Consider the following 72,089-nt stretch of genomic DNA (forward strand, 5'->3'; position numbering starts at 1 on the left):
TCAGTCATCCATATATATATATATATATATATGGGTAAAGACCGAGTGTAGAGTTTAAGATGTCATGGCAGGACCACCCGTGCGTAGGAATCTTCCATGGAAGCAATCTCTTACGAAGCATCATCTAATATCTCACTGACATGAGTGAAATTTCCCAAGCTAATGCTCGTTGGCACATCGAGTTATTTTATAACATCAAGAGGTTTAGGTAAGATGTGATTTCTAGATCGGTTCAGGATTGATTAAGTTTTTGGTCTGTACCTACTCTCTCTCTTTTCTATTCTCTTCTCATATGTACTGGCGGGTTGCAAGTGCGATCCCTCGTCAGAGGGAAGGACTCGTGCGATCCATGGTTTAGAAAAAAATAAAAGATTAGAGACATGATTACCTAAATTATCAGATAAGGTATATAAAATACTCAGCAGGGTGTGACCTTGGTGCTAGCTAGCTTTCGGGCATTTTATAATTGTGTTGATAATGTCAAGATCCCATTTCAAGATGCACGATTAAAGTGGATTTTTCATGTATGTTGGTTGATATCGGAGAGTACAAGGGGAAAGAAAAGAGCAACTATATTTTGGAAAAATCTACAATGCTCGTATTTTTCTGGCTTTGCTCTTTAGATTATGGAATATAGGCAACTATAAAAGTGTCATATGAATAATCGATAGAAATTCCATTACATTTGAAGATGGGAGATATTGATCCAAGAAAGATGGATTGTATAATATTTGATCACGTACGACTTGATAAAAGAATTTCAACATGGCATGGGCACAGTCCAGGCCAGCTACAATTTAAAATTTATTGGATTGCCTTAAAAGCTACAGATTTTGTATATGACCCCGTTTACATATTGAATGGATTTTGATCAATTCTTTTACCTCAAGCCAAACAGATAGCTTCAAGAAGGCAGTCTCTTGCATCAATAAATTATGATATCGTAACTACAAAAACTAAAGAGATTTTTTTTGGAGGTTCTTTTTTTTTTTCACTCTCCATCACTATTTAAGTACTTGATTTTGAACCTCCATGTTATAATCCAAAAGCAAGTGTTCTAATTAAGGTGCACAGTTTGCACACTAGATAAATAAACAGTAACCTTTTTTTCTCTATAGGCCTCATTTGTATATCATAAACTTATCTCCACAGACCAATAGAAGAACCATTATCATGTCTCCGATATCAGTCATCGATATTTTTCATGACTTCATGATTGATGCATAAAAACATCAAGTAAAACAGAGCAAATGCTATTTAACTTATGAAAACATGAAGACACCACCATCATCACCGGTCCCCGGCACAAGATTTGCCTGATCTTATACACTGCCAAGATAGCCTTAATCAATCATTAATACACAAGTTATTTATACAAGTGAAAAAACTGAGCCTAGTTGCAAGAAGGTGAAAAACTCAATCCATTTACTCAAATTTTAATGCTTGCCCGGAACTTCGGTTCCAATCCATGGCTTGGTCACTTTCACGTCAGAATGATACTTCATGAAGGAAACTTGGATACCTTCTAGATTTTGATTATTGACATATTTATTTATGTCCTTCAGTCCTTGTATCGTTGTCTGTCATATTTATTGGACTTTGGCCATCAGATTCCTAGTTTTAGCCACGCACACACTTGCTTCATCGTTATCTATAATATTTATTGGACTTTGGCTATCAGATTCCTAGTTTTAGCCATACACACACTTGCTTCAAGCCTGTGGGCTCCAGCTAGCTTCCACTAGTGCGGTCAAAACACAAGAACCGGAAAGATGGAAAAGGAAATATTCCCAAATATAAGTTTTCCAAGCTAGTAGTAGAGCCAAGGGAAAGCTTGATTAATCTAGATAGATAAATCCGGCACTGTTCCAAGGGAACCTGTCTTTCTTTAAGAGCCCTGCTCTCACTTTAATAAAATTTTCTTTTTCCGAGCTCGGCCAACGAGGCTTGCAATTTTTTGCGTCCATCTTCGTCATGTATCTTATCAATATTTCAAACATCGTGCATTAAACTAATACTGCTTCAAAAGTTAAGACTCTTTTTAAGATTAGTTTAATGCTTAAAAGTGCTTAACGGTACGGTGATTTTGAATTTTTGAAAGGGTATTCTTCTCCTAAGCAGGCTAGTGTTTAGGCCGTCGACTAGTGAGGTTAGTTGCAGTTCAATAGGGAGAAAATAGAGTTAGATCCTGGATTTGTAATTAAGGTTTACATGCGTATATCCCAATGTTGTCAGGCTCTTTAGTTGTGTAAACTAATATTTGGTTGTATTAAGTAGAATAGAAAAACATACTGGCTAAGCTCCATAAAAGATTCAAAAACCGCCCTACGTCTCCATGCTTTACCGTGCCCTTTTCTGTGCAAGAGCATGTATTTTGAAAAGAAAATTATCATGAAGATCAGATAAGGCAGGATAAAGGAATGCTTTTCTTAACCAATATATATATATATATATATAATTAGCAAAACCATGTCCTATATGTCCTTTATTTTATAGTTTTTATCCATTATTCAAATTTTTACCTTCGAGCAGTAAAAATTTGAATTTCCCTCTTTTTCCTATTTTATCCGAATCAAATTAAATAGAAAAGAAAATACATTTGTACATTTATGGGAGAGAATAATTTCTTTATACCTAAAAAAGATCCTGTTCATTTCATCCCACATTCCATGAATTTGTATGCTACAAAATCCGTGTTACGAATTCAAAATGTAATACATCATATATATATATATATATATATATATATATATATATATATATATATATATATATATATATATATATATATATATATCTTTCAGTTTTTATCTATTTAAAAATATTGTAGATGTAAAAAAAAAAAAAAAAAAAAAAAAACTATCAACAAATTTTAAATGATGGATACATATATATTCTTGGCATGTTGAAAGGACTACCATTATTGGTTTTCAGATCACCTTCACATCAACATATTTTTATATGAATAATTAACCGCTTTCCTAGGTGTGGTCCAACAATGGATGCAAACGATCCTAAAAGAGAGAAAACTACTTCTCATAGAAAAGTTAATCTTAGTAGTACACCTGAACATATTCGTAGGGAAATTTATGTCCAATTAAATGCAGATTGTAACTTAGGAAGCATGACAAAAACACAAGCAGTCGTGTACGCATACTATTTGTTTTTTATGCGTACAACTTGCCGTTGTTTATATTTGTGGTCCGAAGTGAGGTAGTGTTTGCATGCTAGTTACGTCCTTGGAGTTCTTCACCGTCTTCGGATTTATCGGAGTCATCGCCTCAGACCATCTGCATCGGTGTCGGGAAGTGCCGGTAGTTGGGGCCATCTCCATGCCATGCGACCCCTTTGGCCATGGTTGCTGTGTCTGGGGTCCAACGAGCCAGTGGTCCTGATCATTGTGCTTCGTTCTTCTGCCATCCGCCTGATCCTAATTGGACGGTCTCACGTATACGCTCTTCATGAACAGGTCCCGGACTTCGAGCCGGTGCAGATCCGAAATGGATAAGGTTCAAATGTGAGCCCTGGCAAGAGCCAGTGGCTATTTATGGTCTGAAATGAGGTTTAGGCGACCCTACTTGGCCTTTTCCACCTTAACATGATATCATCATTTGGAGGCTTCACTGTTGCTTCTGGCCACTTCTGCCTTGGTGTCCCACTGATGGAGAAATCTAAGAAGGAGATGACATAGATGCCCCACATTCCCAAGGATAAGATAGCCTACAAGAAATTGTAAATTTGGAAATAGCCTTTTAGCAATGACTCAAAATTATTGTTTCCAAAATTCATTTTAGCATGTGCTTAACCTCCAGTATTGCTGAAAACATCTAATAGCATACTTTTATTTTGGAAGACCTCTGGAGAAGTCAAGACTGGTCTAGACTCAACATCATCTGATGATAAGCTGTACATCATCTGAATGGATCAGATGACATCCAACACAATGTTCGAGTCGAAAACCTCAAAGCACGAGCTGGACAAGAGGTCCGGTAGCTTGGTCAGTGTTAGATCCCTGTTGACTGCAGTTCAATTGATGTTTGAACTAGTTTGATGGAACTAGGACCACCATCGGTTCTATTTTTGCTATAAAAGCTGAGCCAGAGATGGCTTGTTCTAATAGGCCGGCTTCGAGCTCTATTTTTTTTTTAATTTTATTTTAGTTGAACCGTGAGAATACCCACTCATCCCAAGCTATCAACATAAAGGGGTTCTACAGCCTACAATACCTCCTTTATTGGGTTTAATGCCTGGAATTCAATCTTGATCGGTTAATGGAAGCCCAAGAATTAACGATAGATAGAGAAATCACAAGATTGAGCTCAATTGGATTCCAATCGAAGGTGAACCGATCAATTTGAAGCTGAACCGACCAAATTGATGGTGAACCGATGAAGAACTAGCAGTAAACCGGTTTAACCATTGGAGAATTAGCTGAAAACCAGTTGAACCGGCCCTGAACTACTATGAACTGGGTTGAACCAGTCCGAATTGGTGCTGAACTGGGGCTGGATTGATTATAGCGCCCTTGAACTGACGTTGGACCAGAGCTATTGGCGGGAGGCTTCTGGATCGTTCGATCGGTGCAATCGGATGGTTGGCGATTGGGGCATACTACGGCTACTGTGGAGATGAGGATTCGATACGCGAGCCAACGAAAAAATGCAGTGATCAACGGTATCTATGCATTAGAATGACGATCAGACAGTTGAGAGTTATTCTGATTCAAATGAGTGTAACTTGGTTGTTCTTATCCATTTTAGGTGCTTTTGGACTCTATAAAAAGCTTGCGATGAGCTCTACGATGTGGTGGTGGAGTTTATGGCAGCTGGAGTGTCTCTTTGAGAGTTTTGAGAGTTTTTGTGAGGGATGTGTGCTTCTTATCAAGAGATTAATGTATGAGAGTTGAAAGTAAGTGTTCCTTCTCTTGTATTTACGAATTTCTCATAGTGAAGTTTGCATATCCCGTAGAGGTAGGTCTTGAGCTAATCCATATTCTTTAGTTATGTTTTGTACTTCTTTCTTCATCCTTTTATGGTATCAACATCGTCATCGATGTTGCGATCTTGGGCGGAGATCCATATTTCACATTTGTGAGGGATTCCCCAACAAATAGTATCAGAGCACAGGGTTGTTCGGATTATAGCAGTGTTGATCGAGATTGGAGAAAATGAAGAAGACATGCCCAATCAAGGTAGAGATCAATCGATTTGATAGGAAGAATAATTTTTTCCTATGGTAAGAGAGGATGAAGGATATACTCATTCAATAAGGGTTAATTGATATTCTCTTGTGCGAGGACAAACTGACTACCATGGAGGAGAAGGATTGGAAGTGGCTCTAGATATAGGTAGTGAGTACGATTCGCTTATACTGGACAAATGATATGATGATTTACGTGCTTAACGAGACTTCTCCGATGATGATGTGGTCGAAACTTGAGGAGATGTTCATGACAAATACTCTCACTAATGCTCTCTTCCTCTTGAAGCAGTTCTATCAACTACGGATGAATGAGGGGTAAAGCATACAGGAGCATCTCAATAACTTTCAAAAGATTCTCACTGTCTCCTCAGCGTTGGTGAGAAGGTTAAAGAGAAAACTAGGACGTTGGTCTTGCTTTCATCGCTTCCTCCTTCATTTGAGTCTTTGATGACTGTTTTTCTTATGAGAAAGAGCACCATTAAGATTGATGAGTCACTTCTGTACTTCTTTAAAATGAGATTCTCAGGTGAGAGAACCGAGCTTTGAGTTCAGACAGTGACTCGATTTTGACGGTGACTGGAGGTGGTGGTAGAGGACGAAGCAGCAAAAGATCACATGATGGATGATCCAGGTGCAAGTCGAAGGACTTGAGCAAGATCAGATGCCATCGATGTGATGAATTAGGGCATTGAGTCAGAGATTGCCCATAGCTCAAAGATCAGATGAAGGCTACTGTAGCGGTGGTTCATAGTAGCGATACTGATGAGACTAATATTTGTATATGGTCTCTAATGAGATATCTACTTCTTCCCTTCAGTGAATTTTAGATTTGGTTTGTTCGCATCATGTTTGTTGTAGAGAGGAGCTGTTTGACTCTCTAAAGAGCAGTGAGAAAACTATTTATTTGCAGGATGGATCGAGCTGTGCGATCAAGGATATTGGGACAGTCAGCTTGCAGACACATGATAGAGCAGTGAGAAAGTTGGGTGAGGTCCAATATATATCCAATTTCAGGAGTAATCTGATTTCACTGAGCAGATTAAATTCAAGCAGCTACAGATAGAGAGCTGATGATGGAGTTTTGAAGGTTATACGTGACAGTAGGGTTGTCTTGAAGGAGAAAAAATATGAAGGACACTATCTCTTGGTAGGGAGTTCAGTGCGAGATGGAGCTCCAAATACAAATAGATGACACGAGATAGAAGACTCAAGAGGATGACAGACGATGTCGCAGAGTGAAATTTTTATTACCGCAGGATGCTATTCCGAGCAACTTTTAGGTCAGATAGGTCACAGCATATGATGGAGATGGAATTGAGCGGCCTAATTCGATTTTCATGTCTACCCATCTATGAATAGCCAGGCATTTGCCCAGGCATGGGGGCGAGATCATTCACGAGCTCTTCAATCCGTGTGGAGACTGAATGTCAAGTCGAGATGGTGATTTGTTGGATTTAACACCTCAAATTCGACTTTGATTGGTTAATAGAAGCCTAAGACTCAAAGATAGATGGAGAAATCATAAGAATTGATTCGAATCGGAGGTGAAATGGCCAATTTAGAGCTGAATCAGCCAGATTAGAGGTGAACTGATGAAGAACCAATAGTAAACAAGTTGAACCAGTGGAGAATCGACTGAAAACCAGCTGAACCAGCCTTGAACCATAGTGAACTGAACTAAACCAGTCCGAATTGGCACTGAATTAGGCACTGGACTAGTTATGGCACCCTTGAACCGACACTGGACGAGAGCTATTGGTAGGAGGCTTTTGGACCATCTGATCGATGCGATCGGATGGTCGACGATTGGGGTGTGCTAGGGCTACTGTGGAGATGCAGAATCGATGTGCAGGCCAGTAGAAAAAAATATGGTGATCAACGGTATCTGTATATCAGAATGGTGATCAGATGACTTGGTGCTGAATCAGGCACTGGACCGATTACGGCGCCTTTGAACTGACATTAGACTAGAGCTATTGGCGGGAGGCTCTTGAACCATCCGATCAGTGCAATCAAATGGCTGGCGATTCGAGCATGCTAGGGCTACTATGGAGATGCGGGTCTGATGCACAGGCCAGTAGAAACAAATATGACGATCAACAATATCTGTGCATCAGAATGACGATCAGACTATGGAGAGTTGTTTCGATTCAAATGAGCGTAACTTGAAAGTTTTTTTATTCGTTTTAGATGTTTTTGGACTCTATAAAAAGCTTGCAACGAGTTTTATGATGTAGTGGTAGAGTTTGCCATGGCTGGAGTGTCTCTTTGAGGATGTTGAGAATTTTTGTGAGGGATGTGTACTTCTTATTGAGAGATTGATGTACGAGAGTTGAGAGTAAGTATTCTTCTTTTGTATTTGTGGATTTCTCTCATAGTGAAGTTTGCATATTTCGTGAAGGTATGTCTTGAGCCAGTCCACGTTATTTGATTGTGTTTTATATTTTTTTCTTCATCCTTCCTCTTGTGATATCGACATTAGCATCGGCATTGAGATCTTGAGCGGGAATACGCATTCTGCACTCGTGAGGAATTCCCTAACACCCTTTTGTCGTCCAATTTTTATCACCAATTAATGATTTTATTCTCACTTGAGAACACATGCACTCTTAATAATCAAACCAAATCAATAATCGGATTAGATGATTAAAAGATAGTTGTAGTGAAAGGAATGTGAATGATTTTGTACCCATTTCTTGATGAGAGAATGGATCAGATTCTATGAGATCAACAAGGACTTCCATATTTTACCTATAAAATTCTCAAATCAACAATAGAATGGATTTCATTTTGCATCATAACCGATTGCTTGGTTCACTCTCAATAATCATATCTAATTGATTCTTTGGTTCACTCTTAGTAATTTTCTTTGCATGATAGATTTTAGGGCACCTTGGTAGTTTTTTCGGTCTCTTAATAATTTTCTAATCTTTTTTCTAAACAAGGATTTTAGAAATTTTATATTTTTATTTTTAACAACCTTATCTTTGTAAATTGAGTTATCACAACAAAAATATATTGCCAACTTTTATGAATAATCATAGAAAGGACTGCAGATTCTAAACACAAATTTAGTTTTATCTAATTTAGGACAAGTATATTAAACTTGGACAAAAACTGTTTGGCACGAGATTGCCATTCTGTAGGGTATTTGTTTCTGCAAGAAAGCCCATAGAGCGCACATTACATCTATGAAAGATTCTGAAATTGGGTAATAAATCTAAGCTTGGTTCTATCCATATTTTGGTAGTATTACCTCTTGACCTTTGTACAAGAGATTTGGGATTCTACTTTGAGTGGCACCGGTCCTCAGTTCAACCCCGAGTTAGTAAAACCCGCACCGCAGGCTTAACTCGGTATGCAAGGAGCTTAAGCTCCAGCCTAAGTCGAAGTGGGGCAGTTGCAGGTAAAGTTAGAGCCCTTCCTGATAGGATACTGATGTCATCCCAGGTTTTTCTTCCCCACTTCCTTTGTGGGGGAGGGGGGTGGGGGTTGTTTCGCAGCGGCTACAGGCACCCCAGCGGCCGGCAAGCAAATGACAGAGCAACCATCCTGTGGGTCATTTGGTATTAACTGAATACCTTAGTTGTGACCGGCCACTGTAACGTTTCCTTGGACAAAAGAACAAAAATACATTGAACTTGCGTTCCTGCACGTTGAAAGTAGGATCATTCATCATCTACTCCAACCATAGGAATACGCCGATAACTTTGTTAAACATTTATTAGAACAAAACGTTGAAACTGCTATTATTTCAATAACTTAAAATGTCAAGCCACCAAGCTCTTCTTAAAGAAGTATGATCCAACATTCGCATGTACAAGAACACGCAAGATACATCATACATCACAACAAAGCAGTGCTTTATACTATTCAATATTAAGCAATTTTTGGAACATTCAAGAGCAAGGCACTAAATTTACTTGACATTTTTTTTTCCTGCAACATAGTTTTGATTGCTTAAAATTACTGAAGGTGAGGCACAATGGCACAAAGAAGATTAGCATAGCATCCACTAATTCCAGCATCAAGTATAGAAGCAAAAAACAAACATGCACATATGATTCAGAATTTTCTACACTCTTTAAGCCTTCGAAGATTTTCTTATGGAGAGGTATCACTATTCCGGGAGATGTAATAATCCCCAGCACATAAAAGTTACAGACATGAAATTTTAAGATAGAGACCATGCCAACATATGGACTGAACCAGATTTTCCCACAACTGTCCCAAAAGCACATGAACTGACAAACAGATTTTCCCACAAATATCACACTAGATATCAAGCTGATTATTCGTTGGTTCAACACCAGGTAGATGCAAGCTCATGTCAAAGATTCAGAACAAACAAAATAAAATAAGTTCCAAAAACCATATACCAAATTCAGAAACCCTGATCAACAAGATAATCGCCAAGCCTCTCAACGATCATGTTGCACAGCCCAGGAGTCAGTGGCTCATCATATATACCAATGATCAAAGCCTGATTGGTTTTCTTGATAGTCACACCACCAGGTCCCTAAAAGATATATATATATATATATATATATATATATATATATATATATATATATATATATATTTTTAGGAGGAAAAAGTCAAACGCCAATTAAACAATCCAAAGAATATCAATACAAACTATCTCTGTCTCCATGTGTTTAAGTGCATGTGAAAGCACACAAAGGAAAAAATGGCCAGAAAGTTCTTAGCTTTTCATGGATATGGTAAACCAATTTACACTGAAACTGAACTGCAGTAATTGGAATCCTACTCCATGAGAAAAGTCTACACAAGCTTGAAAAGGAATGTGGCAGCCCTAATTTGCCGCCAATCAGTGGCGGATCCAAAAACTTTTCTTTGTGGAATCAATATAATAAAAGAAGTGGAGAAGCTATAGAGAAAGAAAGAAGAGAGGATAAAGAAATAATAATAAAATATTATTTTTTAAAAAATAATAAAATATATAAAAAATGATAATATGTAATATCTTAAATATCTTTTATAATATAATATTATAAAGGCACACCGTAACAAAATCGTAGATATTATTAAATATTAAAATTATAATGGCTAACTAAAAATTATTCTAATCATATATATTTGATAAGAGTGGGAAAAAGGACAAGACAGAAAAAACTAAAAGAATGTTACAAAAAAAAAAGAAGCTAAAAGAAATATATCTAATTCAGATTGACAAGAGAGATAAAAAGAATGTATAATTTTCTATTGCATTTGGATTAATTGTGATATAAAAAATAAATTTATGTAATGTAAAGGGTGGATGGATGGGACCATGGGATTGGGATGGGGCATTAAAAGATAAATATTGAAGTAATGAATAAAGAAAGAGAAAGAATGAGAGTGAGAAGAGAAGAGGTCAAAGAGGCATGAGAGAGGGAGAGAGAGGTGGGATATGTTTGTCATTAAAGAGAGAATGTATGTTATAATTACTCTTTTTATCTTTTGATGTAGTCCTATTAGGGTACAAAAAATAAATTGATGTAGAATTTAAATATAAAAGATGGATGGATAGGGTTAGGGTGGGCTATTAAAAGATAAACAAAAAAATAATTAATAAAAAAAGAGAAAGATGGAGAGAGAGGGAGAGATGTCAAACTGGTGTGAGAGAAGGAGAGAAAAAAAAGGATAGGACATGTGAGTCATTAAAAAAAGAATATAAGTCATAATTACTCTTTTGATGTGATCTTTTTTATCTTTTATTTTTTTAAAATTTTATATGAGATATGGAGTCAATTCATAAAATTAGTGGGGTCAATTTTAGCTTTTCCTACTAATATATATATATATATATATATATATATATATATATATATATATATATATATATATATAGCCTAATATTGTGGAGTCAATTCCGACTTTTTTCACTAGTCAATATAGCTTTCCCTACTTGTAGTCTAGTGTCTGTGTTTATATATATATATATATATGGAATCAATTTTTTTTGTGGGGTCAGTTGACTCCACATGTTTCTACTTGCATCCGCCAATGCCGCCAATGAAATCACATATCCACTTTTCACTTTTCAGAAAGTGAGAATCAAGTGAAATGCACGATCTGCTTATCTGCCACAAAAACCCATTTCAAGTCTGGTCATTGCCTTATGACATATGACAAACATGTTTAGCATCTCACCGGCTTTTATGCACGTAGGTGGGTGATAAAGGGCTGCAATGATATTTTTCTCACAAAATAAACGTGGCTATTAACAGAAAAATGTAGCATTTTCAAATGCTTCAATGCAAGTCAAGCAATTTATATATGACTAGATAAAACATGCTCCATCATGAATAATTACAAGCAAAGAAATTAATGTTCAAAACAAGCAGCATTCGACATCCAATTTTAAGGAACAAGCACTCAAATATACTCACCGATATCTCTGTGCTACCAAACGTGTGTGTGTGTGTGTGTGTGTGTACCATACACATGAACAAGAATGCTCTTTCAGTTTAGTCAAAGTCGGTTTGTTAATTTTCACACAGACAAGTAAATCAAGGTGCAAGGAGCTTGTAATGGAGAATCACTCTTGTTTTCTTTACTCTGTCATGGTTGATTAGTTTTTCAAGATGAAAAAAAAAAGGTGCTTGTCTGCTGGAAAGGGCAATGGGCAATGTTGATGTTAGTTTGCACAGAAGGTGGCTAAACCCACCAGGTATTATGGAAGCTTTACAATTTGTGACCAGGTGAAAAGCAGGTTGCATTGATCAAAATTAGTGAGGCAAAGCTCAAAAATGCAGGCATGATATGCATTGGCCGAGGTGCAACATAGTGCACATGCATTATGCAGAAATATATGCAGTTGGCATTATAGAAATATCAAAAAATAAATAATATTTATAAGAAAAGAAGAATAAGCACAAAGCAAATAATGAATAATCAACATTTAAGAAGAAAACATGAAAATTAATTAGACTATCACCTCGTTTGATAACCTATTTAGTATGGTATGACATATTAAATGAAAAAAATAATGAACAATCAAGCACCAATACAATAAACAAGTCTATCCAATATGAACTATCAAGGTCTAAGCTACTGTATAGCTTATAATTTAGATCAAGTACCTAGACAAAAACAAAACATATAGTACTAATCTTGATAAAGATTCAAAAATCAATTATTTTCTAGAAATAAATTATCAGAAATGATCCATCATTATCAAAATCCATATGCACTAAGACAACATTTGCGGCTGCTTGGACTTATATAGACAACGAGCAGCCCTCCATGCAAATAGGTGGCATATGGGAACCATATAGGACCACCAAGGTGGGTCACCAAGTTACATTCACATTTATGGACTCAAATGCGGCTTCCTAGATGGCCTTCTAGATAACCAAGTTTGAACATAGATGTGAAAGCAGCTGTTAAGCCAGCCAATAAGGAAAGTACTATATTGACATAATCTATGGTATCATCGTTAAGCCAGATTCCAAGAAGCAATCGGTGGAAAAAATAGATCAGAATTAGAACTCCATGGAGAAGTGAACCAAAAACAACCACATCAACTAAACTAGCTATAAAAATACAAACGCTAAAGGAATGAGAATAAACAGAAACAAATGAAAGTGCAGAGTTGAAACAAGGCAGTCATAGACAAGTAGGGAAATACGAGTCCATAAAATTTTTCCTAATAATAAATTTTTTGAAGGATCTAAATTATTCCAAAAAGTAGGAAATTGCAGGGTGACAAAATATTAGAGCAAAAACAAGTTTATATGTGACATGTTAGTTGGCTTATAGCACTCTCCATCCAACCAAATTAGCTCTAGGAGTTCTGTTGCTTGTGATTGGCCCCTTCACCCTCTTATCAAATCACCGTAACATGACTTTGTAAATTACCTTGGCATTTGATCTGGACTAGCTTTGTGTTGCCAGATTCCAGTTGCTCCAGGTCTAGGGAGTTGATTTTTTTTTTTTGTTTTTGGAACTTGCCTCCTGCTACCAATGCATATGTTTGCATTGTCATACTTACCACTCTCAAATGGTTTTTGCATTATATTTGTTTGCCTAATTTTAAGCTTTCAATGTTTGTTTTCTAAAGTATATGTGACTAAGAGTATTGTGTTATCATCATCGCTGTTGAGCAAAAAGCTTAAACCCAAGCTATGGCAGCTTGCTCTTCATTATGCATTTTGTCTAAAAGCAATTCTGCTTGTTGCTCCATAACTCTCCTTATGTAGATACATATGGACACTTCACACATGTATGCTTATAAAGAAAAAGCTACCTGAAAGCACGGGCTGACAGATTGTTGCCATATCGGCGAGGTCATTAGTTCAGCCCCCTTTTCTGCTTTCATGCCCTCTATCTCTTAGTCATATATTATAATTGCCTTGGGCATATGGAGCTTCAACAGCAAGAACTGTGTAATTTAAAATTGGACAGCGGATTGAATACGATTTCATTGATATTGGATGGGAAGCTAAATATGATTTCATTTTATGCAGTCTTCTTTACAGTGAATTGTTTTATTCTGGAGCCTTATAGGAATAAAACTGAAGTTACTAATGGGGAAGAGAAGCAAATTTGGCTCTATTCATGGTCTGTGTTGATGAAGAGCGAAATTAGACCAACTAGAACAGTGAGCAGAGGCCCATTGCAATTAAAAGACACAAAATGGTCAAGGTGATTTGGTGCAAGTCAAAACCCGACAGATTTCAAAAACAGCCTTGGTGCCAGGGGCGGAGCCCGTTTTGACTTGGGGGTTCAATTGAACCCCCAAGTTTTGGTGTAATACCCTTAGGGGTATGTAAATATTATCCAAAAAATTTTGTATATATATATATATATACTTTTAAACCCCCATAAAATAAAAAATCTTAGTTAGCTTAGTGGTTTGAACCCCACCTTCCATCCCCACGTCCCAAGTTCGTTTTCTTTCTCTCACTTTTTTTCCTCTTTTCTTTCTCTCTTACTTTCAATTAATGTAATGTTATAAAGTTTTTATTTATTTATTTATTTATTTTAATTTATATATGGAACCCCCATGGTAATTTATATATTGAACCCCCAGAGTGAAAATCCTGGCTACGCCACTGCTTGGTGCAACTACTTGGAAGGAATATTACGGTTCACTTTTCAGTTTATCATAAGATCTCCGATGATTTGGTAGTTTGGTTGGATCCCCACTAAGGACAACAGTGATTTGGCTGCCTGAACATAAATTTAATTCCTTCCTGCATCATTAAAGACCTTGATAATATTAGTTCTTTATGCAAAAAGAAGAAAAATGGGAGTTCCACTCTAACCAGTAAAAGACAGTTTGATTTCTCCTCTTGTTAAAGGAAGAATGACTTGCCCATGGCTTCATGCACGTTCTTGCAGAAATCAATGAAAATGATCATATTTCAGTTAGGTGATACGACACTCCTACTACTTTACCTTCCATATGTCTGAATTTCTTTCAAGCCCTCTTTGATTCAAATCCGATCATATATTGCACTTTGAATCACTTATAGATATGATCTCACCAAAAGAAAAAAACACTTTTGTGACAAAGAAACAAGATGCTTCCCAACAAAATATGGACTTGTGATGTCTATCTACGTTCACAAGCAAACAAATGTGAATCATGATCTGAAAGATTTATTCTAACATGTGATCTATGTAACCTCATGTGTGGATGCAGTCTGATGACTGCACCATATCGGGCAAACATGGTCCCCATATACAGCCAAGCCACATGGCAGTCTGCTAAGCACCACCATAGACCAAGACTGTCAACAGAAACAGTGCAAGCCAAGTCATGTTGCTAGCATGTGGTAGTCAGGCTGCTTTATTAGCATACTTGTAAATTGATCTTAGGTAGGATATCATAAGGGGAAAAGAAGAAAAAAAGAACTAGATATTAACCGATGGTGGGAAAAAAAAGTCCCTTGCCTTCAATTCCACGAGCTCTGAAGCTTTTTCTTTTTCCAATAATTTTTTTGTCAATCAAAGACCCTAAGGGACTTGTTAATTTTGTACAGTCAAGGCATAATACTAACAAATAAGTAATTCTAAAAGCAATATTGTCAAATGAATGATAGAAAATTGACTATCACATTATTTAATATGAAAGAACAAGATGGATGGGTCATATGATTCAAAGGATTGATCCATAGAACGGATCTATAAAATCCCAACCACTTCAACCCAACGATGAGATGCAGATTGTTTGAAACCATTTTGATCCAAATTGTGTGCCCTAACATTTCAATAATTAATCTCATCAGCTGCTTTTTAGAACCTTGCCAGAATCTTAGGTTATTGATTTGCATTACAAGGTCAATTGTTGTAAACTGACGAGATGTAACCACTGATCAAGAAATTGGATAATATAGGAAAATGGTTGGACAAAGTAGTGTCAATACTGAAGAAGATGCAGGGTTCATGTAAAACTCCAGATAAAATCCAACAAAAAAAAAATGAAGATGATATCTATGGCAGAATTTTAGCTTCCAAAGGAGAAACATCTAGGACCAAGGAAAAATTTAAAAAAGATATAAAGATTTTACCCAAGAACAACATTTGCAGAACTTAAATGTTAAAAAAAGCAATCTGCATTGTCATGATCATTTGTTAGTGGAATGGCAGTAAGATGACCCATTCGTCCACGATTTGTCAAGTTCACCAGTATCCCTCCATCATATGCATTATGAGAATTTGCAACATCCCATGTGCATCAATGGAGATACTCAAATCCAGACTGCCTCTTCTTGACACCTTCATCACGGAGTTCAACACAAGATCTGGGCCTGAGAGAGGCACAGAGGGTATTTTTGGAAAAAAAATTGGTGCTAAGCAAATTGTAGCATTTCCGGCAGAAACACTTATCCCAGGAATTTCAGCTTAATAGTATAAAAAGATGATGCAGCCTCCTAGTTGACTGGATTGTTTTCCCTGGCTGATTTAAAGTTACAGTTTGATATGAAACTGTTTATTGTGGTGAATGATGGCAAGACCCCTTTAAGAAAGAGGAAAAAGAAATTAAAAGGGTGAGCATTGGAAAAAGATTTATAGGTTTTTTTCTTTTTTTTTTTTTGGAGGGGGCGGTGGAGACGTGGAGTGAATACAAGAGGAAAAAAAAAATCTTTTTATTTCAAAAGAAACCAAGACACAAAATTAGTCTCAAAGGTACACAAAGAGGTAACCAGCCCAAGAGATTATTAGGGAGACAAGGGAGGCACAGGTGGAAGAGGGTGTTAAGACACCAAAAACAGAGAAAAGGAGGCATACCTTCCTCTCTGTTTCCCTCTCCCTCTTTTTCTCTATAGGCCAGCACTACCTTACAAGCCCACATTGATTTTTATGAATGACATAAGCCCTCAAACCGAAAAACTAGATCATCTAATGTCCACTGTACAAATAAAAGAGCATTAAAACTGAAATTGAAGGCCTAATAACTGCAATAAAAGCTAAAATCAACAATCTACATGCATCACATTTACGGAGCCAAGATGGAGATAGAGTTCTAGATTGAATAGGTCATAAAAGAGAGGCTAGATCAGTAACAGCAAGCATATGGCACAATAAAAACTTCAAAATGTGTGCTAAAGTGCATTTTTCTTTTCTTGCTCTTGCACAAGATATTTTTATGCTGCCTGCAACATAATTATATCTGTGAGTTAATAAGGTGGTTCACAAGCTAATTTGGCAAATGTTTAGTCTATGCTCCATTGTAGATCTATATTGGTGGACCATAGATAGAATAGCTTCCTGTTGACATTGTAGTGACCTATTGTTATCATACAAGCAGATGGAAGGTGTTCTGCTTAAATGTTCACAGAAACTCCAGTAATCTGCAGGAAGCCCCAACTCACTTAGGAACATAAAAAGAGGAATCAATTTTTCAAGATTAGGGTAAATTTTTCTAAGAGAAAAACTTTGACAATTTTGTTGGGCATGCATTACGTGACAACAGCCATATGGTTGTCAAAACCTTGCTTTGTTTACTTTCTTCTCCTTTTTTTTTATGGGTTCCATATCACTGGAGGTATCTAATTTAATTTTTTTTTTAGGAAGTAGAATGGAGTCTAGAACAAATGGTGTTCTTTCATTGGTATGATGAAAAGTTTATCATGTTAACACTTTATATTCTTTAAAATCTTACTAAGTTTCAAGTTCAAAACATATAATATTAAAATTTGATATTAGACAAGAATTTAACCTTTTACCAGTATTTTGATAAACTGGATCCCATATACCAACTCAAAAGCTTCTTTATGAGTTGGTATATGTGATGGAGGAGTGTTCTAGGATGGAGGAGTGGATCTATGGGTGGTTGGAGGGTTGGCAAGTCAGATGCCCTTTCATGATGGGTAGAATCACCTGATTAGATCGGTGCTTGCTTGATTCCAGTGTATATGATGTCAAACACTATCCCATTGAAGACCATGCTGATGAAGCTTAAGCAGCAGTTCAGGAGCTTTTTGTAGGGGTCTCATTAGGGTGGGGTGGTGTTCACCTTCTAGCCTGGGATGTGGTCTGTTAGCCAATCAAGGATAGGGGGCTGGGTATTCAATCTTTTGTGGTGACACACGAGACTTTGATTGCCAGACATGCTGCATGCTTTGTGCTATAGGCACACTGCATTTGAAGGGTAATGATGAGGGCCAGATATGGCTCGTGGACCATCGACACTTGTATCCGACCTACTCGGAGTTCTTTCATATGGAAGGAGATATCCTCTTGAGCTCATGTGGTGCTTGCTCGAGTCAGATGGCTTGTAGGTGATGGGCAAATGATCAACGTCATTTGGATCCATTGATTACTGCAATGCCTTTCAGTAAAAATGACCCATCTTCATGAGTATGGAGACTGTGGACTCAATGTGTATTTATGATGTATTCCAGCCTGAGGGGCCAAGATGGAATGTTGATTTGGTGTCTCATCATTTTGGAGCTACCTTGGTAGAGAGGGTGTTGTCCATTGTGGTTCCTATGTATGCTGGCCTGGATGTGAGTGTGTGGGAGCCGGCCTGTATATCGAGAGTGGTAATCAGGAACTTGCGTGAAGTGTATAAAGGGAATTCAGTGAGGAGATTGGATGGAGCTTGGATTTGGAGGCTTCATATTCATTCGAGAGTTAGCTTATTCTTTTGGAAGGTGGCATAGTGCTGTCTTTCAACCAGAGCATTTTGCAAGCCAAAGATATGGATCTCCCGATGACATGCCCAAGTTGTGGTACGAAGGAAACTGTGGATCACGTCCTCTTTCTCTTCCTAGAGCTCAACAGGTGTAGAGGATGACAAGGCTCTTCTCAACAACCGCCAACCATGCAAAGCTAGTTCAGGCTTTCTTGGAGGTTCTTCGAAGCAGCATGGAGTCCGATTCATCTAAGGCTCTTGGCATCAGAGCTACTTATGTTGTTTATCACATCTGGCTAGCCAGGAAAAGGGGCATCTTTGAGGCAAGTTGGCAACTGGCAAGACTCACTCTAGAGAGGACGATAGTACAGGCCACTGAGGTCATGCATTGCTCATCGACTAATTTGGCCTTGGCTACTTGGGACACCTAGGACTCTCTGACTACATAGATAGCAATCCATATGGTATTTATCACATGGGAGCCCTCACCTAGAGTTATCTTAAGATCAATTTTGATGGTAGCATGAGGGGGAGTACGGGAGGCATTGGATTCGTGACTTACGATCTTGGTTCCAAATTTTTAGTGGAAGAGGGTGTCACCTCCTTCATAGCACTATTCCGACAGTGGAGCCACAGGTGGCCTAGGCAAGCATTAACTTTGCTAGGTTGAGGTTGGGAGCAGAGAGATTGGTGATCGAGGGAGACTCGGCCATGGTGATCAGTTGGTTGCAGGAGCAATTGAAGGAGGCAGTGGTCCACCCACTCCTTCAGGACATGACACTTGGTGGGGAGCTGCTCTTCCATTGACAATCACCATGTTTATCGTGAGACCAATAGTGCTACAGACTGAGTGGCCTCTTATGTTGCGAAGCACACCAGAGGATCGTGTGGACTACTATGGAAGACCTACTTTTGGCATTCCGTAATACTCTTCTTTCTGATCATTTTAGCTGCATTCATACTAGAGTTGTATGAGTACTCCATCTTACCAAAAAATAAAAAGCTTCTTTATGCAAGGTGTAGCTCAGAATTGTCCTTACAATCAATTCTACCTCCAACATATCAATTTCTCGAGCTAAGATGTTTCTACATGACCCCTAGGTTTCAGTATTTCACAATATGGGACTGCTACTGCCTATATTCTTGATGATTGTATACTTCTGGCTCTTCAATTTCCTAACGACATTGTGATGACATACATGTCATCTCTGCATTTGGCCTTCAACCATAATTTCACAGTTCGAGCACCTCTACACACTTGTTTTGTTACTGATTTTCATCATGCATAAAAATTTTAATAATTATTACTCAAAAACAGATGCTAATGGCACCATATCATTTAATGTGTGCTCACAACTAGATCATAAGATAGCTGATTGGAACAAATTATTGGCTCATAAGGAGGTGGATCATTATTTTAGTAGTACAGCATTTCTGATCCATTAACATGAATCCCAACCTTCCTAGACTTCATGTTTTCTAACCCCCCATAGAGTCGCCATGCTATACCTGCATACGTTGTATTTCCACTAATGTCTCTACTGCTTCACTATCACTCAAATGAGAACAGGAATATAGGCTGGAAATTCTTCACACTAGGTGTGCATCTCCAGTAGTCAGGTAGCCTAGGTTTCAGTCCTTATTTTTGTTCTTCATATTATGGGTTCCAATCATAAAACTATGAGCAGTTCATCTAGATGTATAATATCTCGATATTTTTCACATGTTTTAAAACCATGAGTTTATTCTTTGTTAGTCAAATCAAAGGGTAAAATACCATAAAAATTACACCTTACAAAAACAGATCAACTAATGAGTTAAAGATCATCAACAGAGAGTATTTCACGCATGAGGTATCTGATGTTTCTTGACTAACTGAAGAAAAAGATTGGATTAATCTTAAAACATGATTTCTATGATGCAATTAACCCATCTAAGATCAGCTCCACTAACACATTGCTTGAGCAGCAGTACATGTGAATTTCTATATATATCATAAACCTTCAAATGCCACAACTATAAATGACTTTAAAAAAAAATCCAGACAAATATCCCAGCTCATTAGCGTCACTAGACAAAATGCAAATGTATTTTGCAGCTATAAAGCACATGAAGTCTAACCTTCTTCCCTCGAATAACAAATCCTGGCTCACCCTGGATCACCATGTACTTTGTACCACCAAGGTATAAACCAGTTGGGCAAGGGATCCAGGTTCATTAAAGTCATTCATAATGGCAACGATCTCTTCAGGCTTGAACTGCACCATAGAGAAATAATAGAACTTGTAAGAAACAAGAAAGACAACTACACATATAACAGAACCCTGAAAACTAAAATTTGTGCATGAACAAATCATCTTATTGCCTGCATATCATCTTCTTATTGGTTATAAACCCGATTTTCTTTGAATAATCATTTCATAAGAAAAAAAGAGGGGCCAGGTTCTATTTCTCATAAAATTCCATGGGCTATTTTATAACATGAACTCTTTTATATTAGGTCTTTTGTCGGCTAGCTTCTTATCAAATGGAATAAGCCTCCCCTTCTACAGGTTAATTATATGTGCAAATTGAAATCATTGAAGTTCCAAGCTAATTCAAAATTTAAATTGTTAATCAACAAGCTTTAAAAAAAATAATTAAAAAAAAAAAACTTAAACACTCTCTAAAAACAAACAAGTGGTACACTGGTACTTAAGTTGAAGTTGCAGTCCAAATAAAAGGTGTTTGTTGTAAATGCCTTCTCTTCCCTTGTTAATTAACACATTTACATTATTGACTAATTAAACAATCCTTGTATTGCATGAAATCTAAGCTGAATGGGAGTAAGAACATGATAGAACATGAAAGCCCTTGAGACCATTCTATTTTATTCCACTTATGGCATTCATCCAACAAAAAAAATAAAAATAAAAATAAAAATAAAAAATGACGGGATGTTCAAAATCCCCCAGCTGATGACAACAAATGTACAAGAAAGAATATGCACATGCTACCTGGTGGACTAAATAAACAACCTGCATTCCAATATCTCTAAGAAAAGCTGCAAATGAAAAACATCGACTATGCAGCAACCAGATATTATTTGACAAATTTTATTGTATCACATTAGTAAACATCAATGTTACAAATATTCTGAATAACAGCATTCAAGGAAACAAAAAAGGAAGACCCTGCTCACGCAAATAGACTTCTAACGCAATATGGAACTTCCAATTTAAGTACAACCACATTCAGCATTCCAGCATTATAATTGCGAAATAAGTGAGGCAAGCAAAGTAAAATTTACTAGCAGTAACTAATATTAAAATTTCTCACTAAAATCAAGTATCCAGACAACTTTAGAAATATGAAAGTTATAATAATATACTAACAGACACCACCATGAAAGATTCTCCAAGATCCGTTATTGGCCTAAAAAGACCTGATGATTATGATGATGGTTAATGCAGCGACCTAAAAAAATAAAAAAAAGGACAACAACAAATAAACCTGAAATTGAATATAACGTCTACAACAATGTGACTATTTTAGCAAAAAATAAGTGATCATTCAATCCTGACCCCTGCTATAACACATCTCACAAGAAAAATAAGCAGCCGTTCAAGAGACAGCAAAAGATAATTTCTTGAAGCTTTCCATCCCATCGAGTCAAAGATCAAGCATACCAAGAAACTCGTAAGTATTCTATGACACTCTAGGATGAAACCAAAATAATAAATATCACATCAAGAAGAAGATGACAGATGACCACGATCTCATACCACGCACAGTGGGTCAAATTCCACCGACTCAGATCAAGAACCATCTCCCCCTTCTTCACCAAACTCCACCAAGAAAGATAAATAAATAAATAACATCATTGAAATCAGCACATCAGATCTGATCAAGACACGATTAAAAGAAGGAAAAATGAAAAATTCAAACGAGTCAAGAACGGGGATTGGGGAAGGGAGGCGATTCGAGTCAAACCCAATATAAGAAAGTAAGAGTTGGTTGGAATCGAGGCATAGATACCTGGGGAAAGGTGTCGCTCTGCGCCCAGACAAAGCCATCGTGGCCGACAATGGCGGCGGCCGACAGCCGATTGCCTTCGATCTCGCACATCAGATGATCGTCGACGTAGTTTTGCCACGACATCTTCTCCTCCTCCTCCTCTTCCGCGTTCTTCCTTGCCGTTGGATCTCTTGCTGTCCTTCTCTTTTCTTTGTAATCTCTTGCCGATGGACTCTCGTCGGCGGTGTCGGGTCCTTTTATAAGGCCGAGCGGCATACCAGCGTTCAATCAAACGCCGAAAACGGATATAAATATTTAACTAAAAAAATAAATATCATAGATATTTAAAAAAAAAAACTCAATAAGAAGGACCCGGAGCCAGCCATCGCTTTCTGTGGCGGGAACGCGCACACCTACGGCAACCTCCTGCTACTCGAATGATCCTGGATGGCTGCCATCTCAACAGATCATGGCCATTAAAAATGTAACAAAATTATGACGTTTATGGCATGGAATATCAGCTTCGTTTGGTAGCCGTCTATTTTCATGATCGGATGTAGTGGTTGCCATTCAGAATTATACTGCTCGCTATGGTATAAGTCACACGTACCGCAGAAAATCCAAACTTATTCACATGGAATATTCTACAAATGTACATGAGCTTCATTATTTTCTTTCATTTTTGCTTTTGTTTAACATGTCTTGCTTATTATTACATTACCAAACACTCCCCTTTTCTAAAAATAGAGTACATTTATGTTTTTATTTTTTTTAACTATAGGCATGCACTAGAATTGGTGCTAAAATTGGCTTTTTCAGGAGTGTTGGATTTGTTTGCAGCTCATGCCTATTTACATGAAGTATTGCCGTGTATCCAAGTCCTTTTTCTTTTGCATCACACTAGTCCCTTATCTATGCAAATTTCTTTTGAAGTTGGGCTGGCCACCAGGGAAAGGACAGCAGTGGTGTGCCTCTAGTGTGGCACTTGAAACCCCACATTTGGCTCCCAGTAGCATCGCTTTTATTTTAACGAGTGCGGGTCATAGGCATGCCTTGACCAGATCACAATATTCTCCTTGTAGATAAAGAAGAGACATCACCAGTTGCTTTGAGGACGAGCAATATGATTAGAAAATCGTGTACCTCTAAGATCATTCTTTCCCTGTTCAGAGAAGGGGACCTCAGAGCTCTTTCTGCCTAGCCCATCTAAATCCAAGACCTACCACTCGGAAGTAGTTGAAAAGGACCAACTAAGCACCCAAATAACCTGGTGAACAATAGATCTAAAGGGAATACCTTCAAACCACTAATCATGAATCCCCTAAAAAGTGTGGGGTGGAGTGAGTGGGATTTTGGCTGTTTCAATTATTCTGTCACAGAGAGTGATCTGCCCTAGTACTTATCTTGCTGTTAAAAAAAGGATGGTCTTTGGATTCGGCAATCTCCAGTAGCATAACTAAGTTCTAATGTCTACTAAGTACTGACAAGAAAAATGGTCTGTTAGTGAATTCCTAACTTTAGATGGTCTCAAAGCCATTTCCTGTAATAATAAAAAAAATCAGTTAAAAAAAAAAAAAATCTGATATGCGAAAACAAAGCGATGAAAGTATCTAATGGCGACATTAACACGTCAGCCGTTTGTATATCTGACTAATGAGTGATTTAAGTACAATATACATGATGACTAGTTACTAATTTTTTTGTGTTTTTTCTTTCTTTGAGAGTTCCATCTAGGTCTGTAAGTTTCTTCTAAAGAAAGACTTCCAGAATTCTGTTTTTAATGTAGGATGGGTAAAATTTTCTAACAGTCGGCAATTAGAACTGGTTTAACCGTAGGAATAGCGGTCATGGATAAAACAGAAAATTAAGTCGGCTGAAAAATTTCTGACAATATGTTTTTTTCAGTAGCAAATCAACTGATCATTTGATTTCACACAAATCACTAAAAATAGTTCCAAAGCTTTTTAGATTTGAGTGCAGAAGAAGAAAAATGCAGCTAAAGGTTATCAGATCCAAATCGCAAGGTAAATGAAAAACATTTAATTAAAAAAAAAAAAGGAAAGAAAAAGAAGGAAAAGAGGAGGCAGGGAACAGCTCCAAGGATAACATGCAACATAGATTGTTGATGGGAATTACATTGAAACTTTCAAAAATGTGATCCAAGGACCCTTCTGAGGACCATATGTCAAAGAATAAGGAACATAATCAAAACAAACTTGTTCTCTGTTCACAAAATTATTGCCTCGACACAAAAGTGGCAAATGCTAGTTCATGACCATGGAAACCATGGAAAATGGAAGCTAACAGTGGGAGAAAGAACGGAGATCTGACATCTGAAAGAAGAACGCACCCAATAGCAAACTACATGCCCTGGTCAATGAGGTAGTCACCCATTCTCTCAACAACCATGTTGCATTGCCCTGGAGTCATGGGCTCATCATAGATGCCAAAGATTAGTGCCTGGTTGGTCTTCTTGACAGTAATGCCACCTGACCCCTGGCATTTAAAAAAAAAAAAAACTTCAAAATACATGCCTCATTTCCTTCGTAAATTGTCAAATTTCATGTACACCATAAACCGTAAGGTGGAAGAGACTCTTCCAACCTCAGAACTAGCAAAGCTAAGAAAAACAAAGATATATTTCAGCATGGAGATAAGAATCAGAAAAAAAATATATTATACAGAAAATTATCACCTTCTTGCCACGGATAACCGATCCAGGCTCCCCTTGAATTACCATATACTTCGTTGACCCAAGAAATAAGCCAGTGGGGGCTAGGGACCCCGGTTCGGCAAAATCATTCATAATATTGTTGATCTCTTCAGGCTTAAACTGAAAATAAAAGGAAAAGTGTGCTGGCCCTCTCGGTTAGTGAATGCAATAAAGAATTTATTGTGAAGAACAGCATTCACAATTAACGAGATACTTAAGATGAGAAAAAATAATGCCAATTCAAGGACAAAAAAGTTGCTTAGAAAACATTATATATAAACTCGGGTTTGAAAAAGATTTGTAAAAGAGTCATATTATCCTAGGATTGATAAGAAATTAGAAATTATATCTTCCACTTTGTGTTCAAAAATAAAATTGACATATTTTAACCAGTGCTAGGATGACAGTTGAAGGCCGTGAAATATTGTAATTGTCTCTGAGTACGTGAAAAATCCAAACATCCCTTTGGAACATTCGTAAAGCATCGTTCTACCATTTAAATCAATATTTAGATTCGGTTAAAGATAGATTTTGAGCGATCTGATTTCATTCTGAAAACACGAACAAGTCAATTTAACCCGTCAAAGGCCAATAATAAACCAGAACAGAGAGTAGACAACATCATAAAAATTCGATTGTATAATTTTTTTAGTAAGTTGAATCAATCAAACGAAACCATTGCACGTAAAACTACAATCTATTGTTCGGAAAATCATAAGAATATGATAACCATAGACAACCTTCCATCGGTATCAGATTAAGAAACGGCCCAGGAGCATAATGTGGCTTAACACACTTGTTTCTTTTATTATTAAAATAAAATCCAACAGAGATGGGACAGAAAAGAAGAAAGAGCCGTGGAAAAAAATACACCTCTGGAAACGTCTCGCTCTTGGCCCAGACGCTTCCATCGTGTCCGATAATCGCCGCGGAGGTGAGATGGTGGCCCTCGATCTCGCCCATCAGATGGTCGTCGATATACGGTTGCCAAGACATCTTCTTTTCTTCTTCGTATTCTCGATCTCTTCCTCTCCTTCTTTTCTCGTCCGTCTCCTTGTAGTATTGCTCTTTCCCTCGTCTCTCTAAAACTGGGGTCTGAGAACGAGGAATAATAGGGGAAGGAGACTGGATCTTCGGTGCCGCTCAACCGTTCCACGTCATCGAAGAAAGCGGTCCTGCACGTATGCCAGCGTTCCAGGGAGTCTGACCCAGTTTACGCGTACTTGGTCAGAATTAAGGATTTATCGAGATACGTGCATGCGATTCCAACACGGTGGATCGTTCCATCGATTGCAATGCATGCATTCAAAAATTAAGGAAGCAGATTGCTTGAAAGGCAAATTTGGACGACGCAGGTTGAGACAAAAGAGACAACGGGCTCATTGGGAAAGCGAACAGCTTTGGGTCTGCATGCAATTCCCAGCGTGCTGTGGGAATTATGTCTCCATTGATGTTTTCTGTGCCTGAAAATTTGACAAAAATTATGCTTTCCGCATACAATGTTCAAATTTACGCATGCAAAGAAATGGCATGTGACCTCAGGCGACATAAGCTCTGCTCTATAATTCAAGTTAACACACTGATTCAAATCATTTTTGAAATTGACTAACAACGTTTTATCCTTGGAATTCAGAGGAATCGCAGGACGAAGGCCACATTTGCTCATTGTTATTGACATATCGTGACTTCTATCGATAAGTACATGAAAGATATGCTTGCCAAATCGACCTACAAAAAACTTTTTGCTTCCATCGTAGGAAGCTTCCTCGGTTGTAAGTTCTGGAACGTATAAAAGTTGGTAAACTGGAGCAAGATTGATCCTCATCTATTAAGCCTATAGCTTCTCCTTCTGAAGGCCACCCCAGCAGTGGGTCTGTAAGGCTGCATAGAGTTTGGTTCATTCTTTAACCCCAACAGAGCAACAAATCTGCGTCCGTAAATCAAGTAGTCTAGGTTTCCAACAAAAGGAAAAATGTAAAACAATTCTGGAACTTCAGTAACGACATGGATGTATGCAATTATTTGTGAAAATTACGATATAGCAGGTACAATTGCAGTTAGTACTACATATGCTCACAATGACATGCAACACAATTTTGCCAGTCAAATTCATTGAGCACGATAATTAACATAGGAGCAAACGTTTCCTATGCACAAAAATTCATGGAAGCCACAAACCAACAATCATATAATTGTGAGCTCGGAGGCCGTCCTTCAATGAGCTTATAAGTTTAAGGGCAGCAACTATATAAGGCAGCAAAGAGAAGGTTTTCCTGTGGCATGAACTGAAACGCACTCGTACATGTGCAGATAAACTCATCATAAAATTATGCATGCAAAGATTTTTTTTAAATAATATATTTTTAAAAAAATATTTTGAAAATATCATGGCTCAAAAAATATTTACCAAACTATCATGGAAAGGCCACGTCGGATAAATTCATGGGTTCAACCCACGAATTCACTGTCTACGTGAAAAATTTATGGATTGAACCCATGAAGTCTGTGCTCCACATGGCCCACATGCACGAATGTTGAGGCTCCATGTGGTCCGCATGTACGAATGTTGAGGTTTGAATTCGTGCGTTGAAGATACGGATTCAACTTAATTCGTGTCTTCAACCCATGAATTCAAGATGGTTGTGTCTATGTTTTTATTTTTTTTTTTTAAATCATGACTTGGGATCACGTTCTCCATCGATCCTCCCCAAACCACCGATCCCCACCTCCCTCACCCCTCCAACAGCATTGCTCCCCTCCCCTCTGACAGCGGTCTCACCTTGGATCATGCCCGTCGGATCCCCCCTCCCCCGCCCCTCGATGCTCCCCTCTCCTCTGACAAGGGTCACCCTTTCTGGGCCTGTCTCCCCTCCACGGTCCCCCCCTGCCCCATCCCTGGGCTCATTGAAGAATAAATTATGCAAAGTCTTTCATATAGACAAAAGCAAGAATAGACTCACGATAATATATAGATATCCACAGATTATGCAGCCGACATTATTAAAGTATGAATCTATTCCGATTAATGAAGATGAAGATATTGAAGTAATCTTTTCAACAGTTAGTTTGCACCCATGTTATCGGGTGCAGAGTTGTATCTAGAAGTACAGCCTATTGAAGCTGAACAGGATGAATACGAAGTAGCCGATAGGGATATAAGAACAACTCAAGGCATTGAACAGATCGGTCCATCTAGAACAACTCAGGGCAATGAACAGATCAGTCCATCTAAAACAACTCAGGGCACTGACCATGTACCAGAGACTTAAAGTTCCAAACATGCAGAAGATCAATTCCCTATAGTAGATCTTGATGTGGCAGGTATCACTATCAGACAATCATCAATTTATACACCTGTCGATGATATGGTGCACATAGATAATCGACTATTTGAGGAAGATGACATACGAAGTGAAGATGAGATGGACTTCTATCCTCAGCAAGCTGGTACTTCTATTAATATAGAGTACGGACCTACGGAAGAGTGCCCAAATTTAGGAATATTTGAAGCTCCTTTTGGAACATTTAGATCAATTGATTGGACGGCAGCTAATGTATCAATGCCTTCTGGATTGGAAGCATGGTGTACCAGCTAGAAAAGAGGTGCCGAGTTGTCAAAAGGACTTCATTTTGTAGATAAGATGGAACTGCAAACTGCAGTAAAATAGTATCATATTGAGAGGCATTATGGATTTAGAGTTGTCAAGTCAGAGCCAAAGCTTTGGGTGGTAAAATATAAAAATAGAGAGTCAGGATGCAATTGGATGCTCCGAGCTATTAAGCGATACGATTACTTTGAAATCACAAGGTATATCGATCCACATAGATGTATTTTGGCTATACTTTCTCAGGATCATTATGGTCTTGATTCAAACTTTATTGCCAATAAAATTCAGAATGTTGTAAAAAATATACTCACAATTTTATTGCCGGCATCGGTGCAATTATTAAAAATAGATTCAACTATACGGTCAGTTATAGAAAGTTGTGGAAGGTAAAGCAAAAAGCAACGACATTGACATATGGAGACTGGGATAAATCTTATAACCTATTACCAAAATGGTTGCGTGCTGTACAGAAATTTAATCCCGGCTCTTGGATGAAGTTCATCAGCACTTCCATCGGTTATCCTTCATTGACTGCATTTGATCGTACTTTTTGGGCATTTGCACCATCAATTGAAGGCTTCAAACACTGTAGACTGGTTATCAGTATCGATGCTATATTTATGTACGAAAAATATTAGGAGAAGTTGATGATTGCAACAGTTGTTGATGGGAACAACTAAATTTTTTTACTTGCCTTTGCTATAGTAGACGAGGAGTTTACTGATACATGGGGCTGGTTCTTGGCTTGTCTTAGATGTTGTATTACATCACATCATGGTATATGTCTTATTTCAAATCGACATTCAGATATATTGTTGGCTTTGCAGAACGAACATCTTGGCTGGCAACCTCCAGATGCACATCATGTTTATTGCTGGCACCATATAGCAAGTAACTTCAATGCTCGGTTCCGAAACTCCAGACTCAGAGATTTGGTGAAAATAATCAGAATGCAAACACAACTTAGGAAGTTTAATAAATGTATGATGAAGATTAAAAAGATAAATTCGAAAGCTATTCAATGGTTGAATGAAATTTTCATGGAGAAATGGTCTCGTGCACATGATGGTGGTTGAAGATTTGGAATGATGACTACTAATTTATTTGAATGTTTTAATGGTGTACTAAAAAATGCATGCTTTCTGTTGGTAACTTTATTGGTGTAACTGACGTTTTTTCGACTTGTATCATATTTTGATGATCGACGTGCCCAGACAGATGGAGTATTAACTAGAGGTGAAAGATTTGTTCCATTTGCTATAAATTGTGAGATTGCCGACCAATCAAAAGCAACATCTCATAATGTCACAAAGTTTGATAGAGCAAGTGGAGTATTTCAAGTCCAAACAGCATTCCATGAGCCGTATAACAATAAAGACAACAATACTCAGGTGACGGTAGATTTTAGTAGAATCAATATGTTTAAGTTATTATGTATTACAAATAGAAAATAATTTTCGATCTAATAAGCTAATATGCTTGCAGATAGTACAGTTATCTGACCGTACATGTATGTGTCAGAAATTACAGTATTATCATTTATCGTGTTCTCATGTGATGGCTGCCTGTGCACGTGTGTCAATTGATTTTTGGTGATATGTTGATCGGTGTTACACACTAGCGTAGTATCATCATAGTTATAGTCATCAATTTCAACCCATCCCGCATACAGATTATTGGGCGCAACAAACAAGTGACATCACCATTATACCATAAAAAGAATGATTGCGCTAAAAAAGAAAGGTCACGATCATCTAGACTGAGGAATGAAATGGATTGGACAGAAGTCGGGAACAGAACTAGGTGCCGAAATTGTGGCGAAGTTGGACATAGTAGACGGACATGTCCGAGAACCAGAGAATGAATTTTTTTTATTTTGACTTTTATTATTATCAAAAAAAAATTATATTATTATCAGTTGTAATGCGATACTACTTTTGTTCCGACTTGTTTCAAATATGTGTTTCTTTGATGGAGTATCAAATATGTGTTTATTTGATTCAGCAATAAAAATTTATTTTTATAAATGTCTTCTATAGTATTGTGCATATGGAGCCAGAGCCAGTAGATCAGACAGTGTTATATGCTCAGACGTCTCATCGATCTTCCACCATTTAGGATGGACATGTATGTATTTATATTAGATATGTTTAAAGACTCAAAGATTTCAGTTAGCTTCTTTTCATGTTTACAGGAGCATTTCCTTCTTCGATGTCGATGACGAGAGTTAGCCTTTACTCGCTCGACCCCATTGGATATATGGATAGTTTCACTTTTGCAGCAGGCAGGATTTTACAGACTTAACCGCATGGGATTCATCTCACTAGATTCGTATTTGATCACCGCATTCGTAGAACGGTGGCGTTCAGAAACTCATACATTTTATCTGCCACCTGGTGAGTGCACTATCACTTTGAAAGATGTCAACATTCAATTGGATTTACCAGTTGATGGTTTTCTAGTGATAGGTAGCACACGTCAGGACTGATGTCAAGTATACTTTGATGTGCTAGGTATTGTCCCACCTACTGATAAACTCAAGGGTTGTCGATTGAATCTTGCATGATTGGAACAGCAGTTTTTCGAGCTACCACTAGATGCAGTCATTATAGCAATACAGCGTTATGCTAAAGCATATATTTTGCAGCTGATGGGGGGTGTTTATATGCAGATAAATCAAATAACATGATGCATATAATATTTTTGCCACTACTTGCCGATTTTGAGGTTGCAAGACACTACAGCTGGGGTAGTGTGGGCTTAGCATAGTTGTATAGAGAGCTTTGTAGGGCAAGTAAGATAGATGCACATGATATTGCGGGACCTTTGATTTTACTCCAGGTGTGGGCCTGAGATAGGTTTCCATCTATAGCTCCTCGTCGGTTACTTCAGCCTCCTATAGATCTTATTATAGATTTGGCAGGTGGTGATGCATTACCAGCTGGTCCTCTAGCCATGAGGTATATAATTGTATGTGCCATTGTAATCTTCAAACTTCAAATTTTTGTATTTGAAGTATACTTGTATGTACCATTATAATTTCATTATATAGGTGGAGAGATGCTTTTGAGGTGACGGAGGTTTCTACCCATGTTTTACTGAGTTATCGGCTTCATCTTAATCGTCTCGAATTTGAGCAGGTATAAACATAACTGATTTATATTATTTAGATAATCTCTTGGAACGATCATGTTCATATTATTTATACTTAACCCTGTAGATGAAAAGATTGTATGGCAGCCATATACTCCTTTGGTCCTAGTAGATCTACTAAATTATTGTTTTAGTGGACAGCATATATGGTGGTGTCGGGAGACACTTCTATATTTTTTTATTGTCGAGTGGCACTATTCGGATAGAGTGTGCACTAGTTCGGATTACGACAGACTATTTCGGAGGTTTGTGATATGGATTTCAGATTTCATCATATCGATCTTCGAGGGCGCACCGATCATAACTGGAGAAGAATTCATCAGCAGTGGGTTGCACTCTAGTAGAGTCAGCAGGATTATATTGTAGATGGTCCAGTGGCCTACGGTATGATGGACTATTATGATGACTACATAGAGTGGTATCATCGCATTACATGTCGATTCATTTGTCGTGGTAGAGCGATGATTGACTATCTAGTAAGGTTTCAAATTTTATTTTTAATTTTCTATGATTAACACAGGTTTATTTGCCTACTGCTCATCTTTTGTTTGTGTCAGAGTGATAGTCGGGCAAGGATTCATTGTTTGGCTCGTCCAGACTCGTTAGCCACATCCGGATAGCTCATCCATGATATTTGTACTTCAGACCTCCACGCCGTCCGACAACATGCTCGTATCTCCATCGATATCCATGATCATGGTCATGGCACTGTAGAGTCCACTCCTTCACCTTTCATACATCCCTCATCATCAGGAGCACTTGCATTGCATAGAGGAGGTACCAGATGATATTGTTCATCATCATTTTCGATCCCGGATCTTCCATCATTCAGTTCATATATGCCCTCGCCCATGTATATACATGATGATATGATCCAGTTTCAGTCCACAGAGGAGACTGCAGCACATTCTGAGTATGCAGCGGTTGAGTATGAGGGACCGAGTGAGGGTCCGATGGAGTATCATACTGAGTCGCACGAGGGTCCGACTCAGGGTTTGGGCGAGCATCGTACCGAGGAGCATGACGGTCCGACTGAGGGTCCAGACGAGCATCGTACTGAAGGACCGAGTGAGGCTCCACCTATGGGTCATCGAGTGCAACCTGCAAAGAAGAAGCGAAGACCGTCTTGTGGCATATGATGTATATATTTTTATGTTTTTCATGTTTGTAGGGCATATGGATTTATAGATTTATAAAATCACATATATTTTATGTAATACATTTTGGCATGCCAAAGGAGATTTATGGATTTATCTAAGCAAAAAATATTTAACAAAAAAATTATGGTCCTAATTGTTGTTAGACTTACAGAAAGTGCCTAATTGTTGTAGTAATTTGCAAAGCAAAATAGGGAGTTATCTGCATGTATCTGCGCTCAACCTACGTTGTGCTGATTCTTCACATCTCTTTAGCCTGTTTGTAATGTCTTAAATTTAGCATGCAATGGAATAAATTTAGTGCATATGAGCTCATCAAATTTGATCTAGGATATGAAAGTCATGAATGGGATATTTGAGTCAAGAATTTATGTTGCTTTGATTTTAGTGAAGTTCGAGCAGATTCTTCTTCCTGATTTTGTACGGTAGCTCTAACAATAAAACTTACATTGAAGTAATGAAAAATTTTCATTAGATTAAAATTCTACGTCAATGAGTGCATTAGATTAAAATTTGTATCAACAAGTCTGGGTAGCCTGTTCAACTTTATATGAAAATCAGAGTGCAGAATGTATCGGAAGAGGCACAAACTGAAAATGTTAAAAAGTAAAAAGTCTAATCCAATGCAGCAAACAAAAAAATTATAGTCTTAATAATTTAACCAAAAAATTAAAAAAAAAAATTTGATCTGACCCAGTAGTCGATCGTAGGATGGGGTCGACTAGCTCCATCTTGCGGTCAACCGCATGGGCACATTTTGCGTGCCACAGCGATCGACCGGACAGGTTGACTTGGGTCGATCGAGCGGCTCGATCTACAGCGGTCAACCGAAACACCAGGCAGTCGACCGCATTGGCACATTTTGAGTGCCACAATGGTCGATCGGACTGGTCAACCTAGGTCGATTGGTCGGCTCGGTCTACGGCGGTCGACTGCACGCAAAGGAAAATGGTCTCTTGGTCGACCAGCCTAAGGTTTCGGGCTCGATCGATCGGCTCGTGGGCCACGGTCGATCAAAATTTTCAGGTGGTCGACCACAATGGCACGGCTTGCATGCCATAGTGGTCGATCGACCTGAGATTTCGGGCTCAATCGGTCAGCTTGGTGGGCCTCGGTCGACCGATTTCTTTAGGTGGTTGACCGTCCTGACTAATTTTCAATATATTTTTTAAATTATAAAAATTTTTATTCAATTTTTTTATAATTATTGATTGGACACTAATTATTGATTAATCACTTTACTGTCAAAGTCATATCTTAAATTTCACATAATTTTGATCAGATTACAAGATTTCTAATCTAAAATGACAGTAACAAAAGAAAGGTACATATGCTTACATCAAACCGAAGTATATTTATTTGAAAATAAATAAAAAAGATGACAGATCTTCGGATGAAGCCTCACATACTGCTACTAATCGTTGAAGTTTAATCATCCGGAGTAGGATCCTATTGTGGTAGAGGAAATTGATGATAAAAATACGGTACGAACTGATCAAATCGTCCAAATCCCTCAACCAATTGGGTACCCATCTGTGGAAATCCCTTATCCAGCCGAGAATCCATATATGCAAATCTCTCGCTAACAGATATCTCCAATGCATCTATGCGAGCAGATAATGTATGCTGATCGGATGACTGCTGATCGGACTGTGTAGCATATGTAGGCTGCTCTCTATCGGTAGACTGACCACCTCCTTCACTATCATGTTCTTCTTCATCTACTGTAGACGTACGCATCCATGCCTCATCATGAAATATATACCCTATACGTCTCAGAGATGCGTGATTGTAAATATCACTACGTTTAACCTTGACAACTTCATCATCAACCGTGATGTGGACATCAAATGTCTCGAATATAACAGTCAGAACAGCTCCATATGGCAAGATATTTTTGAACTTTGAAAACATTCATTCATATAAAACATCATTAAATAGAGCAAATTAATCCTATCATCTGAAAGAACCATTCCGAGAAGATAAACATCTAAATATGATAAATTAGATTTAAAAATGTGATGGATTAACCTAATTTCAAATGGTAATAAATTTACATCAGGTTTAACAATCGCACTTATATTATCGTCAAAAATAGTTCTAATACAGGAAGTATAGTCTAATACTGGATGATTCAAAATAGTACTACTATTAAAAAATCTATCACCATCTGATCGAATATCCAAAATTTGACCTAAAACTTCACAGTCAAATTCGATCAATTGTCCTAAAATATACGGTGAAATAGAACAAAGCTTACTATTAAAATTAAAATTACTATAAAAATAGTGAATCAACTTGTTGAACGTAATTATAGTAGCCAACATATTTTTCAAATAAAAATTTAATACGAAAATTACTAAAACTATTTAAATTAACTATTCTATCCCTACAATTTTTTTTAAAAAAAATTTGATTAAATTTTTCGCCACAATCACTATTTAGAAAAAAATTTGATTGAAATTCAACCTACAAATTCGTATGCTCAGCCTACGAAAAAAATTTCGTTGAGAGATTCGTGGTTGGACGCAAGAATATCTAAATTCGTGGATTGAATCCATAAATTTATTTGATTAATTCGTAGATCCAAACTATGAATCCAAATTTCAAAATTCGTATATAAAAACCAGATGGATCAGAGAATTCGTAAATTCAACCTACAAATTATCCACCTGAACAGTCAATTTATAGATTGAACCCACGAATTTGTCCGACATGCCCTTCTACGATAATTTGATAAATAATTTTTGAACCACGATATTTTTAAATTATTTTACTAAAAATGTAATATTTAAAAAAAAAAATCCAAGCATCACTAGGTTGAAGGCATGCACCTAGGTGCAGATCAACCAACTCAACTGCAAATTGGTGCATCCTATTAGGGAGCTATTTGATCCCTATGATAAAGTAACAAAGAACGACTAGAATAAATACAGCCACTAACTCCCTTCACTTTACAGAATCTGCAACGACCAAATAAGAGCAAACTGGAATGACAATCCTGATATACATTTTCACATTTGGAGACCGAGGTACTGCTTACGGACCATATACACAAAAGCATATTCCTGAAATTAGTTCACTATTCTTCAACTTTACACGAACTTATGTTACACAAGTTTATTCCTTTGTGGACCACAAGTACATTCAACTAGCAAGCTCGTATTTCTGGCAACCGTGTAGCAACTGGTGAGCAACCACTGGAAACCTTCAGAGATGCAAAGAGGCAAGATAGCCTCCCTATCATGGGCCTGGCTCGAGCAATACTGTATGATGAGACGCTAAGATCCTTAGTGGCATCTTCGTAGCTACCATAACCTTCCAGATCTTCCTCTGTTATAAGTACTGCATCCCCTGCAGGTGAATATTGCATCGGTGTACAGCTTTTAGTAGCAGAGATTTCCAACTTGTACTTGCTGAAGTCTTGAACAGCCTACATGCAATAACATGTGGATAAATCAGAATGAAAAAAGTTGGAACATATAGCGGAAACAACATAAGGACGTCAAAACTCCGGTCAGTCCTAGACTTGTATGAATAGCAGCAATTTGTACACTTGTCCACTAGTAGTTTCTTTTGATAAGCATTGAATATTGATATTAACAACTTGATATTGCATAAAATATAGAATAATTAGGTAAATGCTAGAAAGCATCTGATGGACCATACGTTAGAGTTGTTGTAAAATTAGCCAAAACAAAATGTTCCAAGGAGGAACTGCATCAAGAACAAGCCAAATGATAACCTTTCTCCAGTACGTTTAGAAGGGAATGGAGAGAGAGAGAGGCGCAATATTTCATGTGACATCACAATTTTTGTCTCTCTTCAAGAGGATAGCCCAATTGAGGTGTACTTTAATCTTTGTGGAAGTATGTAGAAGATGGGGAGGAAGAGCTAAGGTAGACGGAAGTTGTGAGAAAAACTATTGAAACAACTTGACACAGCAACAGAGATAGCCCTAAATAGGAATTCCTGGAAGATGAAGATACACAAAGCCTACCAAAATAGTTGGGAAAATACTGGATGGTTATCTTTATGGTTCTTGTTTTATGACTTCAAGCGGATAGCCACATTATTCCAAAGTGAAACTCTAAGATACACAAGGCATATCAACTCAACCAATTAAATTTTCCACGAAAAAGCCACCAGATGGAAAGATACTGAACAAGAGCCTGTTATTGAAGTTCTCATCCGAAATCAGATCTGTAGCTACCATATTGTTCATTAGTTGCAAATTTATAATTATGATATGCAAGCAGAACTGGATGAGCTAGTTCCTCTTTGGTTGGTATAAATCAGGAAGGCCAGCACATCAATAATGGGATTGCAGGCTCTATACTTTTCCACAATGGTCAATGTTCATGTGGTGCTTCAAAAATGATCATATAGTGCAATGAACAAAGAACAATTCACCACGCCAGATCAAGATATGATCATCATGAAGGCCCCATGATAACAACACCTGTCCAACAAATGAACAGGAAATTTATAGGTAGAACCCAAATATCAAAGATGATGTCAACAGACATCATCTATTGCAGTTCTTTTTCATTGTAAAACAACTGAATTTGAAGAACAATTTGACATTGTCGATGTTTGGATCCAAAGAAGAGCCAACTGATAACAAACAAGAGGCCTAAATTCAGAAAAGAATTCATACTGGGGAGGACTAATGATCATTAGCTATTGGAAATAAGGATTCTAAAAATGGAAAGACTTATATATGCTTTAGAATTCAATATTCAGGGTAAAACAAGTCATCTGCTTATCTAGAAGCATAACCAGATATTTGCACATCCATCAACAACTTTTAAAGACTCATCCCAAAGTCGCAGGCAAAATTTTGGATCACCAATGACCAGAACTGATTGCCTCCAATGCCAAGATTACATTCGAAAATTAAACAAATGAACCAAGTCCAAGTTTCATCTTCCAGAGCTGCATAGATAATTCGTGTATTATCAGCATATTAATACTAGTCTATAAATATACATATTAATCTTAGGATGGACTCAACACGACAATTACGGTCTGAACCTGATTTATTTGGAAGTTAGAGAAAGAAGTAAATTCATACTATTTCACATGAATTCAGTATAAATATTTGTGCTACAAACACTTCCCACAGTCATGCTTCACATATGCATAGCATTGGAGTGGTTCTTTTATATTTACTTCAGCTACAAAACAAAGTCTATCTTCCATACCTGCCACTGAGAAGGAGCCAAGAGTACTCGAGGCCTTCTTGATCGCACATACTCCAGAGCAGCCGCAGGTGTCATATGTTTATACTTCACCTACAACAATTGGAGACATTAGGGCATGTCGACATGTTTCCCATAAAACACAACCAATCTATATTAAGCTTTACAGTTTGTTGGTGGTAGGGGTGTAAGTGGATTGGAGAAAATCTAAAATCCAAACCGAACTAGAGAATTGGATCGGATTTTTGGACTTTGATTATGGATTTGGAGTCAATTTTTAAAAATTTTAGACTTTGGACTTGGATTTAGATTTAATGTTATAAAATCCAAATCCAATCCAAAGTCCAAACTATGGGTCCAACCAAATCCAATCCATTCTTCTAGTTTGGACTTTTAGATTTTACATGCATGCACGCACACACACACACATATATATATAACATGTGTGTGTGTTTCAAGTTTAGTTTCTTTTTAATGTTATGAACTTATTATATTTTGGCGATGTAGTTTTTCTTGAAAATCTAGAACTTATATTTATAACATGATGCTATTATAGCATGGCTTGTTGAGACCCATGGTATTGAAATTTATGTTTTTTTTATTTCTTATCCATTGCTATTATAATATTAGTTGTTAGATGTATGGCAATATTATAAAGTACCTATAAGTAGTATATGTTTCGAATTCATATAACTTACTTTTAAATTATGATCAAAATTGCAGTCTAATATATGTAAAAATCCAAAAATCCAGTCCAATCCAATCCGAACTTTTCGGACTGAACTGGATAGAACTAGTGAATATTTGGTTTGGTTTTGGAGCCAAATTTCCAGTCCAAAATATTTCGAATTGGAGTTGGATTTAGGTATAATCCAATTCAATCCAATCCATTTACACCCCTAGTTGGTGGGGTGGATGGGGGAAGAAAAAAACATAAGTTAGTGCAGATCTCAAAAGTCCTTCTAATGAGAAAGCATTAAGTTACCAAATAGCATAAGACAATGGTTGTGCTGCGTCCCCTCCCAGCTTTACAATGAACATATGTAGTCCTCCCACATGATGCATTTCCTGAATTTGAAAAAGCACAGGTGAAAACCTGAATTTATGTTTATTTTCAGAGGAAAAGATAAATCCCATTTCAGCACATGAGCATTATGGAACAAGGCATGGTTAAATTACTTACTGTGGATGAAATCAACAGCTCGGCATATATCCACAAGTGAAGGGGCAAAAAGGTAGTCCCTTGTAGGAATCACTAGGTGATCAATGCCATAATTCTGAAAACCACAAAAAGAAAATGAACATGTATGAACAGCTTCACAGCATCACAAAATGTTAACCAACAAAAACAATAATTTGCTGATACCAGGTCAAATTCTAGATTGATTGGGATATCATGTGATATTTAATATTGATGAAGTAATGCAGCACTAAATTTTATATCTTTTCATATAAATATATTACAATGAAAAACTGCTATAAAATTTAGGTTACAACATGCATGTAGGTTGTCACAAGCGTTAAGATAGAGCAATGACTGTTCAAGTGCCACAAAATGGATATATGCTGCTCAATTGCTTAGCTTATCTGAATAGAAAGAATTAATATTTTTGAGGTATCTCATCATTAGAAGTTGGAGTATATGAGAAGGAAGAACTTACCTGATACAATGATGATGGGACCAAAGTCTCATACGGCTCATTTAAGGTAACAACACCCTGAACCCCTAGCTGCCACAAGCGTGGAACATCTTTGGGAAATGGAACTGCCCCAAGCAAGAGAAACTGAAAAATAAATACCACTGCAAATGAGTAAAGCAAAGCCTAACAGGACCCATCATACATCATACCACAGAGCATGAGTATCTGGAGCTGCAATACATGTATGAGAGATTAAATATAATGATATTTTCATTACTACAAGAGATGCCCATTTAGTTTCCCTTGTGAACATAAATTTCACTATAAATCTTTTAACAAGAGATCTTTTTTAATTCCCCAAGAGAGAATAGACAATTCTACATAAAACCTGATGTCGGAGTAAGCCTAGTGCAGTGGAGAAATAGGTGACATGCAATCAAACTGAATAATATCCCGCAGGAAAGAGTATAACATGCCACAATCAATTCAATCGCCTAATGCAAGTCCAACTCCAGCTCTTGGAACCAAACTGGCGGTCGGATATGCCCAGATTGAATTGGCAATTCTTGACAGGTTCGAATTGCTAATTCCACATGACTCAATTCCTTTGCATGCAAAGATACAAGTAAATCACCTACTGATGTATACACGAACCAAGAAACGGGTATGGACAAAAAACTGAATCAAGAAAGATAACAGAGCACAAACACAGAAATGAGGTAAGTGACAAGAAACAAGAACCTGATCTACTTCGTCCCACCATCGGAACTCGGCCTGGATCTTGTTCCGTATCACATTGTAGAGAAGGGTCGGATAGAAGAGAATCCGCGCCCCCGCCCCAACCAGCGCTCTCTTGGCCTTGAACGGCACGATCTCCCGACCGCCAGAATCGTCCGAGCCCCCGTCCTCCAACTCCGTGATCCTCATGACGGCGGGTTTCCGATCGAGAAAAGCTCGGGAAAAAAAAAAAACACCAAAAACCCTACTCGATTCCTCCCCTAGCTCCGATCCACGTCTCGCAGCAACAATGACAGCAAGAAATGGAGAAGATTCTATTCGAGGAAATCCTTCTGGAAATGGCCCAAATCTCTCGAATCGAATGCCGATCTAGAAGCAGCGGCATCGAATCAATGCGCTACGGAAAAGATCGAAACTTGGGAAGTCGAATCTAAACCGATTCGAGCAATGGATATCTCGCTTGAAAGCTATAAGCGAGGAGATCCCGATTCTGAACAACAAATCGGGCGATTCTTCGAGGAAAAGAGGGGGTGGGGCATTATTTGGGGATTCCCCTAATCTAGAAAGTAGAAACCCTGCGATCCGCTCAGGCACGGTGGCAGAGAACGTGGAAGAACGAAAGTCCACTCCCGATAGCTTGATTCTCACGCCTGAAAAGACGTACAAATACCCTCCTCTATTTTCTAATTTACATCCTGACCTCACATTCTCGGGACTCCAGAGAGAACTTCACTAACAATAAACTTTTTTTGTCCAATCAGGACCGTTGATTATCGTGATCGGAGGGGATGATGACGCACTTCAAACGTCAGAAAATAAAATTTTATTATTTCGGGTTGGTAGTTATTACCGCATTCTGAGCTTTTTAAATTTCTCGATTAGATCTCAAATCATATATTTACCAATACTTTTGGTCACGTCTAAATTCATAAACTAATATTTCCATTTTGACAAGATTTTTGAAAAGTAAGAACCCATCGTTTTAATATATTTATATTTTATTTTAAAAATAAAATCACAAAACGAAGAAAAAATATATGTGATACAATTTTTTTTCTTTTTAATCTTTTAATTATTTTTTAAAAATCAAAATTTTTAATTTTACATCTTAAAAATAAAAATTTATACTTTTATTATTATCGTTGAGACGCTACCGCCACCTACAGGTATTGCTCTTGTCACTACTACAATCTCATTATCTCCACCACATTGCTGCATTATGACCATTGTTATCTCTATTATATTATCGATCTTAAATTATTACTAATATTGTTATCATCAATCACGTTTCGTTATATCATTGCTGCTATTGTCACCATCTCCCTATACGATTATCAGCAGTGCTATCAACATCATTATCATCTTTACTATTTTTATTACTATTATCATTATTTTTATTATTATCATCATATTTATTTTTTAAAATAATTAATAATAATAAATATATATTATTTTAAAAAATTAAAATTAAAAATAATTTTTTATTTTATTATTTTTAAAAATAAAAAAATGAAAGTGATATTAAAAGGTATCTAGGACACCGGCCATCTCAATAGGAGGTGATAAACAAAAATTCGAGTGGGCAACTTCCCAGAAAAAACGAGGCATGAAAATTCCTCTAGACTGTTAGCGTATATGCACCTTATGAATGCAGAAATCTTGGGAAAGAACAAGAGGTTTCAGGTTTTGTAAACCTATGAATGAGATAAATTATCGATCTGGGAAATTGCAGTTGCTTGATTAGATCATTTAGGAATAAGATGGGGAGAAATAATTGACTGAATAGCTAAATCTTGGATTGATCTCATGGAGAGGGCCAAATTGCAAGCAGGCTCCAATAATGAAACATTGTAGAAGGTTTAAATAGTGGATTTTTTTTTTTTTTTAGCCAAGCCTGTATGCGTATGGCATTGCAGAAGAAAACTTCAACAGAATGGAATCATGAGATGCTTCCTCCTAACTTTAGTGGGGAACAACATTGATGCCAACCCCACATTGCAGAGGGGCCACTCCAGAGATGCAGTGTGCCGTAACTTTAATCACAAAGCCATGGAAGTAAAGCTATATATTGCATGCAATGTTCAAAGATAAGCTGTTTGCCGACATCGCGAAGAAATTAATACTTCGCCTGACCAACAATTATTAAGAGTTAACATCTAGCTTTAATTATAGAGCAGTAGATAAACAGCTAAATACCACAATCGGTAAGTCAACTTCTAAGTCATAAGAAAACATAGAGAAGCTATTACTGTTTAGACTGAACAGAGGACTATGAAGATAGAAGAGCATAGACTCATTGATGAAATTAATACAAGTTAATGTTTACTATGTCACAGTTGCTTTATTTATGAAGCTTTTTTTTTTTTTTCCAGTTACATTTACGAAGCTTTTTTCCAGAACTAGGAGAGGAAAAAAAATGGGTAAGATCCGCCAGATTTATTTGTTAAGCTTTTAAAATACTTCTTCCACGAGTCATCCTACCATATTTGTCACACGTTGTTTGACGAAACAACAATGTCAATGAAGGATGGAATGGAGGATACTGTCAGCCATTTGTTTTGGGACCTTCCATACTCCTCTTTCAACCATAACAAAAAGTCCATCCTCAAAAAGTGTTCCAAACTTTACACAAGTTCCACTCAGTATGTTGGTGTGAAATGGGACTGCTTGTGGAATCCAGTTGCGGCTCGGTGCTCACTTATTCCTCATGAGTATACTTTGTGCACATCCCACTCTGCTGGACGAATTCAAAGCTGGTACTCCTCATGAAGCCATTTGTTCCACTCCCAATGTCACATCTACCGACTCACACAGAGCAGTTCCTCTTCCTCTTAAATCCTTTCGACTTCAAGATTAGAGAGGCTCAGAAGCTACAGAGCAATACGGCCAGGCCTGCGTACAACTCCTTGATAAATGAAACAATGCATATAGTGCAGAATAACCCAGCAAGCTGCACCAAACCCTGGAGGCCTCATGACCCGGGTCATCAATGCCCCTTCCCCACGCATTAAATCACCTCGACCCAACCTTTACCAATACACAGAAAATTTCAGAACACTTCGAATAGAATGATGCCAAGTGTCAGACAAAGCACCAACCCCATCAACCCACCACATTCACCAGACCAACCACAACTAGTCACAGAAGAAATCCAAGACCCACTCACCCCAAATTCCCCACTCATCCCCATCTCCTACCCAAAATGCAGAACCTTTGGTTGTTCCCTTTGCTTGCATTCCTCCACCTCTCCTTTCCCAAAGCCTCATCCGCTGACATTGGAATTGGTGGTGGAGTTGGAGTCTGGATCAATGGGAGGGGCGTTACCGTCACTACCAGCCCCCAAGCCCCACCACCCAGCACCTCAGATCTCAGCTCCAGCAGGGAGTACGCAGCCCTCCAAGCCTGGAAGAAAGCCATAACAGAGGACCCATCAGGAATTCTAACTAGTTGGGTTGGCCCTAATGTGTGCTCCTACAGAGGTATCTTCTGCTCAGATCCCCCTGACCCGTCCTTATCCACTGCTAGAAGCGTGGTGGCAGGCATAGATCTCAACCGTGCCAACCTCAAGGGATCTCTGGTGAAGGAGCTCTCCCTCCTCACCCACCTCTCAATCATCCACCTCAACAGCAACAGGTTCTCAGGCACGGTCCCAGACTCCTTCAGAGAGTTCCAGTACCTCTCAGAGCTGGACCTCAGCAACAACCTCCTCTCAGGGCCTTTTCCAACCCAAACTCTTCTCATCCCAAACCTCAAGTATCTGGACCTCAGGTTCAACAGCTTCTCAGGGGAGGTCCCAGATGAGGTTTCGAGAAGGACCTGGATGCCATCTTCCTCAACAACAACCAGTTTGAAGGCCAGATCCCTATGAGCATCTGGAGCTCTCCTGCCACTGTGCTCACCCTAGCTAACAACAAGTTCTCAGGGTCTCTTCCTGCCAGCTTTGGATACACGGGTGCTGGGATTAGAGAGATCCTCTTCCTCAACAACAAGCTCACAGGTTGCATTCCAGAGGGAGTTGGGTATCTATCAGAGATGGAGGTCTTGGACTTGAGCTCCAACTCACTCACGGGCCACCTCCCAGGCTCTCTGTCGTGCCTCACTGGGATGGAGGTCCTTAACATAGCACACAACCAGCTAACAGGGGAGCTTTCCGACTTGGTATGTGATTTGAGGAGCCTTGCAAACCTTACGGTGTCTTATAACTTCTTCTCTGGGTTCAGCCAGGACTGTGCAAAGAATGCGTGGTTTGATTTTGCTGGGAATTGCATACCTGGGAGGGGCATGCAGAGGCCTCCATCGGAGTGCATGGGAGTGCCTGGGGGTGATCTGAGCTGCCTGAGGATCCCAACCACCAAGCCTGTAGCTTGTGTTGCAGGAGCCATCATGGGGCAGGTGGGTCGAATGGTTGGGATCCCATTCAACTTGCCTGCTTCGCTGCCTTCTTCTGTACCATGAGCTGTGTGAAGACTGGGCTGGACTGTGTGGTAGTTGATCATTTAGTGGCAGGGACAACCGGCTGTATATGTATTTAATGATCGAAGCTCTCTTCAATATCTTGAGTGCTCAAACACAGTTCCTTTCTCTTTTATATTTTTAGTGGCTTTAGAACGTTTTGACGTCCAAATGAAGCATAGGCATGTGTCTGGCCACTCTGGATCAAGCTTTTTCATGTTTGTATTGGCATTTATTATATTCCTATTCAAAGTTGCCAGGACAAGAGTTCTTTTTGTAAAAAGTAGGGATCAAAGGATCTGCTGCTTTTTTTCAACCGGAATCGTTTTAGAGCCTGTTTGAATGAATGAACTACAAATCTCTTGGGATTCAAGGATTTGATTGGTAAAATCAGTTAGATAATAGATCTACAGATTAGACTAGATCTATATCTATGGAGGATTGATTTTGGAATCGACCAATCAGAATCTCATAGGAAGAAAAAAAAAAAAAAAAAAGATCTCAACAGATTTTTTCAGAGTAACGAATTTCCTCCTCATCTGGCTCATTGTCTACAAGCAAATGCTGCAGATGTTTCATTTCTTCCTTGGAATAAAAAAAAATTCTGCTTCTCAGGCAGTTTTCTAAAGTTAATTAATTAAATGGTATGCATCTATAAAAAGGTATCTGGGAAGACTTGAGGTCAATCATGTGCATCTGTTTCAGGGATAAGCCAATTTATCAAGAAATCGAACAATTTTCACGCTAAAACTGTACTCCATCTTCTCGGATACCACAACCACTTATTATTAGCAAATCCATAACCTAGTTAATTTTCTTTCTTCATCAGAAATAGATGATGTTTTGCTTAGAATGGTGATGTTGCATGAGTCCTGATCATCCCGGTTACAGGAACCTGGAAGGAGTAGGTTCCTGAAGTAGAGGAATCCCATGACCACATGTTAAGAACCAAATCTCTTTAACTTAAGCGAGTCTAGAAAAGTATTGTTACCCGAAGATAGCAATCCAAGAGGGAGAGATGAATTAGGTTTTTTAAAAATTTAAATGAAGTATGTGCACTATTGCGACATATGAGTGTACCTGTGAAGTGTCAAGAAAAATAAAAGCAACAACAAGTAATAAATAAAGATCAATTATACAAATATAGCAAATTTATAATGGTTCGGAGTTAAACTCGGTATTTACATCCATTCTCAAGACCTCCTGCTTAGGATGTTCAACTATAATCACTTCTTGATTATAGTGTGATTATTTTAACTGGACTCAAGAAAAATCTAATTGATTTTTCTTAGATTCACCAACCACAATCTTCTCCAACTAAATCCTCCTAGACTTAATCTAGGAGGAGTGGGTTATAGATTTGATCGTGAGTCCTCATCATCCTGGTTACAAGACCTGGAAGTTAGGAGTGGGTTCCCGAAGTAGAGGAATCCTATAACCATATGTTAAGAATCAAATCGCTTTAACTCAAGCGAGTCTAGAAAGATATTGTTGTCCAGAGATAGCAACTCAAGAGGAGAGATGCATCAAATTTTTTTTTAATTTTAAACAAAGTATGTGCACTATTGCAACATATGAGTATGCTTGTGACGTGTCAAGAAAAATAAAAGCAACAACATATAATAAATAAAAATCAATTATACAAATACAACAAATTTATAGTGGTTTAGTACTAAAATCAGTATCTACATCCATTTCTCAAGATCTCCTATTTAGAATGTTCAACTATAATCACTCCTTGATTATAGTTTGATTATTTTAGTCAGACTCATGATCAAGTCTAATTGATTTTTCTTAGATTCACCAACAACAATCTTCTCCAACTAAGTTCTCCTAGACTTTGTCAATTACAACCATCCAACTATGGATTTGAATCAGTCTTAATTCCCAAGTTTTCCTACCAAGGAAACTTCTTACAATACAAAGAATGCAATAAATGAATAGATCAAAGCTCAAATACAAAATCTCTTTGAAGCTCAAGAAAGTCGCTAATGGAGTGTCTTGAATGCATTGACTTTCTCCTTGAATACTTGAGAGAGGCTTGAAGGAATGCTTTGAAGGATTGCTTAACTGGTAGCTCTCACAATGAATGAACTAAAGTCTTCTCAAATAAATTAAATATAAGAAGACAAGAATTGATCGCTCTCTAGTATTCTCCTTCTTTCTTGACTTTTTTTACTTAGATGTATTTCCTTATGTCTTGGATGTGTTTTGCAATTAAATTTCTTGCTTAAATATATCCAAAAATGGCTGGAAGAGATGAAATGACCATTGGATGGTTCACACTAATCGTTGGGATCCTTTTCTATCCATTGAAGTCATTTTGAAAAACTAGCTGTTGGATTGTCAGATGCAGAGGAGTTGACTCATGATCATGATCTTCAGGGGTCGAGTCATCTTGGTCAAGGGTTGACTCGACTTCTTCAGGGTCGACTCATGAAACATTATTTTTAGGATGGCTCTCTGTCTTTTGATTGTGGCCATTTAGGAGTTGATTCGGCCACTATTGAGGTTGACTCATCCATAACTAAGATTGACTCGGGAGCTAGCCATTTTTTACTGCTCTCCATCTTCACCCTAAGAACAAGTAAGGATCGACTCATATTTTGTTGAGGTCGACTCGAGTTGAGACAGTTTTTTATTGCTCTCTGTCTTCTTCCTGAGACCAATCTAGGATCGACTCGAGATATGATGAGGTCGATTTTTGAAAGATCTTGATTTTACAGCTCATTGTCTAGCACCCTAAGACTGTTTTATGGTTGACTCGAGTTTTGCTGTGGTTGACTCGTGTATTGTGTTAATTTTTTTTAGATGTGCTAGAGTTGACTCTCTTGATGTCTTAGGGTCAACTCTTTGCTTTCATCTTTTGACCAAAGCTTTGGGAAACTTCTTCTTTAAATATTTTGGAGAGAGCTTTTTTTTGATTTTATGTGCAACCTTTGAACATTAAAGGAATCCTTACAGTCATACTCTCGGGCCTGTATTAGTATCAATTATACTCTAGTATTTTGACATCATCAAAATCAATCCGTGGGTCAACAAGCATCAACATTACCTTTTCCAAACAAAAGATTTCTAGTTCCAGCAATGTAGTTATTGTCGTTATCATTATTTCATAGTCCAACAGAAGTTAGTTGACAGCTGCAGTAACCTCAGAGAAACTACAGAACTAATCCAACAGATTCTATTTCTATTATGTGAACTGTCTTCAGTGAGAATTGTGTTTGCTCCTCACTAGGAATCTCACAGCAATTCTGTAGAGAACTTCCTTTTCCAAAAATTCTCTTAAGATGGCAGATTATCAAACCCAAAATTTTTCTATACCAATCATTGACTAAGTTGGCGGTTGATTTAGATGGACCATGTCTTAGATAAACTCCACCTCTTTGATGATATATCGTCTGCTGACTGCTGTTGTAGCTTGGAATGTATGTTAGAAGTGCCAGAGACCCAGAGAACAGATACAATTTGTTGAATCATTCTTCTTAAAATAAATAGTTTTATTTATAATAAATTTCTATGGATTTGGAAAAGGTTCAGCACCACTTGGTCATTTTCCAAATATATCATTGAATGTAGTACATGGGGTTTGGGAGTTTGAAGGATCGCATAGCCATTGGTGAACCCAACAAGTCACTCCATTGATCCCCAGAGTTCCCATGGATCCTGTAACCTTGAGCTTCCAACTGTGCTCGTCTTTCTGATTTATAGGTTACTGCTTTCTTGCCAATATCAGAGGCTTCCCTGTCTCATGACATATTATCATTAAGTAGCAAATACTTCCTGGATCCATATATAAAGCTTCTAGAAGGTATACTAGAAGGTATAGGTCATTCATTCAGAAAAGCATATAAGGATATTAAGCCCAAATAGATGAGACAAGGAATCTAGGATAGCAGGGCGTTTGTTTATTTGTTTGTTTTCCTTTTTGGTTGGGGCATGGGGGAGAATCAAGGGATAAGAATCTAAAGTTTGACAATTATGCTCAGAAGACCAAGAATCATGTGTTTTGCAAGTGAAAGTAAGAACCTTTCATTCAATCAGCAGCTAACTATAGGCGTAGAAGATATTTAGAACTGAAATGACTATATCACTATAAATTTGCATAATTCACGTACTTGAAGAATTATTTAATATAATCTTCTAAAAGTAGTTTGGAAAAAAAAAAAAAAGGCAAAGGAAAAATTGACTGCATATCCAACTCATGAACATTAAGTCATAATAGTGCAGATCCGTTATGAAAATTGGCCGCTATGATAGAGATGAAGGTAAAAAAAATGACTGCATATCCAATTCATGTAACATTAGGTCATAATAGTGCAGATCCATTATGAAAATTGGCCACTATGATAGAGAACCATCATACTGCAAGTTCAGCAACTGATGGCTTAGAGATTAATTAATCCTGATGAAATTTTCCAGCTCGTGTTATTCTCAAGGCTCGTGTTATTCTCAAGTTACATTTAAATTGATGATCACTGATGTACTGGGTCTGACATTGCATTTGAGGGAATAATGGATTGCAGCATTTCATATATATGCATATATACAATGGTGAAATTTCATACGTGCATTGGCGAAATTTGCCTGATCGAGTTTCACAGCATTGGAATTTTACATGCAACATTCATCATTATGCTTGCTAGTGAAAGCTATCTTTCATAAACACTTATAGCAAATTGATAATAGTGAAAGGAGGTTTGATGATTTTGAAGGATGAGCATTTTTTTTCATATTGCTACAAGGGCTGCAAATAGATCATGTTGACCAGAAACTGAGACATATTCTACTGAAATAACCTAACTTTGAGTTGAACAAGTATCTATGAATCAAGTTACGAGTAAAACTTATATATATTAAATAAACCAGCTAAATTCCAGCTGATAAGGCATGACCTAACCGGGTAACCAGTATATAGTTGCATCAACCTACAGTAGAGCCATACGCCATTGACTTACCCCGCAAATAGAGAACCATAATCGGCAATACTCATCTCCAGATCACATCAGCCCATCCTAATTGAAAAACTTAAGTAAAGATGATACAAATCTTACTACAATGTAGAAACAGTGATAGAAAGGATTCAACCAGATTTTGGCAATGCCACTTTTTAATACAATGTAAGAACAACATACATTTTGAAGTATAGAGACCAAAAGGGAGAAAGAAAGCAGAGGTGGGAATGCAGCAGAGGTTGAGGAAGCAATCATGATCAACATTTTGAAGTGGTAGAGGAAATATGAGTTGAAATGTGGTTCAGGAACTGGCTGCTACCATTATTAGGTGAACCTTTTTTATGACCACAACGACTCAAGCAATACATGTAAGAGAGAGTTGAGTTTATGCTCTAAGTTTTAGGATCTTGAACAATTAGAATTTTTTTTATAAAAGTCTATTCTTACAAACAAAATTGTTTGTTTTAATCATTTAAAGGCTCCCAGTATTATTTTTAACGAGCAAGCTGGACCAATTCCAGCAATATGTACACTCTCAATAAGAAAAACTATATCGTTAGAACCTTTTTCAGAAATTGCATTATTTATGATAGAGATTTTGAGACATTATTCAGTACATAGTTTGTTTAACATTTAATCTAGAATATATTTGAATTACCACTAAGGCAAATTAAGTCTTGAGCTTTATCCAAATAAGTGCAAATCCACTCTACTCCACAGACATTTTTCAAGCATTAAAACAGGGCATGCAACTGCACCAAATCTGTCAAGCACCAGGATCAAGCAGGGCATGTGATTCCACCCTAAAATATCTTTTTCCTGTACTCAATCAATCTCTGTGCAAATCAATCCTTATTGGTTTTTTTCTTCTACCTTTGAGTTGTTATCACCCCTTTCTGCTCTTTCTTTCCCAAGTTCTTGTCCTGTTAGAAATGTTAAGTCCTTTTACTAACGCAAAACCAAATCTTGTCTCTTGATCAACCTATCTCCACCAATCAACTCAGTCAATCTAGCATGCTGGCGAACCAATGGACTACTAGAAATTGTTTCTCAAAAATAATTATATAATATTTTCTCAAATCTCTAAAATATTTTAATGTATTTTTCTTTCATTTTGTGTGGAGTAATTTCTGGCATTGGAAGTTACGGCAATTTTCATCTTTACGGATGAAGCTTCAAATCTCCTATTTAAATGCTCAATTTTTTGACAAACTTTTGAAGGATGGTTTAGATAACACCATTAGAACCTAAACAAATCACTATCAAATTATAAACCATAATGTCAATTGGACAACCTAACTTGCCAAAAAGAAAAATATTTGATATGAACATAATTTTTATCTCTGCAAAATTATGTGTCAAACATACCTCATATAAATGCATGTAAAAGATACAGATATGTCTTATAATGTTGTATCCTAACATTTGAGTATTTATCTAGCATATCCTTTTTCCATCACCTTTATGAAGATACTTACTCCATCACCCATAAGCTCAAGCTCCAAATTAATTCTCTCGATTTCATAGCAAAAAATCATTCAAACTCTATAGTTTGGAATTAGCAGTTTGGAATGAGTCACACTTTGAAACCATCAATGTAATTTTACCAGTGTTACAACATCGAGAAGAAATGCAGTGGGGAATCATTTCTTAAAGCAGGGGACAGAGCGAGAATGTACCTCAAAATGAACCTTTTCCAGGAATGGTACCCCACGAATGATAGATTCTTCTCGGTGGCATTTCTTTGAGCCTCAGCCCGGCCCGTCAGAAGGATCATCTGAAATCCTAGACCCAAGAGCTCCTCATACAGCCTTAGACTCGCCTGTAAAGCTGGCGCCTTTGCCAGATTCACCCACTCATCGAATGCTGTCTCGTTGAATTCCTCCCATCTACCAAATTTTGATACTTGGCATTAAGGATAAAATCTCTGAAAAAAATCCAATCATATAAACTGCTGCGTATAAAGTACAAACTTCACCGCGAGTAACTGTGACTAATTTTTCGGCAAAAAAAGACCAGAGAAAGAATCTTTCTTTCTTTCACTGGCTTAAAAATCACGAAACGTAGGAATAAAGAGAAAAGGGGCTAAAGGGATATTCTGTACCCGTACCCGTGGACGTCGTAATAGGGGACGTTGGAGAGCAGCGTCTCATCGACGTCAAAAATCCAGACGTCCTTCCCATCGCCGGCGACCTGAACGGTCTGGGCGAAGGCCAGCGATTCGGCAGCTACCACGTCCGAGTCGGACGCGTAGCGCTCGCCGTTCATGTACTCGGCCACGAACTGGAGGCATCGGGCCGGGATCGTTTCCCAGTACCCGGCGTTGTTGGTCTCCACGGAGAGCCGCCAGCTGTCGCAGTAGAGGTCTTCGGTGTCGCCAGAGGCCGGGTTCTCAGAGACCATCCGGAGGAGGGATTGGGAGGCGGCGGCGGAGGCGATGGCCGAGAGGAAAAGGAGGAGTGGGGAAAGGAATCGAAGGGATCCCATTTGATTCGGATATGGAGAGAGGCAAAAGTAAACCCCGAGCCTAATCCTAGAAGGATCGGATTGGGAGTTCTTGGGGCTTCCCCTTCCCTCCCTTGTTCAAGGCTTCGTGCTGATCTCTACCATCGTATATAGGCCACAGGAAATGGCAACTCTGGGCGGTTCTGGGAGGTGTTATGTGTACCCGCGACTCTTAGCATCGGTACATTCCCCTCTTGCGTGGCAGTAAACAATAGGTCACCGTTGGGGGGATTCCTTTTTTTTTTTTTGGATAAAGAGAAATTATCAGGTGAATTGGTGGAACGGCGCAGCGTTCTCTTACGCTTTCCTTGTCTGCAGCGTACCACGACTTGTTGACCGTTAGATAGGGGGAAACAGGTTGGCTTGCCACCGTTGGTTCGCTGGAACTCATGCCATAGATCGCACATCGAAAACAAACATAACCACCACCGGAAAACAAAAATGCGAGGGAGTGGTTCGTCTTTGCCCTTCCACGGTACTGCCCTTTATGCAAAAAAATAAAATAAAAATAATAGAAAACAAACATAACCAGGACCGGAAGAAAAAGACAGATAGGCGTAAGTATATGATTTGGATATAATTGTCCAAGAAATTATTGGCTGGATCATGTCCAGAGAGACCAACCAAATCTCACGGTGGATAACATGCCACATTAACCCTTGTGTTTTACGGATTCTGATTGCCTGTTATCCATCGTGCACATACTCCGAGATTTATGCTGATCTATTTGTGCGTGGTCCAAGCAATAATTTCTCCCAACTAACATATTTCAATGTCCAAATTAATGGAGGGGCTTTTAACCAACATGAAAAATTTTTTAGATGGGCCTAGAGTGGATTTAAAATTTTTTCTATTTTTTTAGTATGTAATAGCAACGTGACTGAGATAAAGTTATTCTAGATCCATCTAAAATATTTAAAAAAAAGGTTAATTATATGAAAGATTATAAGAAGAATGTTTGTTTTTTTTTTTTCTTTTAATTGATTGCTTTTTTTCAATTAAAAATATTTAATTTTTTAAAAACTAATATTTCTATTTATTTTTTTATTATCAAAAAATTGATTTCTTATATACTATATCTTCAACTTTTATTTTATTTAATGTGATATGAAGTACTAAGATTTACTTTTATATTTTTTATTTATTTACTTCATATACAAAAAAAAAATTATAGCTTTTATCCATCTCAATTTATTCTAACCAAGGAACGAGATTCTCTGTGGTACTCAAAAAATATCGCAGAGTGCTGTGTATGATTAGATGTCGTCCATCGTAAATGGACAACCATCCAAATTATCCAAATATCTTGAGGTTTTATACATTACTTATTTTTTAATTTTTTAATGTGGGTGCGTGAGCACATGCGGTCGTTCATTTTAAGATGGATAATATCCAACCATACACAGATTCACGATATTTTTTTAAGTACCGCAGAGGATCTGCACCTTTTTAACCCATTCTATCTAACTCAGTCTGACTGTTTAGCCCCAAAATTGATTGTGACAATGCAGAACGTTCATCCAAAAGATTTTGTAAAATATATTGTTTGAATTTTTTTGATCTTGTATAAATATCCAAGATTTATCTAACATAACATATAACTAATATGGACTAAATAGATATCCACACGGATTCTTATATATTTTTTCCATTTAAGTTTTGGATTCTTTATTAAACTAAAAGTCCAATCCATTCAAATATAATAACAAACTTCATAATCAGCCTATATCAATTCATATGGGCTTCTGGATCCATACTGTAATGCCTTTTAGTCTACATAGGCAACGATCTAAGCTGTTCTAATACTATTTACCATGATCCATGACTTCATTTGAAAAAAATAATCAAAAAAAATATTTTTTGATTTTCTATATATATATATATATATATATATATATATATATATATATGTGTGTGTGTGTGTGTGTGTGTGTGTGTGGGTGTAGATGCATGGTTCCTAATTATAAGGCATGGTCAAAAAAATTTAAATAGATAATTATTTGTATTCATCCTGTTGCTATCCCTACTCTGTTTTATTGCCTGGACCACGTCTAAATAGACCAACCAAATTCCATGGTGGATAACACCCTAACCCTTGTATTTTATGAATTCCCAATTGCACATTATTTATTGTGCTTGTTTGCCAGATTTGAGCTGGTCTATCTAGATATGATCGAGATAATAATTTCTCCCACCTAATGTATTTCAATGTCCATATTGATAGAGGGGTTTTATCCAACATGAGAAATTATTAGGTGGGCTTAGGGCGAATTTACTATTCTTTTTTTAGTATGCAATAGCAACATGTCTAGAATAAATTTATTCTACATCCATCTAATAATTTTTTTTGATTCAGAATTGGCAAAAGTCAAGATGGAAAAGTATTATAGTCGGTCATAAAAAGAGATTCATTATATGAAAGATTGTAAGATGCATGTTTGATCATTTTTTTATCTTTTAATTGATTGTCTTTTCAATTAAAAAATATTTGATTTTTTAAAAAACTAATATTTTTGTTTATTATTTTTTTATTATTAAAAAAATCTAATTTGTTAGATATTGTATTTTTAATTTTTATTTTATTTAATATAATATGAAGTACTAAAATTTATTTTTATATTTTTTATTTATATACTTTATCTACAAAAAAAATTATAATTTTCTCCATCCCGAACTATTCTAACACATCCTATCTAACTCAGCCTGGCTGCTTAACCCCAAATTAAATTATAACAATACAGAATCCTCACCAAAAAGCTTTTTAAAATATATTACTTATATTTTTTGATATTATATAAATATTCAAGATGTAACAAATATATAATCGATATGAGACTAAATAGATATTCACATGGATCTTTACGTATTTTTTTCATTTAAATTTTGAGTTCTTTATTAGGATAAAAATTTAAATCTATTTAAATATAATCGCAAATATCATGATTAACCTACGCCAATTCAAATAGGCATGTCGATCCATACTGTAGTGCCTTCTAATCTACATGTGCCATTATCTAGTCCGTTCTAATATTATTTATCATGATCCATAATTTTATTTAAAAATATTAATTAAAAATATTATTAAATTTTTTAATTTTATATAAATATTTAACATCCATCTACTATATACGCATTGTCAGATTAAACATATATGTCTATATGGATTCTTGCATGGGTGTAAATGTGTGGTTCCTAATTACAGGACATAGATCAGAAAAATTCGAATAGGCAATTATTCGTATTCATCCTGTTGCCATCTCTACTCTGTTTCATGTACATGAGTGCCGTACCAATCATATGACTGGTAAACGTCACGTTAACTGTGCGGACTTTTAGCATATTCTTTAATTGTAGCTTATTTGCTAGAAGCCTTAAAACCTAAGCTCTGTCCGGATATTAAAAGAAAAACAGAGGAATAAAAAAAAGAGAGAGAGAGAGAGAGAGAGAAGAGTAAGGTAGAGGATGCATTTGATTTTTTGTGACTTGGATAAGATGGAGGTAGTTGTCATGGCCTCTTTTGTTTTTTTTTTTTGGGATATCTGTCATGGCACTTTCAAGAATGAGCTCAGCAGGTCCAACAATGAGTATGTGCTCACGAGAACCATCAAATACCAGTTGAAACTGTGGAAAATGAAGGGAAATCGATGAAATCGACGCTCACTAAAGTTGGTTTTGCTAAAGGAAAAATTTTTGAAGGGACCTTTCAGGGATAGAAATCAAGGGAACAATGATAGAGAGTTGCACAATAGCAGTACGCTAAACGTTGCCTTGATAAAAAGGTTTGTCCTGTATCAATTGTCCATTTCTTGGTCCTGCTAGTGATGCTTTTTAAAAACTGACCTAGCGGACATCGGAATAATAATTTGAAAAATAAATAGTAGGAGAAAAGTTGGGGTAGATGTTTATGCCAATGTATATTGCCAAACCAGTGCCAGATTGGGAGCAGGTTAGATTTTCTTTTCATCCGTAAGGCCGAGCGAAAGGTAAACTAGAATTTGAACTAACATCTATACCATGACATAGGCGAGGATAGTCTGAGATGAACTCCAAAATAATTATACTATGCATGCACATGATGAAGGCCACTGTACTTTATTTAGCCTTGCAGTGGATGGAACACTTCTCCTTTTTATTCTGGTTTGGCAATTTTGCCATAGGATGTGTTGCGGCCAATCGCCTCGTCGTCCGATCGTCGGGGAGCATGCACCTGCAAAATAAAGTCCGCACTGACCGGAGGCGGCTCCGGCGGAGACCCTCCGACGGTCAAGTCAGAGAGGTGACTGGGCAACAGTGAAATATAGACAGAGAGCTCTGAGAGAGAGAGAGGAGCGAGCCTGCGTTTTTTGAGAGAGACGGAGCGGATCGATCCCTTGCACTGTTGCCTTCCCCGGTTTATATAGTGGAGCACGGTATGGCGCCGTCATTAATGGCGCGGACAAGTGAGGAACTGTCAACTCACTGTGGACTGTCAGAGTCGCCGTGAAAATGTCATGTCGCCGTGTGGCTGTCCAATCACCAGGGTTGACAATGCCCTCGGCGGGACAATGCCCCTAGGTAACCGCGCCGCATGTCCGTGTCAGAGCTGACAAGGTCTGGCGGCTGTACGGCGATCGGAGGAGTCGGCCGACCCTAGGTCGGTGGCCAGCAGAGTGGCGTCGGGTTCCTCCGTCGGTCGGCGAGTTTCATGCGAGTCGGCCATCAGACCTCTAGGTCCAGTCGGTCGGGATGGATACGCCCGACGTATCCCCAGTCGGCGATGGACCATTGAATGGCCGGTTGTTAGCCGCTGATGGCATCCGTCAGTCGGTCACCCCGACCGACGATTGGTCGGTCTATCGGCCAGTCGGAGTCGTCCGTCGGAGTCGGTCGGGCCGGCAGTCGGTCGGGCCGCCAGTCGGTCGGGCCGGCAGTCGGTCGGTGGGTATCCCCCAACAGGATGTATACCCTTCTTTCTACTGGTCAGTATACAAGAAAATTCATCATCTAGTGAGATTCCTTGTTTTCAAAATCTTTGGGTGTGATGGTAGATGATTTACATCTAATATTACTGGCCAGAGAAAATTTGGAGGCTTTGTGGTATAAAGTATACCAACCAAAGCATCCAAATTTGTATATGTTGCGGCCAATTCCCTCGTCGCCTGGTCGCCGGGAACGAGCGCCTGCAAAAAAGGAAGTCCACACAGACTGTTCGAGATCTACTGCCCAGTCATACCAATCCATCACCTCCACCCAATCGTGAGGTATTGTCCGCTTTGGAACGGGGCCCAGGCCTTTGACCCGGTCAGCACCCCGCCCCTCACGGTTTTGCCCCGCAAAAGGCACCTCACGTGAGAGAGGGAGGCTGGTAGTACTTAAGCAGTAGAGTCTCTTGCAATTTTCCGGTATGGGACTTTCGGGCTCGATGCCCCCGATGCCCATCCCACAACAGAGCCCCCCTGCAAGAGAGGCTACTGCGCGGGTAGGGGACGGGTTCCCACAGACGGCGTCACTGTTCGAGGTCTACTGCCCAGTCGTACCAACCCATCACCTCCACCCAATCGTGAGGTATTGTCTGCTTTGGAACGGGGCCCAGGCCTTTGACCCGGTCAGCACCCCGCCCCTCACGGTTTTGCCCCGCAAAAGGCGCCTCACGTGGGAGAGGGAGGCTGGTAGTATTTAAGCAGTAGAGTCTCTTGCAATTTTTCAGTATGGGACTTTCGGGCTCGATGCCCCCGATGCCCATCCCACAACAGTATATTTTGGTTATTTTCTTTAAATTTCTGACATAATTGCAAATTTAGTGGTGCTTGCTTTAAGGGATTTGAGTCTTATTCTTTGATTGGTACGTAAGCGTAGATTGGAGAAAGGATGGAAAAATAATGAGGATGAATGAAAAGAAGGATAAATAAATCTTATGTTTGGTAAAATATGAAAGGATGGATAAGAGTAATTTCTTTCTTTGTATAGTATAGAAGGATTAAAAGAAAGGATGTATAATATTTATATTAAATAATTATTTATAAAAAATATTATTATTATTAATTTAAAATATTTATTTATACTAGATAAATAATGTAATATACAAACTTATAATCTTTAAAATTTATAACCATACGAAAATATAAATATTTAATTTTAACTAATTTATTTTAAAAAATAATTTATAATTAATTATACATAAATTATATATTAAATAACTAATTAATTTATAATTTAATTTAAATAGTTAATTAATTTTATATACATAGTTGACTAAAAACTAGTGAATATAAATAAAAATAGAAAAAATATTAGAAATTTATCAAAAAATTATTGAGGGTAATTTTGTCAACGTAGAATCTGCTTCTCATATGTTTCATGCATCTTTCCATTCCAATTTAGAAAACACATGGAGATGCAAACTAATGGGTCAAGATAGATAAAAGATGAATAACCTTTTTCTTTTTATCTTTATTTCTCAAATTTTCAAACCAAAAAGATGTATGGAAGCTATTCATTCTTTCAACTTCATCCATCATTTTTCTCGTGATCACAACTAAACATAAAGTTAGTATTTTGAGCTTTAGTCTAACTACTTAGATCAATGTGAGATATTCTCCAACTTCTTATTTAGAAAAAAAAAAGACATACAGCATGAATACTTCGTCATGCAATTGAACTTGCAACCCCCACCCGGTGCACATATTAGGATGTGAGGTGGAAAATGACATATCCACATACCACTAGCACCACCATATGTCCAGTGTATTAGCTGATTTTGTCAAGAAGTCTTAGCTATCTCATGTTTAATTGATATGCCATTGGTTTAGGGATGTTTAAAAATATGAATTCCATAAATGCATTGCATGTAACAGCTAACTATTTTTCCATTAGCAATCTAAATAACTTTCTGATTTGCAATTCATTTATTTTCTTAATAAAAATTAACTTTGTTTTACATTAAGCCAAATAGAATCAACATGAAAAGATAATGTAAAATTTTGAAAATGAGAGATGAAAATCATGGGATTTAACTACTTCTCATCTTTAATTGGCCTTTCCCTTGCTTATATTATCCTATAATCTTTTATTTATAAGTTTCGAGATGGTGCAGCCAAGAATAGTGATATTTAAGAAACGTCTTCCTATGCAACTTTTCTAACGAAAAGACAGGACATCCTTTGATCGTGAAAAAGAGTGCAACCATAGGGCAAACAACTATACGTTCCAAACCATATATATATATATATATATATATAATATATATATAATATAATATAATAATATAAAAATAAAATAAAATAAATAATAATAATCATAAAATTTCTAAACTTTCGTAGAATAGCCCGGGAGCGCTGATTATGTGCCGGGCTCGGATCTATAGGTGCATTTGATTATATTTTTTTATTTTTAATTTTTAATTTTTAAAATATATTTTTTATTTTTTTTAAATTTTTATTGTTGAATAAAAATAAAAAAATAAAAAAATATGTTTGATAACGGTATTATTATAAAGTAAAAAGTAATATTTGGAGATGGTAGGTGAATAGTTCAACGAGAGAGAAGGATTCAGAAAGGGAGGAAGAAAGAGGTGGAGAAGTGACGAGTTCGACAAGAGAGAAAAATTTAGGATTTTTATTTTTTGATTTAACGTTTTAGATGTGTAGATTCAAAAATAATAAAAAAATAATTTTAAAAAATAAATTTTTTTATTTTATATATATAATAATTATTTTAATTATTTTAATTTTAATTTTTAATTTTTTATGATGTTATTAAATATTATTTTTTGATTTTTATTTTTTAAAAATAAAAAAAATTTAATGGCTAATCAAATGTACCTTAAATGTATTCATTTCTAGCTGAATTTTAGATCAGATGCATTTAAAATTTGATATTTTGCCCAAGCATGGCCCACGATCAGAGCTCACACAGGACGGGCAAAGGGTACAGCGGACAGCTCGCACGCATGAGTTCGGCATCCGATCGTACATCAGCACGTCCCCCAATCAGATGGCCAGATACGATTCAGGATACGGTAGAGCGTCGACTCCATCATGTCGTTCCAAAAACACGCAAAAGCCCGATTAGACCGAGGCGTGCTGCCGGTTACCTCTACCTTCCAAGCCTCACGTGTCGGCATCTGACGGTACGAACATTGCTCCACACGAATGTTAGCGCGAGGGCCACCACATACGCGATCAAACTAAATATACCTGCAGAGTGGTACAAACTCGTGATTCAAGCCTGGGGATCGGTTCTGTCTTACTCTCGTCGCCCAGTTCTGGTCGTGTCACTTCCCCGCTGCGCTTCCAACATCAAGCCTCCGTTTTTAGATCCTCGGCTCTTTTGTCTTGCAAAGAGTATCCGACAAGCGTATCTCACCTAGGGCCAGTTTGGATATGAGCATAAGCTACCACTGGACAATTAATACGGCCACAATTTTTAAACTCATGAGAATATAATTAATACGGACCCGTGGAGTGAAAATTATTTTAGAATATAGTTTCAGCCAAGGAATTCAACCCAGATCCAATCTGGTTCGTGGGTTGGGTGTGATCCTTCACCTGGCCTATTTTAGATAACGGAACTCTGTCTTGAATAGGTGGACTTGGCTAATAGAGAGGTTGCAAGCCCAAGTAGAGGAATCGAAATAGGGTTGCTAATGGGCCTACTACTGGGCCGCATCTCATTTTTCCTATTGTGGGCTATAAAGGTCATGGAGTTTTTTTGTACTGTGGTCCCATGAGAAGTCATTGGTTTTTTTTTTTTTGGTAGCAGCAGGACGTGGATTCATTCATTCAGAAAAAAGATACAATATATAGTAGGAGTACCCACATAATACCTCCTAAGGTACCACAAAGCTAGAACCAAATCCTACGTAACGTAACACATATTCTACCTTTCCCTTCACCCAAACAGTTTTAGCACACAACATCCTGATACATATTAATTTGAAACCCAGACGACCGTTCAGAGAATAGTTGAGACCATCTGAGAACTAAATTATGCTGCCTTTAAATATTATACTTTCTGAAACTACACAGGACTGCAATCTTTATCATAATATACTTCACCTGACACTCTTCAAGAAATAGATGATGCATTGAGAATAGCAGCTTGGCTATCTTCTGCTTCAGAAAAAACCTTGCCTGTCAGCCTGGCAAATGGAAGATAGTTCAGAATGAATAGGTTGATTTGTCATCCAAGAGCATTCTCCCTAATTTGCATATTTAACAATATAATCAGCCACTTTATTTGCCTCCCTGCAAATATAAGAAACAATAACGGTATTACATTGTTGCTTCCAGTATTGAATGTCCAGCAGTTGGGAATTTCTTTGATCGACTTCGCATTTTTAACAGCCAAGATGGCATATAAAGAATCACCCTTGATATACATATTTGTTGTCACACTTCGAACCCAACATTCAGATCGAATATATGGTGGCCACACACTATAAGAAAAAAGATTTTTACGATGAAATTATTTGCGACGCAAATATTTTCGTCGTCAACAACAAAATTTACAACGAAAAATCAAATTCATTGCAAATAATGAAATATTTATGATGAAAATAATTTTTCATCACAAATAATTATATATTAACGATGAAAAAATATTTCATTATAAATACGAATTATTTACGATGAAAATTTTCATTGTAAATAATTCATCATTTATTTTAATTTTAAATTTTTAAATATTCATAATGAAAATATTTTTATCATAAATAATTTAAGTATTTACAATGCAAATCATTTTTTTCATCGGTAATAAATTTACTTCCAACGAAAATATCTTCGTCGTCAATATTTGAAAAAAAATAAAAAATTAAAAAATTTAAAAATTAAAAATTATAGATTATTTGTGACGAAATAATTATGTCGTAAATAATTGAGCATTTACGATGAAAATCAATTTTCATCGTAAATAAGTTCATTTACGATAAAAATATTTCATCGTAAATAGTTAAAAAAAATAATTAAAAATTTTAAAAAAATAAAAATTACTAATTATTTGTGATGAAAATTTTAATCGTAATAAGCTCTTTTTATGATAAAAAAAATTTCATCGTAAATACGAGATTATTCACGACTAAAATATTTTTGTGCCAATAGTTAAAAAAATTAAAAATTTAAAAAATTTAAAGTTAATCATTATTTATGATAAAAAAATTTATCATAAATAATCACTTTTTATGATAAAAATTAATTTTCATCATAAATACGGGATTATTTTCAATGAAAATATTTTCGTCACCAATAGTTAAAAAAAATAAAAAAATTAAAAAAATTAAAAATTGATTATTATTTGTGATAAAAATATTTTATCATAAATAAGCTATTTTTATGATGAAAAATAAATTTTCATCATAAATACGAGATTATTTTTGATGAAAATATTTTATCGCCAATAGTTAAAAAAATTAAAAATTAAAAAAATAAAAATTAATCATTATTTATGAAAATTTTTTTTATCATAAATAAGCTCTTTTTATGATGAAAAAAAAATTTCATCATAAATATAAGATTATTACCGATGAAAATAAATTCATCATCAATAGTTAAAAAAATCAAAAGTTGATCATTATTTACGATAAAAATTTTTATCATAAATAATATCTTTTTACAATGAAAAAAAATTTATCATAAATACTGATTATTGACGATGAAAATATTTTTATCATAAATAATTAAAAAAATAAAAATTAAAAGTTGCTTATTATTTGTGATGAAAATTTTATTTTCATTGTAAATACGTTTATTTATGATAAAAATTTTAATTTCATCATAAATATATTTATTTATGATGAAAATATTTTCATCGTTAATATGTAAAAAAATTAAAATTTTAAAAATTTATAAAATTTAAAATTTTGATTTTATGTAAGGCAATTATATTTATTTTTTTATAGCAGCTGCATACATCTTTTATCTTTTTGCATGATAAAGAAACAAATATGAGTTATAATCTAAAATCAAACTTTTTGTATGAAAAAATCATATAAAATAAGTGTTATTCGTGATTAGAATGAATAGATCTTTTTGAATGAAATGAGCTATACATTTATTTATGTGTAAAATTTATCTGTTCATCACTATCACTGTTACTAGTGATATCAATAAATCTTTCTGATGAGTGTTGCCTTAAGCTATATGAAAGAGTTTCTTTCATGTAGAAACCATATAGTTAAGCAGTGCATTCTAGCATGGCTTCTACGATCTCGAAAGATATCATGCTTCTGCATCGATCACGTTCAATATATCTCTGTAAGAGTTCTAATCATGAGAAGACAAATAATACGAGCACTCATCTTTCTAGCAATGCAAAGTATAAATATGAGTTGTGCTTTATAGCATAACTTGCACTACCTGCAAGTCTATTTGATTTGGTTAATCGCTAGATTTTTTATGCTTACACAATTTCTGACAAATTTTTTAATCTCGATCCTTATATACATGTAATATACGAGCTTCTGAAATGAGACTCTGACTTTCAGAATGAGACTCCAAGAAGAAGATAATTTTTAGAGATCGAAGACCTCAAAGCTATTAATCTCCCATAGTGCACATTCCATTGCGAAAGTCGAAGAGCTGTTCTTATAACAATTATTAACGACGTAAATTAAGCTTTTCATCATAATTATATTTTTTATGTACATAATTTTTAAAAAAAAATTTGAAAGAAAAATCATAAATTAACTATTTATATAAATTTTTATGGATTAATAAAAAATTAATTTTTTGATGAAATTATTTTGAAAAAATTTTAGATCAAAAATTTTTTAGATTAAAAAATATTTATTTTTCACCATGAATATTTTTTTAATATATTTTTTATTAAATTTATTGGATGAAATATTTTTTTGATAGAAAAAATCTAAAATTAATTTTTTATAAATTATTATTGGAAAGATATTTAATTATTAGCGACGTAAAATTAATTTACATCGTAAATAGTCTTTAAATTTTTTTATGAAATTTTTTATGAAAATATATTTGTAATGTAATTTTAGTTTTCTTTGGCAATCATGTTTTAAAAATTTTATTTTAATCAATTTTTATGAATAAAAAATTTGTTAATTTTAAAAAATATTAACGACGAAAAATATTTTCATCAAAAAAACTTTTTAAAAATAATTTTTTTTTAAAAAATTTGAAGGAAAAATTGTTAGAGAAAAAAAAAATTTTGTTGGTAATTATTAGCGACGAAAATTAAATCTTCATTGCTAATAATGTTATTAATAATAAAATTTTATTTTCATCATCAATAATTTATTTTTGGATGAAATTTTTTAGAAAAAATTTTTTTTAGTGGAGAAATTTTTTGGCAAAAATTATTGATAATGAAAATTAAATTTTTTTACTAATAAATTTATTAACGATGAATTTTTTTAAGAGAGAATTTTTTAAGAGTAAAAATTTTTTTAATAGAAAAATTTTTTAGTGGAGAAATTTTTTTGGCAAAAATTATTGATAATGAAAATTAAATTTTTGTTGCTAATAAATTTATTAATGATGAATTTTTTTCATTACTAATAATTTTTTTTAAGAGGAAAGATATTTTTAGTGGAGAATTTTTCTTAATGGGAAGATGCACCAGCTCCATCGCCAGAGGGTCTTGCACTGGCAGGTCCCAGTAAAGTGGATCCGAGTGAGGTGGTTTGAGTGATATTATTATATTTTTTATATAATAAAATTTAATTTTTTTTTTGAATAGCTATCATACTAATGATTTATTTTTTATTGTTTCAGACCAGTCTCCACCAATAGTGAGGCAAGGGCAAGGTTCATCGAAGAACCTCGCTTTGAGCATTGAAGACACGAGCATCCGGGACAGTGTCTCCGTATAAAGATACCATCCGACTACACCAGGCCCATTAGAGATGGTGCGAGCCGTGGCAGATCGAGCTGGGCATCATATTCCGCAGCTATGCTCCGTGATGCTTTTCGATTAGCATCACATTGTACTGGCTCATAGGAAGATTTTTTATACATAGTTATAGATAAAATAAATTATACTATGAATATTTAATTAGCACGATATTCTTCTAATATTTCTTATTGATGGGTGTATTTGATATTATTGATTTTGAGGAGGATCGCGTGCGGTGAGTTGTGGATGCTCATTTATTTTGTGTTTCAAGAGTATTGCCATCATATCTATCAGCATTGGTACCATGTGATGCAGAATCATAAGGTAGAGGCAGCACAGTAGCGGCCCTATGATGATATTACTATGGATGATTGGCTCTCATATGCCGGTATTACGAGGATCTGACATATCAAGTTACACATCCAATTTTTTTTAAAGTTTAATAATTAAATATTTATTTTTAAATTCAGTTTGTCACCTACTAATTTGACTGCTAATTGTACAGAGAAGATATGTCCAGAATATCACGAATCGGACGAGACAGACCGTATCGTATTGTGCGGGTTCGAGATCATTCGCTCGTCACATGGAGCAGATGATAAGTAATTTTAATTAGTATATTTTAACTCTCTAACTATTTAAAAAAAATTTAATTAATTATTCTCAAATTACAGAAGATGCAGAGAGTGGCGAGCTTCCTGATACGATCGATATCTACCAGTGGACCCACCAGCGACGGTCAGGAGGAGTGCACGATGGGGAGCCAGGAGCTTTTTATAAGTTTTTTCGATTATTTTTTTTATTCACAGTTTGATTTTTAGTATGAAATTAAAATAGCTATAGCTTTAATTTTAGGACTGTATGATAGACATCAGATCCCTGCCTATCCCTGAGGACTGGACCGCACCCACAGATGACGAGATCTATGATCAGGTGCTTGGTACAAGGTCCTGTTATGTTAGGATCTAGGGCATGGGATCAATGTTCCCTCATCCTCACGTTTATCTAGGGCTGACATCCATGCTGTCTGTGATGCTCGGCTGGCGGAGATGCAGAGACAAGCTGAGCAGCGAGCTAATGAGTGGACTACACACATCGATCAGTACCAGCAGCTCCAGATCAAATGATGGAGTGGATAGCACAGATGGAGTAGATGATGAGCTGATGAGGCAGCAGCAGGCCGATCCAAGTTCATCCGAGCGCTCTCCTTTTCTAGCCCATTCCTCTTCTGCAGATGTCGATACTTGATAGTCTATTTGTGTAGCTTTATATTTTTATTTTAAACCTTCTATAATTTTAATTTAACATAATAAAATGATAAAATTTATTTATAAATTTATTATGTAAATTTATTATTTTTTAATTTATAAAAATTTTATAAATATAAATTAGATATATATATTCATAAATTTTTTTTAAAAAAATATTTATAAATTATTAGCAATGGAATTATTTTTGATAAAATAGTGGTCGCCAAAAAATATATTAGCGATGAAAAATTGGTCATAAATATTTTTTTTAATAAATATAAAAATATATAAATTTTATATTAAATTAATAGTGATGAAAAATTTTTATCGTAAATAATTATAAATTTATTATCGATAAAATTTACATAAAAAATTACTATATTTGAGATGTAAAATGTACGTTGCTAATATTTTTTAAAATTTAATTTTTATAAAATTTTTAATTAAATTAATAATAATAAAAATATTTTTATCATAAATAATTATTACGATAAAAATTTACATTGAAAATTATCTTATTTGCGATGAAAGATTTACATCGCTGATATTTTTTAAATTTAATTTTTATAAAAAAATTTAATTGAATTAATAGTAATAAAAATATTTTTATTGTAAATAATTGATAATTTATTGGTGATAAAAATTTACATCAGAAATTATCATGTTTGGGATGAAAAATTTACATCACTAATATTTTTTTTAAATTTAATTTTTATAAAAATTTTAATTAAATTAATAATGATGAATAATATTCATCGTAAATAATTATTTTCTTATTAGTGACGTAATATTTCATCATAAATTATTTTTTTTATAACTAAAATTTTTCATCGTAAATAATTTTTGAAAATTAATTTTTTTAATGATGAAAATTTTTTATCGGTAGTATTGATATTTGATGATGAATTTTTTTTATCATTAAAAATTATCAATGACATCATTATTTACGACTAAATATTAGTGATAATAATTTCATTGCTAATAACTATTAGCGACAAAAATCTATTATTAGCGATGAATATTTTTTATTACTAATATCCTGTTCTGTTGTAGTAACACACTCCTTAGGATGTCCTAAAGATTATGTAAGGTCAAAAATAATTTATTACAATATCTTAATATTTATAAATAATAATGATCTATTTTTATAACAATGAGCAAAATTTATACAATTACAAATTTAATTCCTTCTATCATCTGATTGAATATCAATAACACTCTATCTATGCATCCGCTCACCTGCAAGTCTAAACTATAGCCAATCATAAGCATCCTGTAACTTTGAGAAGAAAAAGAGAAATGAAGGGATATGAGCTTACAGTCCAGTAAAAACCCCACTTATCCATCAGTATAATAATATAATCTAAAAAAATGATAAGCAATATAGCATGAAATCTCATATTCAATATTCAGAATATTATAAATATCTATAAAATATATGTCAATCATTTATCTTGTCAAAAGAGATGTTTATCATAAGTCAATAAGTGAAATCCTTTACTAGTATTACTTCATGTCTTGTTATTTATTCCTCTTATCACAATTCCATCACAATTCTAAATTTCTTAATCCTTTCTTTCCAGCTTTGGACTAATCAAATCATGCCTCAACTTTTGGTTTGACCTAAAATCTCACACGTAAGCCTGTGGGGGCTGTCCCAGTATAAGCTCCTGACAGACTATCCTAAATATAAGCTCCTGATGTTGTCTCAGACATAAGCTCCTGACAAATTGTTCCAGACATAAGCTCTTGACACTATTCTAGGCATGAACTCTGGTAGGCTATCTCAGACATAACTCCTAGCAGGCTATCTTAGGCATAAGCTCCTAGAGGTTGTCCCAAGCATAAGCTCCTGACCGACTATCCATATGACAAGGCTAGTCCAAACCATATTTTTTTATTTTATGTTGATTTTGTCGTATCAATTTTAGTTTGAGATGTGATTAAAATAAGTATATCAAATCCATATAGTTATACTGTCAATTACTGGTACATATATATCTAATCAACACAGAATATACTCATACTAAAAATTATACATGAAACAGTTGTATTGCAAACATGACAAATCCATCCATCCAAATCTAACGATATAAATTCAATGATACAAATCTAACGGTGAAAACAACATATATAATGATGATCATGTACAGAAATTCTTACCACTATCGGTAATCGATCTAAATACAAAAATTGATGAGCTCCTCAACCTACGAATCCGAAATCAAGATATCTGTTGGATACCTTCTTGTACAATAATTGCATATCTACATAATCAGGATTAAACATAAAAATTATGTACGATTAAGGATAAAAAAATTACAAAAAAATCTCTAAACATTATAAGTCCAAGAGTCTCCTAGGGTCAATCAATTGATCTGGATTACGTAGGTATCTGGATCCTCTATTGATCCATAAGATTTTTAGAGAGAGAAAATCATGAAGAGAAAAAAAATTTTAGAAAAAAATAAGGAGAAAATTGATAGAGAGAGAAAATAGAGAAAAAAAAAAAAAAAAAAAAAAAAAAAAAAAAAAAAAAAATAAGAGAGAAACTTGTTAGATTTATGATCTAGATCTCAAGAACCCTACTCAATTAAGAAAGAAAGAAAAATAAAGAGGGAAGAGAGAAAAGAAACTCTATGGTCTTCTCTTTTCTCCTTCTAAAAACAGGAGATGCCTACCCCTTTCTTCTTCTCCCAAAGGTGATGGCGGAAGCTCGAAACCGACCACCTACGTGGCTCCTGCAAGCAGCAAGGCTATGAATCCATCTACGACCATGGCCAACGGTGGTCGGCAGCAAAATAGAGAAAAAGACTTCGAAACAGAGGAGCCCTATTCATGCCCAAATTGACGGCTCGTCAGTCCAAATCCATGCGATGACAGTGACTGCAAGGCCAAAGAAAGGAAGAGAGGGAAGAGTGGTCTAGTTACCTCGGTCTGACGACGCCAAAAGAAAAAAAGGCCAACGATCTTTTTTTAGCACAGATCAAAAAACTTAAAAGGAAAACTTAGGAGAATGGTAGTGATTTTCCAAGGAATCGATGATGGTTTCTCGAGAAATTTGTAAGAAAATTTAAGGGAGGGGAAGAGCCCTTATAGATGGATTTTTAGGGATTTAATCTAAATTTTTGAATGCCCCAAACACCATTTTCCCAGCCAAAGTCGAAGAAGAGGAAGACTCCCAATGGGAGTCTTTCTTCTCCTAGCCTCACGTGCACAGCGCGTGAGGTTTTGGATTTTTTTTTTTTTTTTTTTTTTGAGAATTTTGGGCTTCTAAAGTTTGGGCCTGGTCCAAGGGCCAAATGGCTGGATTATTATGTTCTTCCCCTTAAAATAATTTCATCATCGAAATTAACTTTGCTTGATCAATAACTTTAAAAGTACATCGTTTATATTACTCTCGAGCTTTTAATAGTCTGCCTTACATAGTACTTGTTTCACAAGATCTTGATATAACAAAAATTATGTGACATTTCACACTCATTCCCTTCGTATCGATTTTCAATTTTTTTTTCAAACAAATAATAACATTTTGACCGATATTAAAATCTCAAAATTTTTTATCCATTATATTGATTGATCAACTCATTATCTTTAATAGAAACTCAAGATAGCCTAAACATCAAACACTCCTCATAATTACAGACTTCTTTTTCTTTTGACCTTCCAACAATTTTAACAACTGGGCTTCCTTCTTAGAAAAACCTCAATCTTTTACGTCAGTTCGAGTAACAATGTTAAATCTCAAAAAATAGATTTGTGTCAAGATATTTTAAGTTTGAACTAACAAAAAAATATCAAGCTGTTAACAATAAACTTAAGATATCTAGAGTTTCTTAGTATTATCTGTAATGAAATAACCAACCAGCAAAAATTGTATGTCTATGATCCAATTAGGTCAAAAATATCAGTAGCATCCTTTCATTATCAATAAAATCTTTTCTTATTTGCAACTAATGTATTCCATTCTAATATCTTTTGATTTAAAGATTAATATTTCTAATCAATTTAAAGTACCATACTTTTACTGCACACTCTGATCTTAACTTACAAATTATATAAGTTTATCAAAGATAATTTTTTTTTTGTATATTAGATCAATCAAAGATAGATCCAACTTTCAAATTTTATATAGATTTTAGAATAAAACTTTAAGTTTCTTTGTCCTTACTGTCCTTTGGATATAGCACATCAAAATTAAATCTTGATTTACTTTCTATATTTGAAATCATTGCATAAACTTTATTACTCCTCAAGAATTAACATATCTAGAATTAAGTGAGTTAACTTGGATTTACCTTATAATTATTTAGATAATTTTCAAATCAACCTTTCTTTTTAAAAGAATTAACTTTAACTTGAATAAACTAGAAGAACTTAAGTCAACATCTTTGTAAGTAGAATCAACTTAATTTTTTTTTCTTCTTCTTGTAAAGCTCCCTTCATCACAACCCTTAACATCAACCAATAAATCCAGCAAAATCTTGTCTCTTATATATTAAGACTTATATAAGTCATTCAAAATTTAATAATAGCAAGATATCTTAGATGAGCTCAGAAATCTAAATTTTGACTTGAATAATTAATACACTCCACTATCTTCAACAATCATAAGAAAAATTAAGAAATCTAATCCACAGATAGTAATACAAATTATTAAAAATTTCATCATAATATGTATATCATACTCTAAAAAAATAATTTTTTTATTCAATTTAATAATAATATCAAAATATCCTAGATCCACTTAGAAAAGTAAACTTTTCATTTGAAATTCAATGCAACTTGACAAAATCAAGAAATTAGATCCAATTATGATAATTTGAATAATCAAAGATTTTATCAAAATGTGTATCTCATATTCTCATAATAAAATTCAAGTATATTTTTTATCTAAATTCGAGTTTCATATATGACCTCTTATAGATTCAATGTTTAAAAATATTTTTCTCTCATATAATGTAATTTTTTCTTAGACCACATCCTAACTAATTTTTTTCGATCAATTTAAAATTTATAATAATCAAATAATTAACATCAAAATCGAAAAAATTATCATGAGCTCCATCCATATAAGTTTAGCATTCTAAAATCATCGAGTATACTTAACAGAACATAACAATACCTTCCACTTCATTTCAAGATCAGTACTTCTCATACTTAGATCAATCCTACTAATTAAAATCTAAGATATAACTCGTCAATTCTATTATAGACATTATATGCCGCTTATGTATAAATTTCATCATAGTATTTATTGATTCAAAATTTAAATATGAATCTTTTCTTTTATATCTATCATATTCCTCGTGATCATAATCTAAGTTCAAATATCACTAAAGTTACAATCTTGAATAATTATAACCTTAAGCTCAAATACCATTTAAATCATATTTTCTAGTGATCATAACCTAAACTCTAATATAATTCTATCACATCCTTAGTGATTATAATCTTAAGCTCTGATATTATCTATCATACTCTATTAATCATAATTTTAAAGTTTTGATATCACTTATGTTAATTCCTAGTGATCTTAAATCTAAGCTCTGATACCACTCTGTCATGCTCCGAACCAATATCCAA

General features: G+C 35.9%; 5 protein-coding genes across 6 annotated transcripts; 1 reads left to right on the forward strand and 4 right to left on the reverse strand.

The window, feature by feature from the left end:
- Positions 1 to 9,263: 9,263 nt before the first annotated feature.
- LOC105048026 (profilin-1) lies at positions 9,264 to 22,600 on the reverse strand. Its single transcript, XM_010927215.4, is given in 4 exon segments — positions 9,264 to 9,721; positions 20,417 to 20,496; positions 20,499 to 20,553; positions 22,313 to 22,600. Coding segments are annotated over 4 exon segments (525 nt in total). The 5' UTR covers positions 22,568 to 22,600; the 3' UTR covers positions 9,264 to 9,586.
- A 1,784-nt stretch (positions 22,601 to 24,384) lies between these two features.
- Positions 24,385 to 26,100, reverse strand: LOC105048025 (profilin). Its single transcript, XM_010927214.4, has 3 exons — positions 25,878 to 26,100; positions 24,987 to 25,124; positions 24,385 to 24,787 (listed from the first exon to the last, which is right to left on the reverse strand). The coding sequence occupies exons 1-3, from the start codon at positions 25,998 to 26,000 to the stop codon at positions 24,653 to 24,655; spliced, it is 396 nt and encodes a 131-aa protein (XP_010925516.1). The 5' UTR covers positions 26,001 to 26,100; the 3' UTR covers positions 24,385 to 24,652.
- A 9,755-nt stretch (positions 26,101 to 35,855) lies between these two features.
- LOC105036786 (phosphatidylglycerophosphate phosphatase PTPMT2) lies at positions 35,856 to 41,158 on the reverse strand. The gene is made up of 6 exons (XM_073260487.1): positions 40,508 to 41,158; positions 39,788 to 39,910; positions 39,310 to 39,403; positions 39,112 to 39,194; positions 38,130 to 38,219; positions 35,856 to 36,355 (listed from the first exon to the last, which is right to left on the reverse strand). Exons 1-6 carry the CDS (start codon positions 40,691 to 40,693, stop codon positions 36,074 to 36,076), a joined length of 858 nt encoding a protein of 285 aa, XP_073116588.1. The 5' UTR covers positions 40,694 to 41,158; the 3' UTR covers positions 35,856 to 36,073.
- Positions 41,159 to 43,414: 2,256 nt separating this feature from the next.
- Positions 43,415 to 45,213, forward strand: LOC105048023 (leucine-rich repeat extensin-like protein 7). Its single transcript, XM_010927210.4, is given in 2 exon segments — positions 43,415 to 44,304; positions 44,307 to 45,213. Coding segments are annotated over 2 exon segments (1,251 nt in total). The 5' UTR covers positions 43,415 to 43,706; the 3' UTR covers positions 44,960 to 45,213.
- A 3,222-nt stretch (positions 45,214 to 48,435) lies between these two features.
- LOC105048024 (acid phosphatase 1) lies at positions 48,436 to 52,525 on the reverse strand. 2 transcript variants are annotated; one of them, XM_010927211.4, is made up of 3 exons: positions 52,016 to 52,525; positions 51,591 to 51,800; positions 48,436 to 48,700 (listed from the first exon to the last, which is right to left on the reverse strand). In XM_010927211.4, the coding sequence occupies exons 1-3, from the start codon at positions 52,396 to 52,398 to the stop codon at positions 48,523 to 48,525; spliced, it is 771 nt and encodes a 256-aa protein (XP_010925513.1). In that variant the 5' UTR covers positions 52,399 to 52,525; the 3' UTR covers positions 48,436 to 48,522. The 2 variants fall into 2 exon arrangements, with proteins under 2 accessions (XP_010925513.1, XP_010925515.1); XM_010927213.4 differs by having other exon boundaries at positions 52,022 to 52,521.
- Between the last annotated feature and the right edge of the window lie 19,564 nt (positions 52,526 to 72,089).

Source organism: Elaeis guineensis, chromosome 7 (genome assembly GCF_000442705.2).
Source record: "Elaeis guineensis isolate ETL-2024a chromosome 7, EG11, whole genome shotgun sequence".
Lineage (NCBI taxonomy): Eukaryota > Viridiplantae > Streptophyta > Magnoliopsida > Arecales > Arecaceae > Elaeis > Elaeis guineensis.

What these genes read in the sequence shown, in the direction of transcription:
- LOC105048025 (XM_010927214.4), bottom strand. Translation starts at nt 26,000, where the DNA reads ATGTCTTGGCAACCGTATATCGACGACCATCTGATGGGCGAGATCGAG. An exon ending in AGAGCGAGACGTTTCCAGAG is followed by an intron (nt 25,125 to 25,877) that starts GTGTATTTTTTT and finishes TTTTATTTTCAG; the next exon opens with TTTAAGCCTGAAGAGATCAA. An exon ending in CGGTTATCCGTGGCAAGAAG is followed by an intron (nt 24,788 to 24,986) that starts GTGATAATTTTC and finishes TTTAAATGCCAG; the next exon opens with GGGTCAGGTGGCATTACTGT.
- LOC105036786 (XM_073260487.1), bottom strand. Translation starts at nt 40,693, where the DNA reads ATGAGGATCACGGAGTTGGAGGACGGGGGCTCGGACGATTCTGGCGGT. An exon ending in CCATTGTCTTATGCTATTTG is followed by an intron (nt 38,220 to 39,111) that starts GTAACTTAATGC and finishes CAATTGTTGTAG; the next exon opens with GTGAAGTATAAACATATGAC. An exon ending in TGGCTCCTTCTCAGTGGCAG is followed by an intron (nt 36,356 to 38,129) that starts GTATGGAAGATA and finishes TATTGCATGTAG; the next exon opens with GCTGTTCAAGACTTCAGCAA.
- LOC105048024 (XM_010927211.4), bottom strand. Translation starts at nt 52,398, where the DNA reads ATGGGATCCCTTCGATTCCTTTCCCCACTCCTCCTTTTCCTCTCGGCC. An exon ending in TACGACGTCCACGGGTACGG is followed by an intron (nt 51,801 to 52,015) that starts GTACAGAATATC and finishes AAAATTTGGTAG; the next exon opens with ATGGGAGGAATTCAACGAGA. An exon ending in TGGAAAAGGTTCATTTTGAG is followed by an intron (nt 48,701 to 51,590) that starts GTACATTCTCGC and finishes GTCATGAGACAG; the next exon opens with GGAAGCCTCTGATATTGGCA.